Source organism: Triticum aestivum, chromosome 4B (assembly GCF_018294505.1).
Source record: "Triticum aestivum cultivar Chinese Spring chromosome 4B, IWGSC CS RefSeq v2.1, whole genome shotgun sequence".
Classification (NCBI taxonomy): Eukaryota; Viridiplantae; Streptophyta; class Magnoliopsida; order Poales; family Poaceae; genus Triticum; species Triticum aestivum.
In genome coordinates this window covers 195,065,763-195,137,851 of record NC_057804.1, presented here as the reverse complement: position 1 = coordinate 195,137,851, position 72,089 = coordinate 195,065,763, and the positions used below count along the sequence as shown (strand labels likewise).

The 72,089-nt window shown below is 45.7% G+C and overlaps 1 protein-coding gene across 1 annotated transcript; it reads right to left on the bottom strand.

Annotated features, from left to right (window-relative positions):
• Positions 1-56,953: 56,953 nt before the first annotated feature.
• LOC123094720 (probable fucosyltransferase 8) lies at positions 56,954-58,583 on the bottom strand. The gene has a single exon (XM_044516655.1). It carries the CDS (start codon positions 58,568-58,570, stop codon positions 56,954-56,956), a length of 1,617 nt encoding a protein of 538 aa, XP_044372590.1. The 5' UTR covers positions 58,571-58,583.
• Positions 58,584-72,089: the final 13,506 nt, after the last annotated feature.

The window sequence follows — 72,089 nt, the reverse complement described above, 5'->3', positions numbered from 1 at the left end:
CTGCGCACCAGTTCCGATTCCGGTTCTTACACTCGTACCTCTCGTAGCGGCTACGCTTCTTCCACTTCTCAGGCTGTCCAGTTTGCTGCATTCGAGGTACTTGTTGTGCTCCGCTACAACGAGGTCCGGATGCAGAATCACCCAGGTTTCCATTACTACCCTTCTCTTCATGATAATGGTCGTGTCCGTTTCCCTATCATTGATCCGGATTCTGATAGTGTAGCTAGCCACCTTTCTCGCTACATCACAGCTAGCTATCTTCTGATCTACAAGCTGGCTCGTGAGATGAGTCGTGCCTGTACTGCTTTAGCCTCTACTTTAGTCTCTGCTCGCTCAGCCACTACTTCTGCATCTGTGGGATTTATTCCCTGCATTCCTGCCAGTTCTAGATCCCATGTTTCTCCGCTTACTCCCCCAAGTAGCTCAGGCACCGCGACTGCGAGTCCACTTAGTGCTCCTGTCGAGTGGGTTTCACTTCTCGCCACTCCTGCAGCCCCGATGATCCACCCTCCACCTGCCCCAGAGGGAGAGCCCTCGAGGCAGTGTCGTCGTGTCACTTTTAACCCGGAGGTCTCTGTTAACCCCGCCAGTTCTGGATCCGAGTCCGCATCAGGAGAGGACCCCGCAGCGCCAGCCGAGCAGTAGACCTTTCGAGTATTCTCAGTTGTCGGGATGGAGTATGGATGTAGTCGTACGAGTCATGATGTTTCGTTTCATGTATGAGGGTAGTTGGACCTGGCATGTTGTTATCTTTCATGTATGAGTCTATGTATAATTATGTTGGACTTAATTTTATTCACCGTATTTTCTTCGTCTTTTCGGTTTCGCTTGGTTTTTGTTGCTGGCTTCTCCCCAGTTTTTGTTGAATGCTTCTCATCTCGGTTACGCTGACTTGGGAAAAATCATATTAGGATGACGCGGGGAGGCTGCAGTAGCAACGTTCGCGAGGGTTCTCCTGTTCGGCGTTCCGCACGACAGGCAGGACAATCACCCGAGCCATACGTTCCACCACCGCCTCCACAGCCAAATCCACCCTCCACCGAGCAAATTATGCGTATGTTCGAGGAACAACGAAACAATGATCTAATGGAAATATTCAAAATTATTCAAGCAATGGTTGGACAGAATGGAAATCAGCCTGCCTCTCACTCCAAGCTATCTGATTTTCAAAGGACTAAGCCTCCCAGTTTCAGTCAGGCCTTTGGTCCCTTGGATGCAGATGATTGGTTAAGAACTATGGAAAAGAAACTTGAGGTTGCTCGAACTGATGAAGAGGATAAAGTTCCATTTGCAACACATTATCTAGAAGGCGCTGCTGCCATATGGTGGGAAAGTGAGAAAGCCATAGGGACTAAGAATGAAGCAATTACCTGGTCAAGATTCAAGTAGCAATTCCAGAAATATCACATCCCTGCGGGAATTATGAAGACTAAGCAGCGTGAATTTCTCGCGCTCCTCCAAGGAAGTCAGTTAGTGGGAGAATATTTACAAAAATTCAATCACCTATCACGTTACTCTCAATATGACGTGGCCACTGAAGAAAGGAAGATGGACCGATTTCTTGGGGGATTAAACCCGTAACTTCGTTGTGCTCTCAGTGTGTTCGATTTTCCAGATTTCCAAACCCTGGTGAACAAGGCTTTCATTGCTGAAAGGGAACACAAGCTCATGTCAGATAATAAGTCTGCCCATAACGATCACAAACGCAAGTTTGAGCCCAAGAAGGAACTGCAACCGGTGCAGAAGGTTCATACCTGGCAGCCAACTCCAGCGGCGTACCAGCCTAGTTGGCAACAAAATGTTAACAAGACCACCACCCAAGTGAAGAATGACGTGCTCAACCCAGTTATGGAGAATCGTCTGCGCAACAATTCCTGTTAAAGTTGCGGACAAACTGGACATTATGCCAAATAGTGTCCCAAGAACAACCGGACCAATGCTACGTTCAAGCCTCAAATCCATTATTTGGAAGCCGGTCCAAGTCAGCACGACGTCACGGGATACGTTCATCATATTTCAGTCGATGAAGCCCAAGCAAATGCCAAAGTCGTCATTGGTATGTTCCCTGTTAATAACATACCTGCAGTAATTTTATTTGACTCTGGGGCTTCCCACTCTTTTATTTCTCAGAGTTTTGTCTCCCAAAACAAATTTCCTTGTTCACTTTTGGGCAAGAATATGCTGGTACAAACCCTGGGATCTATTATTCAAAGCAATCTTGTCTGCCACAATCTGGAAGTCAGTATGAACGAAATCTGTTTCCCGGCGTCTTTGATACTTATTGAGTCTGATAAATTGGATGTTATCTTGGGTATGAATTGGCTGACTCAGTACCAAGTATGCATAAATTGTGCGACCCGAGAAGTCAACTTGACCGGACAAGATGGACAAGCTACCAAGTTTATTGCTCGTAGAAGCATACCTTCCAAGGAAATGGTTTTTACAACAATAGAAGAAATGGAATTAATTTTGGTGGTCAGTGAGTTTCTTCCCAAAAGAACTGCCAGGCATGCCACCTGACCGAGAGCTTGAGTTTGCAATAGAACTTGTGCCCGCAACCACACCAATACACAAGAAATATTATCGAATGCCGTCATCCAAATTGGTAGAGCTAAAGAAACAGCTCGATGAAATGCTCCAAAAAGGATATATCCGCCCCAGTTCCTCGCCATGGGGCAGCCTTCGTATGTGTGTGGACTACCGACAGTTAAATGATGTCACGATCAAAAACAAATACCCTCTACCTAGAATTGATGATTTGTTTGATCAGCTCAGTGGAGCCAAGGTATTCTCAAAGATTGATTTGCGGACTGGATATTACCAGCTCAAAATTAAAAAGGAGGATATTCCCAAGACCGCGTTCACCACTCGCTACGGTCTTTATGAATATACCGTCATGTCCTTCGGCCTCACCAATGCCCCCGCCTTCTTCATGCACATGATGAACAAAGTATTCATGGATTTCCTTGATAAGTTCGTGGTCGTCTTCATCGATGATATACTTATTTACTCAAGAAGTGAAGAAGAGCATAAAGGACACCTCCGTGCAGTGTTACAACGACTCCGTGAGCACCAGTTGTACGCCAAGTTCAGTAAATGCGAGTTTTGGCTCAAGCAAGTTGGATTCCTCGGGCATGTGCTATCCGCTGAAGGAATAGCCGTGGACCCAAGCAAAGTAAAAGACGTGCTTGACTGGTTGCCACCCGCCACCGTGTCTCAGATCCGGAGTTTTCTTGGACTAGCCGGATACTACCGTCGATTCATTGAAGGGTTCTCCAAGATTGCTAAGCCCATGACGGAGCTGCTTAAAAAGGATAAGAAGTTTGAATGGATGTCAGACTGTGAGAAAAGTTTCACCGAGTTAAAGAAACGCTTAACAACTGCGCCAGTATTAACACTTCCAGATATCTACTGCGGCTTTGATGTATATTGCGATGCTTCCCGGCAAGGACTTGGGTGCGTGCTTATGCAAGATGGCAAGGTAGTAGCTTACGCCTCACGGCAGCTACGACCCCAGGAAGGAAATTACCCCACTCATGATTTGGAATTGGCTGCGGTAGTTCATGCTTTAAAAATTTGGAGACACTACCTCATTGGAAAAAGGTGCCAAATTTTTACCAACCACAAAAGTCTCAAATACATATTTACTCAGCCGGATTTAAATCTCCGTCAGCGAAGATGGCTGGAGTTGGTCAAGGATTATGATCTTGGAATAGATTATCATCCGGGTAAGGCCAACGTGGTTGCCGATGCACTCAGTCGAAAGCCCGTCAGTTTAAACGTCATGTTGGAATCGCTGTCTTCTGAACTTAAAGAAGAAGTTGCTCAGATCAACCTGGTCATAGTTGCGGCTGGTCTTGCCAATATTCTGACGGTTACCCCTACTCTTGAGGAAGAAATCTGCAAGGCCCAGCCAGGCGATGCCGATCTGCAGAAACGCATCAAGTCATCCGATTTCTCGAAGGATCAGTGCGGTACACTCTGATTCAGGGGAAGGATTTGTGTGCCTAATCAAGCTGATCTAAAGCAGAAAATTTTGTCAGAAGCCCACGAATCCTCGTATTCAATCCACCCCGGAGGCACAAAAATGTATGAAGACCTTTGACAAATATTCTGGTGGGATGGAATGAAGAAAGACATTGCTTATTTCGTGGCATGTTGTGACATATGCAACAAAGTTAAGGTGCAATATCAGAAACCAGCCGGACTTCTCCAACCACTGCCTGTGTCACAATGGAAATGGGATGATGTCTGTATGGATTGCATCACAGGATTACCCAGGACCCGAGGAGGCAATAATGCGATCTGGGTCATAGTGGACACATTATCCAAGGTGGCCCACTTCCTCCCAGTCAAAACCTCATACCGAGCAGATGAGCTTGCCCGACTGTATGTATCCAGGATTGTTAGTTTACATGGAGTTCCCTGAACCATCACTACTGACCGAGGTTCACTTTTCACCTCTGCTTTCTGGACCCGTCTCCATCAAGCCCTTGGAACGGAATTAAAATACAACACCTCTTATCATCCTCAGACGGATGGGTAAACGGAAAGAGTAAATCAGATACTCGAAGATATGCTCCGAGCCTGTATTTTAGCCCAAGGACCACAATGGGAAGATTGCTTGCCGTACGCTGAGTTCTCGTATAACAATGGGTTCCAGACCAGTTTAAAGATGTCACCTTATGAAGCTTTGTATCGCCGTAAGTGCTGCACTCCATTAAATTGGTCTCAAACCGGAGATAGCCGTATTTTCGGAACAGATCTCATGCTGGAAGCCGAAAAGCAAGTCAAGGAGATCCGAGACAGATTACAACTGGCCAAATCATGACAGAAAAGTTATTACGATGCAAAGCACCGGCAGATCAGTTTTGAACCCGGAGAACATGTCTACCTTGGAGTCACACCCATGAAGGGAATAAAAAGGTTCCAAACCCGTGGAAAATTGGCACCCAGGTTTATTGGTCCATTTCCCGTCATGACACGAGTAGGTGCTGTGGCATATCAGTTGGAGCTGCCTCCGGAACTGTCAGACGTGCACAACGTGTTCCACGTTTCACAACTGCGATGGTGCATCTCACCACCCGAGAAAAAGACCGATTTGGCAGAGATAGAACTGGCAAAGGACTTGACCTACGAAGAGAGGCCAGTGAAAATTTTGGATCAGATGGAAAGGGTCACTCGCAGTAAGTCACGAAAGTTTTACAAGGTTCAATGGATGCATCATACCGAGTCAGAATCAACCTGGGAATCAGAAGAATTTCTAAGGGCATGTTATCCCGAATGGTTTTCCCAAGCAACCGAATCTCGAGGACAAGATTCGTTCTAAGTGGGGGAAGTTTTTCACAGCCTGGTTTTTGCCCTCTTTTCTTTGCTTGATTTTCAGCTGAGTTGATTTTGGATTTGGAGTTTTGAATCATTCCATTTGGACTTGACCACTTGGGTATCCCTTGACTTTCACCCAAGTGTTCCCTCTCCTCCTCAAATCCATCATTTCACCCCTGGCCAACCCAACAATATTGCTTGGAATATTTTCTTAAATGAAAAATATTCATTTTTGCCTCCAAAACCCTAGCTAAACTCCTTGACCTCCAAAGCAACCCTCATTTCTGTTGCCCCAAAAATCCTGAGAAAAATCCCAAATATTCTTTGGACCCTAGGGCACATTCCTGAGCAAAAATATTTCACCACTCTTTGGAATATTTTGGCTACAGAAAATAAAATCACTTCTGGGCTGAAATGGTAGTTTCTACAGCAACTACCTTTTTACTAGCTCCAATGTAGCTGGTTTTCCCTGAGCTTATTTACCTTAGTAAGAGTCAGTAAAACCCCAAAGCTCAGCCCTTGAATCCCTGTGGTTTGACCACAGTAACTCCCCAAAGTTTATGTCCAGTAACTTAACCTCATCACCATTTTACTTCTACTGCACCTGGAACCAAACCAAGCCATGGTAACACCTCAGTTTACTAAGGACTACACGCCAGACATCCTTGTTAGTGCGTAGGTGGCCTGATGTCATGGTCCATGTGGTGACCGTGTTCGTCTGAGCGTGCTGGCATGCCAAACGCGCGCTCTACGTGTCGCTAGCGCCTCTGTGGAGCGTGTGCTCGCTGCTCGCCCGGCCAGAGCATGTCCCCCTCGCCACCATCCTCATCTCCACCCCCATAACTCCACCCTGCCACTCACCGATGCAGGATCTCGCCGCAGCAAGCACGGGCACGGTTCAGCCAATGGCACAGTGCACGCGCATTGTGTTCGTCTCTTTCCCCCTCGTTCCTGTGCTTGTCCGTGCCCGCGTACAGTTGCTGCGTGACCTCCGTCGCCTTCTCCACCGCCCTCTGGCACCGTTCGTCGTCGGGCGCCGGGGACAGGTGTCCTCCGGCGGATCCCGAGCCCTCCTTGCCGCCCCGCCTATAAAACCCCCCTCCGCAGCCTCCTGGAGTATCGCAACTCACCCCCACTCCCTCCTAGAGCCACTAGAAGCCGCAGCCTGGCCGGGCAGGCCGCGGGCTGCCGTCCCCGAGCCGAGCTCGCCGGCGATCCCCTCTGGATCGTTCCCGCAGCTCCGGCCACCCCCAAGCCAAGGCGACCCCGCCAGGGCCTCCGCCTCTCCTCGTGAAGCCAACGCGCCTAGCTAGAGCCCCTGGAGCCGCCCCAAGCCGCCGTCTTCTTCAACTCCGGAAACCGCCGCCCTCTGTCGCAGCTAGAGAGGACAAATCCGACACCGTCCGGCCACCGTTAGCCACGCTACGGTACAGGCAGGTGTGCAACAGTCTTCTCCATCGATCCCTCGCTCTCGTTTGCCTCCAAGAAGTCTCATCGCCGGCTTGAGCTCCGGTGAATCGCCGTTCCCCTCTGTTTCCCTCTCCCCTCCCTCCGACCTGACTAGCGGGGCCCGCTAGTCAGCCACTCACTACGCACGCGAAGTGGTATGAGTGGTGGCGCCCCGGGAGATTACGCCTTCGACGTCACCCCTCCTCTATTTTTGTTTACAAATTCATTTAAATTCCAGGAGACTTCAAATGGCCATAACTTTTATTCTACAAGTCCAAATGCAGTGATTCTTTTTGCATCGTGTTCTGTGACCAAAAATCTAACAGCGCCCAAAAGATGGGATTTTTCCTTGCTGTCTAGATTTTCTAGCAATTTTTAGAAGGTTTCTCGATATTTTCTTTTTGTGGTTTTGAATATTTTCAGAAGAACCAGCTTGTCTTGAGGATCACCAGGAGCTTTGTGAACCTCATCAGTGCTAAGGCAAGCCATAGTAACATTTTCATGGTGCCACTTCAGTATTTATGATTTTCATACTTGAACTTATGAATATTGATGCATTTAAATTAGTTATATAATAAACATATTCTGTTATATGCTTGTTATGTTAAAATACTTGAACTTCAGAATGTTTGAAGTAAATATTGTTGGCAAGATAAGGAGAACTTAGTTGCAAGTGGTAAATAAATAATATGGTCATAGAGGTTGATGAGTAATTTAAATATTATTTTTGCATGAGGTATAATGATGATAATGCTAGAAATGGTTCTGGTATAAGTAAAGAGAGGTCTTAACCAGAATAGTAGCATGAGTTTATGATGGCTCCGTAGGAGCGTGGTTGGTGCAGTCTTTGCACGGTTATGTGATGCATATGTTAAGTGATGCATAGTATGGCAGTAAGACACCGGTTATTTTCTTTTCACATTAAGTTGAACCTGATTAATAATTCAACTTGAACATGTTGTTGACCGGGTCGTGGTGCCGCTGAAACGAGTCTTTCCCAGTGCAACCACATTTGCCGGTATGGGACGGCCTTAATGCGTTTCATTGTCGTGCCTCTGGTCGGTGCCTCAATTTAGGGAAGGTTATGGGCGTGCTGTACCCTGGCCCGGTAGGCAAGCATAACCTTGTGAGCCCGTTGTTAAGTTAATTTTGGTACCGGATCCCAGAGTGGATCGTGGCCACGACGGTGGTCGAGGTGTCTGGAGGTAGACACGGGGCCACCCAGGACTAGCCCAGTGGGGTCTGAGTCGGAGGGGCCGGGAGAGTGTCATGACAGTGAAATGGTTTCGTCGGAACGCTGTTGGTCCACCCGAATGGGAGTGCGAGGCCATGGGTTCCGTAGTGTGGGTACAGTGTACTAACCTCTGCAGAGTGTTTTTAATCTATCGATAGCCGAGTCCACGGTTACGGACACGCTCGAAAGTAAGGTACACCATGGGTCAACACTTAATAAATATGCACACTAAATTGCACTAAGGATGGCAGTGAGGTCATCGTGTTGAGTTGGACATGAGTTGTCGGGTTGTGATCGCCGTAAGGATCACGGGCCACGAGTTGGTCGGGTTGTGATCGTCGTAAGGATCACGGGCCATCAGATGGTCGGGTTGTGATTGCCGTAAGGATCACGAGTATGTTTTGGTAATATCATGTTTATTTGTCACATCCGGTAAGCAAGTCGGGAGAATGAGCACCTGTTGAGCATAGTCACGGCATGTTGGATATATGGTTGCATTGTTGATTAATTGGATAAATATCATAATATTGTCTGTCATCATGTTTATGCTTATTGTGAGCTTGCAAGTACATTCAATGTACTGACCTGGCGTGTCATGCCAGATTTCAGGAAAGTCCCGTTGGAAAGGAGTGTTGTCCGAGTCTAGACCGTGTCCACGTCGGTGTCCTTGTGCTATGGAGTCCCGCTACGACGTTGTTCTGCTGCCGAGTAGTTGTCATGATCGAGCCCCCCTTTATGTTCACTAAATAATGTACATATTGTTCAGCCGCACCGTGTGTGCCGCTTGGCCTCGCTAACTGTTGTAATATGAACTATGTTCCGCTAGCATGAATAAAGCTGTTGTTTTCTGTACCATGTTGTTGTGTGTTGCCAGAAGACAAGGTCTCTGGGCTGGCAATGCAAGGTAAACCGGTCGCTCTGAGCCGGGGTGCCACAGTTCCTCTATCTGATACAATGGTCCTTGGAACTCCATGCAGACATATGATCCTGGTCATATATATCTTTGCCAACTTAGCACTGGTGTAAGTGGTCTTCACTGAGATGAAATGAGCTACCTTCGTCAACCGATCGACTACAACCCATATTGAGTCATAGCCTGAACGAGTCATGGGCAATCTCGTGATAAAATCCATGCCTAGCTTGTCCCACTTCCATTCGGGTCCTGCTGGCTTCTGATGCTCTGCCTTCACTCTCTGACATACATCACAAACTGCTACATACTCCGCAATATCCTTCTTCATTCCGGTCCACCAGAAACTTCCCTTCAAATCCTGATACATCTTGGTGTTTCCTGGGTGAATCGAATACGGCGAATCATGGGCCTCCTATAGAATCAACTTCCTGATCTCGGGGTCATTAGGCACATATACGCGATCCTCAAACCATAAAGTATCATGCTCATCCTCACGAAATCCATTAGCCTTTCCGTTGCTCATCCTTTCCTTTATCTCGGCAATCTCCTTGTCAGTCTTCTGAGCTTCTCTGATCTTATCCATCAAGGTAGACTGAATTTCCAATGGTGCTACATAACCTCTCGGAACTATTTCCAAACGTAGCTCACGAAGATCCATTGCTAACTCCTTGGGTAATCCTCCGGTCATGAGCATATTAACATAACTCTTGCGGCTCAACGCATCGGCTACTACATTAGCTTTTCCGGGATGATAATGCAAGTTCATATCATAATCCTTAATGAGCTCCAACCATCTCCTTTGCCTGAGATTCAACTCCTTGTGCGTGAAGATATATTTCCAACTCTTGTGATCCGTGTATACCTCACAGTGGTTTCCGATGAGAAAATGTCTCCATGGCTTCAACGCATGCACTACGGCTGCTAACTCCAGATCGTGTGTAGCATAATTTTGCTCATGAGGTTTAACTTGTCTTGAGGCATATGAAACAACTCTTCCCTCCTGCATAAGCACTGCTCCAAGTCCTCGACGAGAAGCATCCCAATACACCTGATAATCCTTGTGTTGATCAGGAAGAATCAACACTGGGGCTATAACCAAACGTTTCATCAACTCCGGAAAACTGGCCTCACATTCCTCAGTCCATTTGAACTTGGTGTCCTTCTTCAACAACTCTGTCATGGGCTTTGCAATCTTGGAGAAATTCGCAATGAACCTCCTATGATATCCTGCGAGTCCAAGAAAACTCCGGATCTCTCCAACTGATGTGGGTGATACCCATTTAGTCACAGAGACAACCTTGGTGGGGTCTACTACTATTCCTTCTCCGGATATAACATGTCCGAGAAATCCAACTTACTTCAACCAAAACTCACATTTTCTGAACTTGGCATATAACTGATGTTCCCTAAGCTTCTCGAGAACCAAATGCAAATGCTCCTTATGCTCCTCTTCATTCTTTGAGTAGACCAATATATCATCAATGAACACTATGACGAACTTATCCAAAAACTACATAAACACCTGTTCATCATGTTCCTGAAATATGCAGGCGCGTTAGTCAGACCAAATGACATAATGGTATACTCATATAGCTTGTACCTTGTGGTAAAAGTTGTCTTAGGTATATCATGCTCTCGAATCTTCAGTTAGTGGTATCCTGATCGCAGATCGATCTTGGAAAATACTTTAGCTCCTTGCAACTAGTCAAAAAAATCATTGATTATCGGTAGTGGGTACTTGTTATTGACCGTCACTTCATTCAACGCACGATAATCAACAACCATCCTCAATGATCCATCCTTCTTCTCCACTAGAAGTACTGGGGATCCCCAAGGTGACGAACTTGGGCGAATATAACCCTTATCCAGTAACTCCTTAATCTGCTTCTTAATTTCCTCCAAATCCTGGGTGGGCATCTGATATGGTCTCTTAGATATTGGCCCGGTGCCTGGCAAAAGTTAAATTAAAAACTCAGTGTCTCTATCTGGTGGCATGCCTGACAACTCCTCTGGAAATACATTAGGGAAATCCTTCACCACTGGTACTTCCTCCTGTACAACTCCTGATAAGAAATTCACTTTGAGTCCTCTTCGGCACATGCCGGGATACATACTTAATCCTTCTTCCTTCTGGGGTGGTAGGCATAATTGACTTACTGCCGCAGTCAATCTTCCCTCCATACTTTGATAACCAATCCATGCCTAATATTACATCCAGTCCTTGCGGTTCCAATATTATTAGGTCTGAGGGGAACACGTAGTTACCAATCCTTAATGGTAACCGATCACACCATAGGATAGCTAGATACTCTGCTCCTGGCGAGGTTACTAACATGGGTGACCTAAGGGCTTGGATTGGCAAGTTATACTTATCCACAAACCCCCTTGATATGTATGAACGCGATGCACTAGTATCAAAAAGAACGATTGCAGTAAATGACTTAACCAAAAACTTACCTATAACTGCATCGGGTTGTGCTCCAACCTCCTCCATGCTAATGTGGTTTACTTGTCCCATGTTGAAAGGGTTGGGCTTCTTCCCAGATCTTCCATTTCCATTTCCATTCTTTGCTTTAGAACACTCTGTGGTGTAATGTCCATTCTTCCCGCACTTGAAACAAGTAATGTGACTTAGGTCCTTCTTGGCGGGCGTTGTTGGGTTGGAATGGTTCTGGACGTTGCTTCCTCCATTCCCATTCCCATTCTTGGGGCCACTATGGTTATGCGAACTTCCTCCATTGGAATTAGGGCCTCCATGGTTATGGTGAATGTGTCCTCCCGAGTTCGGGGTAAAACGAGGTCTCTGCTGAGCTCCTGAATTGTACTTCCCTTGTCCATACTTCCTCTTGCGGCTGTCTATCTCCTGCTGCTTCCCTTCAATCATGAGAGCTCTATCTACCAACTCCTGGTAGTTGTTGAATGTTGCCACCATCAACTGCATGCTCAGCTCATCATTCAGTCCTTCCAAAAACTTCTCCTGCTTAGCAGCATCTGTAGCGACGTCATCCGGGGCAGAACGTGCTAACTTACTAAACTCATCCACATACTGGCCCACTGTGCGTCCTCCTTGGTGCAAGTTGTGAAACTCGTGCTTCTTCATGTTCATAGCTCCCGCTGAAACATGGGCAGTGTGGAAAGCCTGCTGAAACTGATCCCATGTAACAGTGTCAATGGGGTAAGTGGCTGTGAAATTCTCCCACCATGAGGCTGCGGGTCCATCAAGCTGGTGTGCGGAAAAACGCACTCTCTTCGCATCTATGCATCCTGAAGTGGTCAGCTCCCTTCCAATCTTGCGGAGCCAATCATCTGCAACTACCGGCTCGGTGCTACAAGAGAACACCGACGGATTCAGCCTCGGGAAACGGGCTAAGTGATCAACTGGTGGTTGTGGTGGTAGGTTTTTGTTGTTGTTCCCTTGGTTCTAATTCTGGACTAGTAGCTGCATCAAGGTATTCTGCTGCTAGATCAACTGAGTGAGCTCTGGTGCGAAAGCAAATCCATTGTCACATGTCGGAGGCATCTGATGGGTTTAGAAAAGGTGGGAAAACATAATAGAAAAAAGGGTCTAGAGGGAAAACACTACGCATATGCACATGAGACAAACACAATCATATCACTTCAATCAATTCAAACAAGGGCATACAACCGATCTAACTATCGTTACAAGAGTGCTCGGACTATACTATATACATGGGGGAATACTACTACTGATATTGTGGTCGACTAGAAGTTTTTAATCGATGGAAGACTCCATGGTGTCTGCTCTAGCTTCATCAACATAGTCATCATCGCTATCGCCGGGGTCTGAGTCGGTGTCGTCGATGATGATGTAGTCCCCCGAGCGAGTGTCCTTGGAATCATCGTCATCTCCTCCTGGCGCGGGGTCTCCCATGAATACTCCTAGCTTCCTCGTCAGGTCGTCATTCCTCTCCACGAGTATCGTCATTTCCTCCTCATAACTGTCGCGTGTTGACTTGAGTTCCTCCTCTAGCTCCATGATCCTGGTCATTACCTTCTTCAGATCTATCATGCTTGTGCACATCTGGTTCTCCTGGCGACGAATGTGCTGGTTTAACTCCTGGATGAAAGCTGCAATGGACCTGTGCCTCCTGGTGCTGATCATCTCCCATTGCTCATCTCGGCGCCCACATATCTGGTAGATAGTGTCCTTGAGATCCTTGTGGTAAACTTCTGCAATGCGTCCCATAGCGATGTGGGCTGCCATGCTCTTTCCTAGACTCCATGTTGGTGCATCAAAGGAAAACTATATGGGCTCAGTGACTGGCATGAACGTCCTTCCTGGAACTTGAACTCGAATCATCCAACGCTCCTCTTCTAGTAAAGTGGCGATGTAGGTCCTGCTGAAGCTTGGTATTCCAATGTTCAGATACCTAGTAGTTTCCTTCAAGTGTCGTCCAAAAGGAGTGTCTTCATTCGGTTGTGTAAACTTATTCCAGTAGTCCGCCATCCTATAGAGTAGAAATGAGAGAGGAGTCAGAAATGAGTAGAGAGGAGTGACCTATGGTTTATCTTACTGGTCGTTTCCTACAGTCAGGTTGTGCTCTGATACCATCTTGTAGCGACCAGACCTCAAACAGTCTAGTCTCTGTGCATTAGTGTCATCCCTGAATCGGTAATGCTGACACGCATAGTACTTGAGGATTTATAACAGAGTTTCAATCACACACTTATTACATCGAATGTATCAAAAGAGAACTTATTACAATAATATGCCTTAAGGCCATCTAAATAAGATAACAGTGGAAGGCTTGGAACATAAAGTGAGTCCATCAACTCCAACGGCATAGCTGAGTGAAGGACAACGACCTATGGGACCTTACTCATCGTCTGAAAAGTCTGCAACATGATATGTTGCAGCCAGAAATGGGTCAGCACATGGAATAAGCTGGCAATGTAACACATAGAGTAATGAATAGAATAAATGCTATCGCTGCATGCATATATGGCTGACGGAAAGCTCTATGGTTACTATTTTTGCATAAAGCCAATTTTCCCCTACAACAAAGGAATAAATTTTGTTTAACTATCATGGCGGTTGTTAAACATTGAGAAGGTTCCTCCAACTCAATCCCAATTAAGCAACATCAATTAACCCAATCAAATTAATTTAGAGTGACGAGATCAACATGATAATCCAAGAAACAGATTCTCAAGATGTCCATAACCGGGGACATGGCTAACCATGATTAATTTGTACACTCTGCAGAGGTTTGCGCTCTTTTCCCCACAAGACTCGATCTCCTCCGTTGAATTTCTCGCACAACATGATGTCTGAGAAATGGATGACCGAGACACAGTCTTTCAGAAGCATTAACTCTTTACTCTGGGTAGACAGTACCACCTACATCCCCTACATCTGCTAGTCTACCACTGAAAGAGGTCACACAACTTATTCAACTATGCCAGAGCCCATATTGGCTTGTGGCTGCACACGGAAGTTTCTAGCATGAATAATCTTATGATCCCTTTTAGCCTGGGTGGCCAACCGTAGGATAATCACACGGGTACTCCGGGATATCCTGGGACAAAACTGGATTCTCCAGGTGCCCTGACAACCACTGGGTACTCCAGGGCGCCTCAACCAATCCACCTAGATGTGTATTTAAGTAGCCACCTTAAGATAACCATTAAAATTAACAATACTCACATATGTCATGGATACACTCACCCAATCCACGTCTATGAGCATAGCATAGCAATCCTGAGCATAACGCGGAAGTAAATCCCAAAGGTTTGATAATAACAGGGCAATAGGTTCTACCTGATCATCTACTCACCAAACCCACATGTTATTCAGATTCTAACCATGCAATGTTTGAGGGTTGTAACTAATGCATAAAAACTGGGTAATAAAGAGGTATGATCAAAGTGTTACTTGTCTTGCTGATGATCCGCGAAACCTAGAGACTCGTAGTAGCACGCTTCGCACTTTGGGAATTCTATCGCAAACAAACAATAACATACATAAGCACTCAAACTAGAAGCACAGGTAAAACTCAAATAAGAAGATCTAACCAGAAAGTTCAACTGAAGAACTCCGGTTTGCAAAAAGAATCAAATCAAATGGAGCAACGAAACTCAAACTACAAAAGAAACAAGATTCGTTTACTAATCTGGACTAAAGTCAAATTTTATAGTACCAAAATCTTGTTCAAGTTGGTTAAACAGTAAGAGGGCTTCGAGACGAAGATCTAGGCACATGTTTCATCTGATTCGGATAAACGAGCGAAAAGATAAACTAAAACGAAGATCAGGGCAGAAAACACGATCAAAAATAATCGCGGAAAAACCCTGGGAAAATAAAACGAGACGAACAGGCTAACGAACGAACGTGCGCTATCTGAGACTAATTGATGAACAACGTTCGTTAAAATGAACGTACGGACGAACATCTGCTAATTAACTAAACCAGAAAAAACTGAACCGATCTAATTAAAAAAAACTAGATCTAGGGTTTTAAAAAAATGAGCGGTTTTTCAGGAAAAACCGGGACGGCGGCGGCGGCTACCTCGCAGGGTCGGCGGCGCGCGACGGGAAGGCGGCGGCGGATGGCGGAGGCAACGTGGGTCGGCTGCGGTGGCGCGGGTTGGCGGCACGGGGATCGAGGGCGGCAGCTAGGGTTTGGCAGCGGGGCCAGGCTGCGGCTTATAAAGGCCGGTCGGGCAGTGTCCGGGTCGGGCACGACCCGTTTAGGTCGATGCACTTTATGAAATCCTGAAATAAATTTTCACGGTCCTCTAATAATATTGCGGACAAAGTGAACATTTATTTGGGCTACTAATGCACTTTTGAAAAACGCATTTTTTTCTTAATTCAAATAAAATAGCAATAAAACTCCAAATAAAATAAATTTTGTTTTTAATATTTTTCCTCCAATATTTATTTTATTTTGGAGAAGTCATTTTATCCACTCTCTTTTATTTTAACATTTGAAATATTCGGAGAGAAAATAATTAAAACCAAATGATCTTCTTTTCAAAATTTGAGAAAAACTTCAAATATGAAAATAACGAAATCCCCAACTCTCTTTGTGGGTCCTTGAGTTGCTTAGAATTTCTAGGATCAACCAAAAATGCAATAAAATATGATATGCAATGATGACCTGTTTATAACATTCCAAATTGAAAATTTGGGATGTTATAGTATATGAAACAAAGAAATGGTAGTTTGAGTCTGTATTGTGTTAATAAAATACATTTTAGGGTGATCATACGCTCACTAGCTCACCATACAGCTCCGCAATTTTTTGATGACATGATCAATTGACCATTCAAACGGTCCACATTCAGCACCGCATATTACCATAGGGCCCACCCATCAGCGCGTATATGAAGGACAGAAATGGTAATAAATTAGTGGTCGGTGGGATTCGAAGTCGTGAGACCTCTGGTTGGCAGTCGCCGACGGTGGGGGCGAGGTGATTGGGTAGTGGCATGGGGATTGCCGGAGAAAAAGCTCGGCGTGGGGGGGCCTAGATTGATGGCCGGGGCGGCGGCGGACCAGCGGTTGGGAGTGGTTTCGGGGCAGGCGGGGTGGCGTGGCCGCGTGGGCCGGCCGCGGGTGGTGGCGGCCGGCGGTTAGGACGGCGGTGGCTGGCGGCTCAGGGGGTGGAGGTTGAAGAGAAACTACAGGCCCTTGATTTCGTATCCAACGGCTGGAAAATCTACTAACCAGAGATGAAAAAGTCAGTCGACTGACGTGTAGCCTCACCCCGCACGTACACATGCACGCACGCAACACTCACACGAACACACACACGCATGCAGGCATGCAACACTAACACGTACACATAACGAACACACGCACGCATGCAGGCGTGCAACACTGACACGTCCGCATGCACTCACGAACACACGCGCGTACGCACACATGCATGCAACATTGAAACGTGCACATGCACGCATGCAACACTCGCACGCCTGCATGCACACCGGCGACACCGCACACGACGCAAGACACACGCTTCTGTGATAAGCAGAACATTGATGTTTCAGCGGTCTTTATGAATCACAACATATCGATAGGGCTATCAACATATCTATGAAAATTTTAAAATTCACTTGCATTATAAAGTAGGCTTATCTAGATGAAATAGATGACGTCACACTCAATGAACAATCATCGGTTTATGAAATGCCCGCTTCTGACCGCCCTGGCCCACCAAAATTTCCTCTGCCGTGCGCTGCCTGCGTTGGGTCACTGACATGTAGGTCATATACCCAAAGAGACCACATGTCAGTGGAAGAACTGTGTGGTGTCGTACCTTAGAGTCAAGGGTGCCACTTGATGCATGCCCGGCTGAAGACGCCTCCTTTCCGCATTCAAACGCCTCCATGAAACCCGTGTGGAAGCCGAGAAACCCACTCCGGACACACGTCCGTTCATGACCGGGCCGGCATTAAACACAACGCTGGCCGAGCTCATCCCGTCCACCGTCTATTTAATCTCATATTTAAACGAGGCCAAATGCAGGCCAAGAATCGCACCCCTCCGCCGCTCCCCTATCTCCTCCACCATTTTGTCCACTTTTACAATGGCTTACAAAGAGTTGTCATCCAGCATCCAGGCCGGCTGGGTGGCCCGCTGAGCCCGCCGGATACAAGCTATGTAACTCGCTGATCCACCTCCCTCCCCTCGCCCGACGGAGCCAGTTGCCACCTCAAGCCGGCGTGCGGTTCAACAACTCACCGCTCCAGGCTAGCTCGACGAGGAGTGGCACACGGGCGTCGTCGCTACCGTCCACGCCGCCACTCATACCGCGCATCCCGTGTATGCGACCGTGTCTCCTGTTTCTGTGGCCGAGACTCCCATGCCGGCGGCCGCGCCATGCAAGCAGAGACAAAAGCCGGGTGCGCGGAGAGCGACGTGTCGGTGGCCAGCGCCTCCGCGTCCGCCGCCATCAATGAGGAGAAGTAGAACACGGGAGGCCGCCACTGCTTGGGTCCCATGAAAGCCATCATGGAGGCCACGCCGACGTACACAGCAGGTGTCTTGCCAGATCCTTTTGTTGCGAGGACCTTCGTCGACCCTGCATGGGCTCCACGGAAGCGGAGAAGCCCCCTTCCACCATCATCTTGGGCATCAACTAAACATATCAGTTGGGCAGCGGGGAAGCGAGCCGTCCTTCGCGCAGAAGCATATACCTCCGGGGCTCCCGGCAGTCCGGTGATCGTGCTGCCGGACATGAGGAACACAAATGGATCGGTGGGCGACCATTTAGGCCAGGTATTATATACATGTGCTGTCCAGAACTACCATCGCTTAGTTGATTTGAATGTAATGAAATCCGTCATGTTTGTATGAAAATCTAGTATTTTATATGAATTCCGTCATTGTTTACGAGAAATATTACCGTGTTTGCATGAATTTCGGCTGGTTGGTTGAGTTGCTGTCAGAATGTGTGCGGCTATGGTTGGATGGCATAATATGCGGGTCGCCGATCGGTCTGCGGCTGGCTCGGGCGATGTGGTGGGACAAAAAAAGCACAACTCATGCGAGCTCGTCTCCAACGTGCACGCTGCATGATGCATGGGCACCCGAGCCACTCCTCGTTCATTGGTGGCAAAGGTACCGGTGGACAGAAGGCTCGCCAATATTTTGGCTACCCCGGGCAAAATCCAAACAGCCCCTCCCAGCAGATTCAAATCCCTCGTTCGCCGTGAAATTTTGCCATGTGTTGTTTTCATGGACTAGCAAGATGCTCGTGCATTGCAGGGAACATCAAGATGCATTTGTTTACAAAATACCTTTTGTGATTGACCCATGTAGGAGTAATACCATGTGTAAAAACTAATGATATCTTGAGAATTTTATCGGAAAAATGGTATCTCAAGAATTTCATCGAAAAAATGATATCTCTACTCCTATAAAAGACTCGGTTGGTGATGATGGTGTGTCTGCCATCCGTCATTTCTGACCATTAGATCTACATCTAATGGCTGTGAGGTAAGTTGTGGCATTTTTGCAACAATAGCCCACTTCTCTACTCCAATTTGAAGAAAACCCCTTATTATCTTTAAAGCAACCACATCCCTCCCTCACCTCATCAAAACCACCTGAGAAATATATTTTGACTGAAACGTAATATATTTTTAGTGGCATATATGTATATCAAAACAAGAGTGTTTTCTTTCAATTTTGTGAACAAGTACTATTCTACTTTGGATCCATTGCAACGCACGGGCACATTGCTAGTCTCGAGAAAGATGAGAAATAAGGTGAGGAGGAGTGGGGCGTGGTGGTGACTGGTGGTCGGACTGGGCGGAGGCATGGGGATGGACGACGCATTATGTCTAGGTTTGTATCTCTCTCACACACACCCACGTAGGTAGGGGACATGCACAAAGAGAAGATGTGCACACACGACGCACATATTCCCATCTCTTTCCCAACCACACCCACGCGGGTACACGGTGGAGCTCATTTCTGTATGAAAAGGCAGCCCACGTGGTAATTTGATATGTGTACTGGTTGTCCACTTGATGGAGGATCATCTACCATGGGTGAACAAACAAATTGCGACTTCAAGCGTTATGTTAAAAAAGAGGCAAACCATGTGGGGCCTACCTTATAGGCAAGGTTCTATACACTCGAGATGCTCTGTATGTATTACTTTTGATGTACCCCGTCAACTTGCAGAACAAGGAGAAGCTTGCTTACTATGCCGTCTCCCTCGCCCATGGGCGTAGTGGCTCGCAGGACGAGGTGAAACTTGCTTACTACTCATTGTAAATTGGTTTATTGGTCCCCATTGTATATTGTGTCAAATTTTGACTATAGATTGAACTAACAAAACGTTCGCGCATGTTACCAAAAATTATATCATTGAAAACTATGTTGAAATACGAATCCGACGATATAATTTTTGTTGACATGCATTAACATTTCGTTAGCTAAATATTTGGTAAAAAATTGGCACGAACTACAAAGGTGACCTATAAACCAGGATGGAGGTAGTAGTACTACGCCTTACGCCCGCTCCCTCGCCCACGTGCGCGGTGGCTCACAGGACGAGGAGAAAATTTTACTACTCCCTCCGTCTACTCCTCGTCCCTACCTTGGTTAGAGAGATTATCATATTGTTTGGAATATATGTCCTTTAGTAGTACTCCCTCCTTTCCAGTTTATGGCTCAATTTCCTTGGAGTAGTATATAGGAGTAGTACCACTACAGCAATTTCCTTGGAGTCCGTGATGCAGCAAGCTACCCTAGGCTATGTTACTACTCCCTCCTTTCCAGTTTCTGGCTCAATTTAAAAATCTCTCCAACCAAGGTAGACGGTGAGTGGTGGAATTAATTTCGTAGTTTGTGTAGAATTATAGTGAAACTTGTGTATTGATAATAGAGGGGGTACAAGGGATATATAAAGGCAGTCACAAACTGACTTAGCCTGGGTTTCCTAAACCTAGTTGCTTTGATCAACTTGTATTACAAGTCTAACATATAAAATCTAACATCCCCCCGCAGTCTCAACTTGGGGGTCAACAACGTTGAGACTGAAACGAATATCGATAAATGGCACAGTCCCGAGAGTCTTGGTGAAGATATCAGCAAATTGTGATGTTGTGGGAACATGAAGAACACGGACTTGCCCCAAAGCAACTTTTTCTCGAACAAAGTGGATGTCAATTTCAATGTGCTTGGTACGGCGATGTTGCACAGGGTTGCTAGACATGTAGATGGCCGAAACATTATCACAATAGACAATAGTTGCTTGATGAATGGGGTAGTGCAGCTGTGAGAGCAATTGCCGCAGCCAAACCGTTTCAGCAACGGTATGTGCGACCGCCCTATACTCAGCTTCAGCAGACGATCTTGAGATGGTAACATGTTGCTTTGAAGACCAAGAAACCAAGTTGTTACCAAGAAAAACACAGTATCCGAACGTGGATCAACGAGTGTCTGGGCAACCAGCCCAGTCGGCATCGGAGTATGTTGTCAAAGTAGTAGGAGAGGAAGAATTGATGTGAAGACCATGGTCGAGATTACCTTTAAGATAACAAATAATACATTTGATATGATTGTGATGAGGAACACGGGGATCATGCATGTAAAAGCAAGCTTGTTGGACAGCATAGGAAAGTTCCGGACGTGTGAGGGTGACATACTGGAGAGCTCCAGTGAGACTACGATAAAGCGTGGGATCGGAAAATGGTTCACCATTAGAAGAGAGTTTGAAGGTGGTGTCAACGGGTGTGCGAGAAGGTTGGAAATCGTGCATGCCTGCCTTGGAGAGGAGATCAAGAATATACTTACGTTGAGAGAGAAATACCCCTTTAGAATCACTAGTGACAAAGATGACAAGAAAATGATGGAGAAGACCAAGGTCACTCATAGAAAACTCATTGTTAAGAAGAGTAATGATATGATTGAGAAAAGATTCTGAAGAGGCTGTAAGAACAATGTCATCAACATATAAAAGAAAATAGGAAGTGTGAGAATTTTGGTGAAAGACAAAAAGAGAGTTATCGGAGAGAGAGGGAACAAGACCGAGGGTTCGAAAAAAACTTGAGAATCGTTGAAACCATGCTCGAGGGGCTTGTTTAAGACCATATAGGGATTTTTGAAGGAGACAGACATGATTGGGAAGACTAGGATCCTCAAAGCCAAGAGGTTGCTGACAGTAAACGGTTTCATTGAGACTACCATGAAGAAGGCATTTTTTGACATCAAGTTGATGAATGGGCCAAGATGAAGAAACATCAATGCTAAGAACAGTGTGAATAGTGATAGGTTTGACAACAGGAGAAAAAGTTTCATCATAGTCTATGCCATGTTGCTGAGAAAAGCCACGACAGACCCACCTTGCTTTGTAACGAGCTAGGGAGCCGTCGGAGTGAAATTTTTGGCGAAAAACCCATTCACCAGAAACTACGTTTGCACCATGGGGACAAGGAACAAGTTGCCATGTGTTATTTTGAAGCAAAGCTGTATGTTCATCTTTCATGGCAGCAGCCCATTGAGGATCAAGTAGGGCGGCTTCGTATGATTTGGGAATAGTAGAGATAGGAGATGTAGCAAGAAGACTAAGACGAGCTTTGGGTTGAAGACGAAAACCGGACTTAGTGCGAGTACACATGACATGCTCGTTTGTGGGAGGGGGAATAAGAACAACACGTGGGGGTAAGCGAGGTGTAGATGTGCCCGGCGCAGCGGAAGGATCGGACACGGGGGAGTTGGCTGCCGTGGCAGCGTTTTCAGGAAAGGCTGTCGTGGAAGGGTTTTCAGAAAAGTCTGTTGTGGCAGCGTTTTCAGAAAGGTCTGCCGTGGCAGCATTTTCAGAAAGGGCTGTGTGGCAGTGTTTTCCGGTATTTCATGTGCCGCGGCAGGAGATGGGTTGTGTGGTGGCGCAACAGTGGCATAGTTAGGGGTGGCGACAATGGGGTTGTAGAGGAGGGGATTTAGCATGCGAGAGGGAAAAGGAGGAGTGGCTGGTGGTGCAGTATGGGTAGATGATTGAGAAGAGAAGGGAAACATGGTTTTGTCGAAAGTGACATGATGTGAGATGTGGACATGACCAGTAATGAGATCAAGACAACGATATCCTTTGTGTTCATTGCAGTATCCGAGAAAAACACAGGGAAGAGATCGGGGGGGCAATTTGTTGGGAGAGGTGGCATAGATGTTTGGAAAACAAAGACAGACAAACACACGGAGCTCGGTGTAGTTTGGATGACTGAGAAAAAGAGAGCAAAAAGGATTTGTTTTTGGATTGACAGAAGAGGGTCGGATGTTAAGAAGATAGGTAGCTATGCGGAGGGCCTTGGCCCAAAACTTGGGTGGCATCGACGAGTGTATAAGGAGAGTACGAATAATATCATTGAGTGTGCGGAGAGAGCGCTCGGCCTTGCCATTTTGAGGAGATGTGTAGGGACAGGAGAAACAAAGAAGAATGCCATGTTGAAGAAAGAAGTCTCTATTTTTAAAATTGTCAAATTCGCGGCCATTATCACGTTGGAGAAACCGAATTGGTAGAAGAAAGTGAGTAGAAACATATTGTTTAAATTTAACAAAAATAGTATGAATGTCAGATTTGTTGCGTAGAGGGAAAGTCCAAACAAAATGAGAAAAATCATCTAATATAACAAGATAGTATTGAAAACCCGAAATACTAGTATGAGGAGACGTCCATATATCACAATGCAATAGCTCGAAAGGAAAAATACTAGAAGAACTAGAGGAACTAAAGGGAAGGCTCACATGTTTGCCTTGCTGACACGACTAACACATCGAAGGATCATGATGATCTTTAATACATGGAAGAGCAAATTCACTAAGTAGAGATGATGTGGTGGATGCACTGGGGTGGCCGAGTCGCTGGTGCTAAAGGTGGACGGTGGCCATCATGGATGAAGGTGGACTTGCGACAGGGGCTCCATTGATAGAGTAGCGGTCTCCGGAACTATTGAAGCGAGCGATCTCCTCCTTGGTTTGAAGATCCTTCACAGATAAACCAAAGGGATCAAATTCTACCAAGACAAGATTATCATAAGTAAAATTTTGCACAGAGATTAAGTTTTTGATAAGAGCAGGAACAACAAGGACATCTCGAAGTAAAAGAGGTTTTAGAGTGGAGGGTAACTCGGTGTGACCGGTGCTATAGATGGGGATGGTGGAGCCATTGCCGAGAGTGATAGAAGAAAAAGGAGAGGAGGTGCAATTTGACAGCATAGTACTCGAATTAGACATGTGGCTAGAGGCTCCATAGTCAAAGATCTAGTCCATACCTAAGGTTCCTTGAGCATAAAAGTGGTTCATGGCTTGCAAAAAGGCAGCTTGGTCCCAATGAGGACTCGGTGAAGCCAGTAGGGGTGGTGCAGTCGATGGCGGTGGCAGTCCATGCAGCTGTTGCAGCGTGATTGAGGACGACTGCAGCAGGGGTGGCGGCTGGTAGAGGCCACTGTTGTCAATGAATACAGCTCCGGGGCGCTGTAGTAGGGCGTTGGAGAAGCGTGGCACGCCTGCGCCGGAGGACGGGATCCCAGTAGGCCAGGAGATCCCGTGTGTGGGCGCATGCCTGGCATCCAGGAGCCGGTGTACGCAGGAGGGGCGCCGATTGGAGAGGGGCCAGTCTAGGGCATCGGCCAGGCCTGGACGAGTCCTATCCAAGGATCATGTGGTGGACGCCATGCTGGAGGCGCTGGTGGCGGTGCGGCATTGGGAGGAGGCGCTGGTGCAGTCGGGGGTCGCGATGGCGATGGCGACGGTGATGGCGGCCTGTAGATTGGATTTTTTCCTCTGTAGTTCGGACTTGGGCGCCAGCCGAGAAGCGGCTGGATCGGGGTCGGCGGCGGCACGGCAGGTGCAGGAGACGGGGGCCATGGAGTGGCGATGAAGAGTTGAGGATGCGACTCCTTGTTGGTGATGGCGCGATCGGCCCATTGAAGCATGGAGCACACCTGGCGAAGGAGGGGGCCGTCCACATCATGGGGATAAATGACGCGTGTTTTTAAAAGCGTTCGCCGAGGCCGACGAGGAGAACGTTGATGAGGTGCTAATCATCGATGGGGTCCCCAAGGTCGCGGAGTTTGTCCACAATGGACTTCAGACGTTGAAAGTAGACGCCGACCTGAGAATCGCCTTGGACGGTGTTGCGGAGCTTGGTGTGGAGGGTGTTGACGCGGGCGTCGACGTTGTTCTGGAAGAGTTGATGGGGAGCCGTCCAAAGGGCGGCGCCGTTGGTGGCGTCGCAGAAGACGAGGTTGAAGATCTCCGTGGAGACGTGCTGATAAATCCACTGGATGATGGCAAGGTCGTCCTTGACCCATCGAGGATCGAAGGGCCGGGCAACGGAGCATGTGGCGACGTGATCTAGGAGGTTGTGGTGGTTGAGGTGAACTTCAAAGAGATTACGCCAATGATAATAGTTGTGCTTTGGAAGATCCAAAGTAATGGGCACGAATGGGCTGACATCTAAGATGGTGTCAGCATAGTTGATGGTGGTGGGTAGGGTTGAAGCTAGGGCGAGGGTGGAGGGAGAAGAGGCATCGGTCGCGGCGGAGGCGGCCTTTGATTTGGCGGCAACGAGGGCAGCCTGGCGTTCGAAGAAGCCGGGCGGTGGCGGCGGCGTGGGAGGCGCAACCATGCCCTAGGAATGACTAATCTGATACCATGTAGAATTATAATGAAACTTGTGTATTGATAATAGAGGGGTTACAAGGGATATATAAATGCCTAAGTCACAAACCGACTTAGCCTGGGTTTCCTAAATCTAGTTGCTTTGATCAACTTGTATTACAAGTCTAACATATAATCTAATAGTTTGCACAAGTAATGTACGCTCGTTTTTCTCAAGAAGTTATGTTTACCGAGGCATTAACTAGAACAAATGCATGCATGACCACTAAATTTCCATGAACTTCTACATGAATTGGTGAGTTTTCTCTTGACAATGCTTGCATCGGGTGATTTAACGCACCTCAAAATCCAACATGTGATGGTACTACTACTACTAGTAGAATTGTGACTTATAAAACGGAAAAACGAATTTTTTTAGATGAGCCCTATAAACCGGAAAGGATGGAGTAGTAAGTAGTATACTACCTCCATAGTGGGTACGTACTCCATAAAATCAGATTTCCCCAAAACTAAGTCGCTCAACCTTTATTTGCTTGTTTCCCTTCCTGCCTCGTTGCCTCGAATAGACTATGCCAAACTACCCTGCCTGCCACGCGGGAAAAGACCCGCCCTCGCCTTTTTTTAGTCCGGGTTTGTATCGATGGATCGCGCGAAGCAGCAAAGACCAAGTCGTGTCTTGTACTCCTCCGTCGATGCTCGCTTTCATGAATTTTGTACTTCCTCTCTCCGACATGTGGGACATATAGCAACCGGGTCGACGTGTCATGCACCAACTAACAGTGCAGAACAGTAGGGGGACGAACCCCAGTCGTATCGCCTGAGTAGTAGTAATGAACAATGAGACGTCAAATCACAATGCCGCACCTTCCCAGACGGACAAAGCAACCATTATTTCACACTTCGCTCCTCCATCATCTCCTTCAAGAAAACCACGTAGTATTGCTTCTGCCATTGTTCTGCCTCAAGAGGGACACACGCATCACCTTGGTACATCATGACATGTGGGACCGAATGACAGGCCATGCTCCCCCGCCCATCGCTCGGTAAAATCACCTCATTTTTACTACTTCCTCCGTATCGGTTTACAGGGCATGCACGTCATTCTAGGTTGAGAATTTAACTAGCTATATATATGTGATGAACAGTATGTGTTTAGAAACTACATCCGCTTAAGAGTCGAATGATATACTTTTTATGACATAGTAACTCATATTTAGTTAGTCAAATGGATGACCGAGAACTACGTGCGCGCCCTATAAACTGAGACGGAGAGGGTAGTACAGTACGTATCTTTTTAGATCAATATAGTCGGGATTCACCGAGGAGCAAAACCAAGTGGTAGGCTGCTCATGTCGTGTTGGTGTAGCAACTCAAGCAGGGTCAGTCCGCACACGAAATGGTGACACACTTAACAGGACCCCTTTAGCCAACATGTGGCTCATCCATCGTCTTGTTCCACATGCAATGCACCAAATTACAGTTCGGAGCAGCGGTTGGACTTGGAGGCACCCCGGTCGTAGCGCCATAGTATTAGTAAATGAGCGATGAGGGGTCAAATCACAAAGCCCCACCTTTCCCGCATTAAGCTGGACGGACAAAGCAACCATCATTTCACTCTAGGGCGCGAGAGCATAAAGAAAAGAGAAAACAAATTATGCGTGCAGCGGCTACCTAGGGCACCCTAGGGTAGGGGCCTCCACTACAAATCCTTTTTTTAAAAGTGCCTCCACTACAAATCCGCTTCTCCCTCGTCCTCTTGAAGAAAACTGATGATGTGTGCGGTGGTAGGGTTTGTAGGAGTACTACAACATGCGGGGCCCCGTCGTAGTAAATGGGAGAGAGATTGAGTTCGAGTCGACGCCTTAATATGTGTGGGACGCTTGGTTTTACGGGAACGAGGAAGCATTTTGGGTTCGGGGACCAGTGGAGATATACGTACAAAAAATTGTGGATGTAGGTTCGACCGAAAGGCAATGATGCATGGGCCCTGCATTTTGATATACTCGTGGCCGCATGAAATTTGCTACTCTACTCAAAACTAGTAAGGTACATGCATTGAACGCATGAGATTTGGAAACCAAATTATGAATAAATACACACTATAGCATGTGAAGCTTTGAGTCATATATGCATGATGTAGATGTTCGTTTAGTTCTTATAGTTAATCTCATTCAGAATCAATTAGTTTTATAAAAAAGGTTAAGATTCATGGGATTGTGCATTGTAAAGCATAAAGTAAAAAACAAATAATGGCAATTCATTTAGAAAAAATGTTTGGGCAATTATGATATGGAAGATTCTAGAACAAAGGAGAAGTGCTTGTGTTTTGGGAAAGCATGCACGGCCCACATCTCTTATTGGTTGATATGTCATGAAACAAGAAACAAGGAGGGAGTTAATGTACCGTGCCAAAGTGTTTTGGGATGATTTGGTTTTCGGAAGATGACTTACACACCTAGGCGGAGGGAGTACAAAGAGAAAAATGAATTGCAGTTAAAAGAATGGCATTTCTAACAAAAATGTGAATGTGAACTACATATGTGTGCACGTGACCAGCACATCCATTGTCAATGCAAAATTTAATGCAGGAAATAACTTATGAGTAACATGCACGAATTGATGATGTGGTGCTTGCATGCATAGAGTAGAAAAAACAATGTGATTTATGACTTGCATGCATGACGTGTTCTTGTGCCATAGTTGCATGTCTAGGAAAAAAGCTACTAGTGGGTTGTACTAGCTATTTAGGAATAGAAGATGTATACATGGAAGTTGTAGGGAAAGAGATGACATGTATCTCAATTCCCATGAGTAGGGATTGGAAAAGAGATGTCATTTGGTTCACATCATAGGAACTTCTCTATTGAATCTAGAGATGACATGTATCTCAATTCCTATGATGAGGGATTAGAAAAGAGATGTCATTTGGTTCACATCATAGGAACTTTTCTATTGAATATACGCTAATGTTTATTTTCCTTTGAAATTATGGGAGTATAGGAATCCATTCATATGAACCAAGTGGCACTAAAGCTATAAAAATGATATCATGTTTATTTCCTTTGAAATGTGGAGTATATGAATCTATTCCTATGAACCAATTGGCTCTAAAGGAAAAAGTCCTATAAAAATCATATCATATAGAGGTCCTATGAGATTCCTCCACACCAAAGGATGGTTGAAATTGCTGCAGGTGATACGGCGGTCTTTCTTTGTAGACTCCTCCTCCATCTTTATAGTTACCTCTCGAAGACGAATGAAATGATATATACTGGGTATTCTATATGTGCATTTTGGTACACGAAAACTCGGTAAAAGTTTGCGAGGATCGAATTTTCAATAAAGCTATATGGACTGCATTTTGGAACGGAGGGAGGAGCATACAGCACTTGCTAACACTCACGTGGAAGATTTGTGTGTAGGAGGAGTGGCTACTCTGTTAAATGACATGGCAAAACTGACACTATCGGATGCCGATCTAACGGTTCTTACGGCGTTCGTCAGGAAACGGCTTGTGGCGAACGTTTGTTGGATAATGATTTATGGACACATGCATTGCATTGATATGTGCCCCCTCTCTCTCATGCACACACGCACCCTCACGAGTCACGACTCTCCCGAGTCCTCTCACACCCACCGTCTATCTGCAGGTAGACGTCACACACATATGTGCTCTTCACACCCTACCCTCAGAACTTCTAAACAACAAAAGACGTCACGCACCTTTTATTTTAGCTCACACATCACACACTTATACTATTACTCTTGTGGCGAACATTCTTTGGGCATAGTATATTGTACTCTCACAAAAAGAAGCGGTGCACGCACCCACTAGTTCTCTCACACCCACTCACGAATACACGTAGGAGCGCATTTTTTGAAGCTAGTACAACAAAATCACTCCACTATATATATAAGCAGGAGCCTTAGCGCTTGCTTTACCAGGGTTCCTCTAATTCACTCTCTCATGCTCTCCAGATGTAAGCAAGACATAGGTGGCCTCTCTCTCTCTCTCTGTCTCTCTCTCTCTCTCTCTGCTCACGGCTGGTCACAAATCCGCCCGGACCACCTCGACCGGGGCAGGGGTGTAGGTGCATTGTTCACGCTGTCGTCGGCGGCGAGGGAGGAGACCAACGGCTTCCCGCGCACCCCGATCGGCGGCCGCGCCGGCTCGGGAGGGCCTCCGACCCCATCTTCCTCCCTGCGGTATTGTGGCCAGGATGCAGCCTCCCGACGCCGTTTTGCCACATGCCGACGACCCTCAGGTATATATTCCTTCGAAACCTACCTTGCTCTACTGCCCCAGCTCCCCACGTGGCTGCGTGTGGATCTTTTTCTACTTTCGTCGTTGTTCCAAAGCCACCTAGACTTTTACTATTATTAGAGGTAAAGCTAGTTCATACAGTCGAATCAAAGAGTTGGTTCAAACAGGGAAGAAACTGGGAAAGCTGTAGCATGAATCTAGGACTTGGTTCTAAGAGGAAACGGGGGAAAGTAGTAGACTGGCTACCCAACCGGTCTATTGGTTGAAATGGCAAAGAAAGCATGGTGGATGGCGAAGGGTGGGGGGAAGTGGCCCTGTCACTTGGTTGAAAAGGGAAAGTAAGTGAGGGGTGTTGGGGGACAACACAAATGAGAATGAGCAGGTCTAGATTTCCTGTGCTCACATAGGAAAATGTCGCCGAGGAGATAAAAAATGGGACAAATGCAGACATGCTGCCTGAGTGTTTGCCACTCTCGGCAACCACATCTGCCTCACCACTTTATGCCCCTGTTGTCCCTACGCCCATATTGCTACTGTTAATGTAAAATCACATGAAGCACTAAGCAATGCCACCTAATGTCACTATAAGTAATGGTCTAGTGCCGTCGATAAATTGAATACCACCACCATTTTATGAAGTGCTTCCGTCTTGCTTTATTTCCCTTGAATTGTGTTTTTGCAGTTACACTTAAATCTCACACCGCTAACAGTGCTTCATCCCAGTGGAACTACACAAATTTGATTGCACATTTACTGACCATGTGCTACTCTCGTGATAGTAATACTAATGCTATTGTTATGCATGTTAATCTAGTGGCAGTATTGATGTGATGTGATGCTACTTACTTAAGGCACTTTCATATTGTGAATCTAGTGCCAATTATAACACAATAGATGCTGCTATTAATAATACGCCACTGCAAATATCGGTCACTGTTTAAATAACCGTATTTCATATTAGCGCAAACAGGGATGTCTGTCTCCATATTGTTTCTATCTGCGCAATCAAAAGTACACACCTCAGTTTTAGTACAACTGCACAAAATGCGATGGCTATTCCTACTGCCGTCCTCTAACCACCAGTCTTCCAGGTATTACTACATTGGTAGTAACTAGGTAGAATGACCAACGTAATCAAAAAGAAGTTGATTCATATGTTTTACTTCCTGATTGCAGTGTAGGGATGAGCGAAAACAACTGCATCCTAGTCCGGAATGCACTTTCTACGAGGTGATCCATGGACCGAGTACTAGCTGGCATGGCTGCACGGAGGTTTTTGGGACAGGTGCGCCGACAAGAAGCATTGTGATCTGCTTATTTCTACAAATAGCAGTGCTTAAATTTAGTGGAATGCACAAGAATTTCAGCTGGTCAGTACACTACATGGTTCAGTTCAGCATTCCAGCTGAGAACACAATTATAATTGGTTATTCTGAAATGAGAGACCTAACCCTGGATGGTGGCAACAAACAAAAACCAGAGTGAACTCCAGGAAATGTAAGCCTACCGGGAGGCCCTTTGCTCAGAGAAGCCTTGCTTGTTCTCTCCTGATTTGTAAACCTTCTCACAACCTTGTCTTTTGCTATGAACTAGTATATGTTTGTTTTGTTCTATGAATCATTGAGATGTATAAAATTGCTTAACTTATGCTTTTCAAGTTTTTTATGAAGCCGAGTTTAATGTGAGTGTTCCACATGAACGCTGGGGTGTGTGAACGTTTGGAATTTACATTGTGGCCTCAGTTAACTGCATGAACCACTGTAAAAAAGATACGTACTTGCTTATATGTTAGACAACAGATTATTGATTATTAGCTGGTCGATAGCCTAGTGTTGAAGCAAGCTGAGCCAATCTGTCGTGTTTTGCACAACTGTTTACAAGTGAGGTAGCACCAACAGTGTTGACAAGTACTTATGTATACGTCGGCGCACATTTCTCGAACAAGTACTCTATTTCATCAAACACACACTGCTCGTATGATAAACCGTGACAAATTATGTCTTACCATGCCATATTCATGAAAAAACTAGTGATGACGCATCTGTTTCGGCAACAATTACGATGGTTCTCACATGATTCACGGGCACACAAAAGTAGCAGCAGTTCCCATAGACGGATTCAAACAGAGTACTAGCCCCGGAGGGCTTGATAATAGGCAAGGTTCGGATAAGTAGACACAATCCAAACTAGTATTAAACACTAGCTGGGGCAACTATTTCATGCCTCGATCTAATTTGGGTTGTACATAAGATGGACCTTGCCATGAACATCATCGAGGACGTCCGGCAGCAGCTCAATCCTGTGAACCTTCATGAAGATAACCTTGTGGCCTTCCACTCATAAACTTTTTTGTGGAGGCATGGCACGTCATCTTCCTGCGCAAGCTTGACAAGAACAGTATGCCTCACAAACAAAGGAGTAGCTTTGAACTTCTTGTGCTTTAGTACACCCTGGACAACACGCCTGACAATAGTGAGGCTAGAATACAACTCGACATCGGTATAAGTGCAAATGACTTCCATGATCCAACAGCTTAAGAACTATGTTTTCCCAGTGCATATATTCAGGTCATCTGCCTCATAGTGAGTGAAATGTACAACCACACAATCCTTGTCTGCATCAAGGCTCCAATTGAAACAGAAACAAATTCTGAATTACTTTCCAGTATAAGAAGCACAAGTTATTTAAACCACTATGTATAGCATGGCATCAAAGGTAATAAATTTTTGCATTATTCATCACCACATACTTAGAAGAAAACCCACAATCGAGATCGGCAAAGAAGAAAATCACCTTGGGCAGCTCAGCATGGGGGGGGGACATCCTCGAAGAGGGAAAACTGCTCCTGCAGTGCCAAGGGGGCTGTAACCTCATACGGGGTGTTTACCATCTCAGTAGTGCCCATGAGCATATCTGGGGTCGGCTCGGTGGCTGCCTCCATCTTCTTGGAGCTCTCTATCTCATGGGGATTAGCCTCCCGCGTCTGCTCCAATATCGGCAGATCTTTGCCTGGTTCTCCTTGGTCCATCATGAAACTGATGAATACTAGGAGATCACTAAAAGGAAAACACAATCGCAATGACAATGAAACAAAAAAGAGAGTGAGGATCGGTTACTGCTTTACAAAAAAATCTCTGAACGAAAATATACCAATATCATGGATCCGGTTACCTTCCCTTCGTTGGGAGAGAAGAACAGTGGCAGATGCGAGTGTTGGCTATCTTGAAGATGATGAGGGAGAAGGGGATTCAGCAAAGAGTGAAATGATGGTTGCTTCGTCCGTCAAACTTAGACTGTGGGGATGTGGGGTTTTGTGATACGATAGCTTGTTACTGCCGCGCTACAACGGGGGTGATTCTCCGCCTTCATACTGCCTTCTAATTCAATGGATGGCATTTGGGCCCGCGCTTGACATGGCCCGCTTGTTGGTGAACAAAAGTAAAACGGCATTCAGTAGAGGGAGATGTTTCAATGACCTGTGAGGAGCCAGAAGCGGTAGTGTATCCACTATACTCGTAGTAATTGTTTTTCTGGTAATTGTAGAGTCTCTCCACTGTACTAGTAGTAATTGTTTCTCTGGGCCCAAGAAAAAACAGCCCATCCACCCTAGTAACTAATAAAATCAATTCAAAAGCCCATATATTTACTTAATGAGAGGAGCTACTCACACCCAGCACACTGCCCCCCCAAAAAAACTGGGTACTCTTCTTCCTCCTCACTCCCACCCACCTCACGCTAGCTCGCTCCAATTGTACCCCCAAATTCCTCACCTCACTCATATAGAAAACCCCAGCTCCCCTTCTTCCTCACTACTATAGAAAACCTCAGATCCCCTTCTTCACTCGCACTACAACTAGGCTCGTCATTCGTTACTCTGCTCAAATCCGTGAGCGTGATGCGACACCCTTGAGGAAACTGGAGTCGGCTGACCCCAGCGCCAAGAAGATGAGACTCCCGCCAGTGGCGACGCCTATTGTAGATTGATGTCTACTACACAACCTTCTTCTTGTAGACGTTGTTGGGCCTGCAAGTGCACAGGTTTGTAGGACAGTAGCAAATTTCCCTCAAGTGGATGACCTAAGGTTTATCAATCTGTGGGAGGCGTAGGATGAAGATGGTCTCTCTCAAAAAACCCTGCAACCAAATAACAAAGAGTATCTTGTGTCCCCAAGACACCCAATACAATGGTAAATTGTATAGGTGCACTAGTTCGGCGAAGATATGGTGATACAAGTGCAATATGGATAGTAGATATAGGTTTTTGTAATATGAAAATATAAAAACAGCAAGGTAACTAATGATAAAAGTGAGCGTAAACGGTATTGCAATGGTAGGAAACAAGGCCTAGGGTTCATAGTTTCACTAGTGCAAGTTCTCTCAACAATAAAAACATAGGTAGATCATATAACAATCCCTCAACATGCAACAAGAGTCACTCCAAAGCCACTAATAGCATAGAATAAACATAGAGATTATGGTAGGGTACGAAACCGCCTCAAAGTTATTCTTTCGGATCGATCTATTCAAGAGTTCGTACTAGAATAACACCTTAAGACACAAATCAACCAAAACCCTAATGTCACCTAGATACTCCATTGTCACCTCAAGTATCTGTGGGCATGATTATACGATATGCATCACACAATCTCAGATTCATCCAACCAACACAAAGTACTTCAAAGAGTGCCCCAAAGTTTCTACCGGAGAGTCAAGAAAACGTGTGCCAACCCATATGCATAGGTTCATGGGCGGAACCCGCAAGTTGGTCACCAAAACATACATCAAGTGGCACGTGATATCCCATTGTCACCACAGATAAACACGGCAAGACATACATCAAGTGTTCTCAAATCCTTAAAGACTCAATCCGATAAGATAACTTCAAAGGGAAAACTCAATCCATTACGAGAGAGTAGAGGGGGAGAAACATCATAAGATCCAACTATAATAGCAAAGCTCGCGATACATCAAGATCGTGCCATAGAGAGAACATGAGAGAGAGAGAGAGATCAAACACATAGCTACTGGTACATACCCTCAGCCCCGAGGGTGAACTACTCCCTCCTCGTCATGGAGAGTGCCGAGATGATGAAGATGGCCACCGGTGATGGGTTCCCCCTCCGGCAGGGTGCCGGAACGGGCTCCCAAGAGATTTTTGGTGGCTACAGAGGCTTGCGGCGGCGGAATTCCCGATCTATCTTGATATTCAATGTTTTTAGGGTACATAGGCTTATATAGGCGAAAGAAGTCGGTCGGGAGGTGCTCGAGGGGCCCACGAGACAGGGGGCGCGCCCTATAGGGGGAGGGCGCCCTCCTATCTCATGGACTCCTCGAGGATCTTCTGACGTGGACTCCAAGTCTCCAGGATCATATTCTTCCAAAAAATCACGATGTCGAAGATTTCATTCCGTTTGGACTCCGTTTGATATTCCTTTTCTTCAAAATACTGAAATAGGCAATAAAACAGCAATATGAGTTGGGCCTCCGGTTAATAGGTTAGTCCCAAAAGTAATATAAAAGTGTATAATAAAGCCCGTAATCATGCAAAACAGATAGGATAATAGCATGAATGCTTCATAAATTATTGATACATTGGAGACGTATCAGCATCCCCAAGCTTAATTCCTACTCGTCCTCGAGTAGGTAAATGATAATGAAAGAATTTATGAAGTGTGAATGCTAGAAGGTGCACAAGTTTGATCAATGATAATTTCAATCACCTTTTCTAGCATGATAATATGTCATAACAGTAGTTCATCTCATACAACTTCTCATGATAAAGTAACAAGCAATTCACATGTTAAAGCATAGACCATAAACTTTCTTGAAAACTAGCAAACTTCATTCTGTGTCATCAAAAAATTGCAATTCATCTTATTTTCAGGAATAGCAAACTCCACATACTCAACTATCATATAGTCTTCTACAATTGCTAACACTCACGCAATACTAATGGTTATGGAGTTTCAATCGGACACTAAGAAAGATAGGGGCTTATAGTGTTTCCTCCCAATGTATTCACCTTTGGGTGATGTCAACAATAATAGTTCATGCTAACTTACATCCAATTCGATATATATATCAGGATCACCCCAACACAAAGTGCTTGCCAAAGGATAAAATGAAAAAGGGAAAGGTGAAGATCACCTTGACTCTTGCATAAAGTAAAAGAAATAAAGTAAAAGATAGGCCCTTTGCAGAGGGAAGCAGAGGTTGTCATGCGCTTTTAGGGTTGGATGCACAAAATCTTAATGCAAATGAACGTCACTTTATATTGCACTTGTATATGGACCTTTATTATGCAGTCCGTCGCTTTTATTACTTCCATAACAAGATAGTATAAAGCTATTTTATTCACACCAAAAGATTATACATACTTAGAGAGCAATTTTTATTGCTTGCACCGATGACAATTTACTTGAAGGATCTTACTCAATCCATAGGTAGGTATGGTGGAATCTCATGGCAAAACTGGGTTTAAGGATATTTGGAAGCACAAGTAGTATCTCTACTTGGTGCAAGGAATTTTGGCTAGCATGAGGGGGAAAGGCAAGCTCAACATGTTTGAATGATCCATGACAATATACTTTAACTGAGATGTTGGAAAACATAAACCATTATGTTGTCTTCCTTGTCCAACATCAACTCTTTAGCATGTCATACTTAATGAGTGCTCCCAATTATAAAATATGTCTAGGATAGTATATTTATATGTGAAATCTCTCTTCCTTCAATATTCTTTCATGAATTGTTCAAATGACCAATGCAATGCTTGCTAACCTTCAATAAATTTATAACCTCTACTTCTTAGATGTGAAGTCACTACTCCCCATGGGATAAGCAAATGAGGCATATATAATTTCAGATTTATGACAATCAACTCATTCAACAATTTACTCATAGGATATAAGTGAAGCACACGAGTAAATGACAAACTATTCCAAAAAGATATAAGTGAAGATCAATGAGTAGCTAAATAATTATGTAACTATGTGAAGACTCTCTATCATTAAAGAATTCAGATCTTGGTATTGTATTCAAACAGCAAGCAAAACAAAATAAAATGACATTGCAAGGATAGCACAACTCACGTGAAGAAGCAAAAACTTAGGATCAACCGATACTAACCGATAGTTGTTCAAGAAGAAAGGTGGGATGCCTACCGGGGCATCCCCAAACTTAGATGCTTGAGACTTCTTGAAATATTATCTTTGGATGCCTTGGGCATCCCCAAGCTTGAACTTTTGTGTCTCCTTAATTCATCCCATATCATGGTTTCTCTTTTTATCAAAAGCTTCATCCACAACAAACTCAACAAGAACTCATGAGATAGGTTAGTATAAACCAATGCAAAACCTTATCATTTTCTACTGTAACAAATCACTAAAATTATTATTCAACATTGCATACTAAATGCCTCTGCATATTTAATACTCCTATCCTCAAATAGAATCATTAAACAAGCAAACATATGCAAACAATGCAAACATAACAGCAATCTGTCAAAACAGTACAGTCTGTAAAGAATGCAAGAGTATCAATACTTCCCTAACTCCAAAAATTATTAAATAAAACTCCCACTATATTAAATTTATCAGAACTCATTATGCAAAATGTTTCATCATTATACCATTCTCTGAATTTTCTAGGGAATTTTTGCAACAGCGGTAAACTTTCTGTTTTCAAACAGCAACATGTATACTAGCAAAATAAGCATGGCAAAGGCTATCCTTGACATTTTTATTGAAAATAAAGATGCAAAACATTATTCTAAATAACATCAAGCAAATACTAACAAGAGAAAATTATGCTCCAAGCAAAACACATATCATGTGGTGAATAAAAATTTAGCTCCAAGTAAAGTTACCGATGAACGAAGACGAAAGAGGGGATGCCATCCGGGGCATCCCCAAGCTTAGGCTCTTGGTTGTCCTTGAATATTACCTTGGGGTGCCTTGGTCATCTCCAAGCTTAGGCTCTTGCCACTCCTTATTCCATAGTCCATCGAATCTTTACCCAAAACTTGAAAACTCCACAACACAAAACTCAACAAAAAACTCGTAAGAAAATAAAACCACCACTTAGGTACTGTAATGAACTCATTATAAATTCATATTGGTGTGATATATACTGTACTCCGACTTATCTATGGTCCATACCCTCGGATACTACTCATAGATTCATCAAAATAAGCAAACAACACATAGAAAACAGAATCTGTCAAAAACAAAACAGTCTGTAGTAATTTGTATCAAACATATACTTCTGGAACTCCAAAATTCTTACCAAATTACTAAGTCCTAAGAAATTTGTGTACAAATCCATAGCAAAAAGAATCATATCATAAGCATGTTTCTGTGAATTAACAAACTAATTTACTGGGTGTAAAAGTTTCTGATTCTCAGCAGGATCAACACAACTATCACCGTAAGCTATCCTAAAGGTCTTACTTGGCACTTTATTGAAACAAAAGCTATAAAACATAATTACAACAGTAGCATAATCATGTTAACACACAAAAACAGTAAGGGTAAATATTGGGTTGTCTCCCAACAAGCGCTTTTCTTTAATGCCTTTCTAGCTAGGCATGATGATGACAATGATGCTCACATAAAAGATAAGAATTGAAACACAATGGGAGCATCATGAAGCATATGACTAGCATATTTAAGCCTAACCCTCTTCCTATGCATAAGGATTTTGTGATCAAACAACTTATGGGAACAATAATCAACTAGCATAGAAAAGTAAAACAAGCATAGCTTCAAGATTTTCAACACAGAGAGGAAACTTGACATTATTGCAATTCCTACAAGCATTTATTCCTCCCTCATAATAATTTTCAGTAGCATCATGAATGAATTCAAAAATATAACCAGCACCTAAAGCATTATTTTCATGATCTACAACCATAGAAAATTTACTACTCTCCACATAAGCAAAATTCTTCTCATTCGGAATAGTGAGAGTATCATAAGAGACTTGAACACTAAAAATTGTTTCCACATTAAAAGAGTAATGTTCGGAAAAGGATAATCATAATCACGACAAGATTTGTAAATATAATCATCACTACTTTTTATAGCATAAGTTTCATCACAATAATCATCATAAGTAGCAACTTCGTTCTCATCATAATCGATTGAAACCTCTCCCAAGATAGTGGAATCACTAAATAAAGTTGACACTCTTCCAAATCCACTTTTGTATTCATCAAAATAAAATTCAACATCCTCCAAAATACTGGAATCACTACTTCCTAAAGTTGACACTCTTCCAAACCCACTTTCATCAATATAATCATCATAGGTAGGAGGCATGCTATCATCATAACAACTTTGCATATCAAAACTTGGGATGCTAAAAGTATCATCTTCATTAAAAGTAGCATCCCTAAGCTTGGGACAAACATTAATTTCAGCAAATATATTTTCAAATATGTCATTCTCATCAAACATAGCTTCCCCAAGCTTGGGCCTTTTCATATCATAAGCATAATCACTCTCATCATTAATAGTATGGATAGTACCAATAGTATAGCAATTATCATCATCACAAGTAGTAGGAGCAACATCATTTGGAACGAATACCTTTTTACCTTTGTTGCCCCTTCTTTTCCTTTTCTTTTTCACACTATGTGTGGGTTCAACCTTCCTCTTTGAGCTCCTTATTGACGAGATTGGTTGAATAGAAAGCTCCTCCTAGTTACCTGATTCATCATAAGAAATAATAGGAGGAGAATGGGAAGTCTCTTCACTTTCATTAGTATTCTCATCGTCTTCTTTTTTCTTTCTTTTCTTTAGGTAGTTGTAAATATAAGGATTTTCAATGCAATTCTCCGCACAAAACATATAAATCTTTTCTAGATCAATATCAAGGAAATGCTCAAGATTAAATTCTGGAATAGGCTTAGTTAAAAGTTTCAACTCTTCATAACCCAAAACCAAACTAAGTTCATTATAATGTGCAAGGGAAATCAAATCATCACAATTTTTGGACACGATTCGGTCATGAAACAATTTGCATTAGAGATGTAAATGACCACGTTCGTTGCAAAGTTCACAAGTATGGCAAAGGAATTTTAAATTTTCAGCACTCACATCTAGCCTTTCTTGCAAACCTTTAGTTTTTAAATACTTATACTTCTTGCAATATCTATTTTCTCTATTTGGTGTGTCCATGCAAATCCAATCTACTCAACAAAAATCAACATGCTTATAAGAGACATTTTCATCATAACTAGTGCAATCATCATTAGTACCATGGATATTCAAAGAGTTTATACTAACAACATTGCAATCATGCTCATCATTCAAATATTCAGTACCAAGCATTTTAATGCACTCCTCTTCTAGCACTTGAGCACAATTTTCCTTTCCATCAAACTCATGAAAGATATTAAAAAGATGAAGCATATGAGACAAGCTTAACTCCATTTTTTTGTAGTTTTCTTTTATAAACTTAACTAGTGATAAAACAGGAAACAAAAAGATTTGACTGCAAGATCTAAAGATATACCTTCAAGCACTCACCTCCCCGGCAACGGCGCCAGAAAAGAGCTTGATGTCTACTACACAACTTTCTTCTTGTAGACGTTGTTGGGCCTGCAAGTGCACAGGTTTGTAGGACAGTAGCAAATTTCCCTCAAGTGGATGACCTAAGGTTTATCAATCTGTGGGAGGCGTAGGATGAAGATGGTCTCTCTCAAACAACCCTGCAACCAAATAACAAAGAGTATCTTGTGTCCCCAAGACACCCAATACAATGGTAAATTGTATAGGTGCACTAGTTCGGCGAAGATATGGTGATACAAGTGCAATATGGATAGTAGATATAGGTTTTTGTAATATGAAAATATAAAAACAGCAAGGTAACTAATGATAAAAGTGAGCGTAAACGGTATTGCAATGGTAGGAAACAAGGCCTAGGGTTCATACTTTCACTAGTGCAAGTTCTCTCAACAATAATAACATAGGTAGATCATATAACAATCCCTCAACATGCAACAAGAGTCACTCCAAAGCCACTAATAGCGTAGAACAAACATAGAGATTATGGTAGGGTACGAAACCGCCTCAAAGTTATTCTTTCGGATCGATCTATTCAAGAGTTCGTACTAGAATAACACCTTAAGACACAAATCAACCAAAACCCTAATGTCACCTAGATACTCCATTGTCACCTCAAGTATCCGTGGGCATGATTATATGATATGCATCACACAATCTCAGATTCATCCAACCAACACAAAGTACTTCAAAGAGTGCCCCAAAGTTTCTACCGGAGAGTCAAGAAAACGTGTACCAACCCATATGCATAGGTTCATGGGCGGAACCCGCAAGTTGGTCACCAAAACATACATCAAGTGGCACGTGATATCCCATTGTCACCACAGATAAACACGGCAAGACATACATCAAGTGTTCTCAAATCCTTAAAGACTCAATCCGATAAGATAACTTCAAAGGGAAAACTCAATCCATTACGAGAGAGTAGAGGGGGAGAAACATCATAAGATCCAACTATAATAGCAAAGCTCGCGATACATCAAGATCGTGCCATAGAGAGAACACGAGAGAGAGAGATCAAACACATAGCTACTGGTACATACCCTCAGCCCCGAGGGTGAACTACTCCCTCCTCGTCATGGAGAGTGCCGGGATGATGAAGATGGCCACCGGTGATGGGTTCCCCCTCCGGCAGGGTGCCGGAATGGGCTCCTGAGAGGTTTTTGGTGGCTACAGAGGCTTGTGGCGGCGGAACACCCGATTTATCTTCATATTCGATGTTTTTAGGGTATGTAGGCTTATATAGGCAAAAGAAGTCGGTCGGGAGGTGCTCGAGGGTCCCACGAGACAGGGGGCGCGCCCTATGGGGGGGGCATGCCCTCCTATCTTGTGGCCTCCTCGAGGATCTTCTGACGTGGACTCCAAGTCTCCAGGATCATATTCTTCCAAAAAATCACGCTGCCGAAGGTTTCATTCCGTTTGGACTCCGTTTGATATTCCTTTTCTTCGAAATACTGAAACAGGCAATAAAACAACAATATGGGCTGGGCCTCCGGTTAATAGGTTAGTCCCAAAAGTAATATAAAAGTGTATAATAAAGCTCGTAATCATGCAAAACAGATAGGATAATAGCATGAATGCTTCATAAATTATTGATACGTTGGAGACGTATCATAGATCCCGCACCCGGCAGCGCGGGGAGAAGCGGTGACCTCACCCCCACCGGATCTCAGGAACCCGTAGAATCTCGGGTGGACCGCATCAGCAATCTCCCAGACGCCATCCTTGTGGAGATCATCTCGCTTCTCCCCACCAAGGATTGCTGCCGCACCTAGGTCCTCTCAATTCAGTGGCGCCCTCTATGGCACGCCGTGCCCCTTAATCTCGACTGTCGTCAGCTATCTCTCTTCAATGATTTTGAAATCCCCAGAGCCATCATCTCCTCCCACCAGGGCTCCGTTCAAAGCCTCTGCATCTTGTCATGCTACCTGAGCAAGCATACCATGCCCTGCATGGTGGATGCCTGGCTGAAATCCCCTGAATTCACAGAACTACAACTGCTTGAGTTCTACTATTCCCCTGGAAATCACCTACCAGATATTGAACGCCATCTACCCGTGCCCTCAGCACCGATGTCCATCTCGTGGTTTTCCTCCTCTGTCCACACCGCCACCTTTGTGCTGTTCTACCTACCAGACAATCTGGTACTAAACCTTCAACTCCCATTTCTCAAGAAACTTTCACTTGTGCGGGTTCATATATCGGAGGCCTCATTGCACAACATCATCCACTCCAGTTGCCCTGCCCTGGAGTGCTTGGTGCTTGTTTTCACAGTTAGAATCGGTTGTCTCCAAATAAAGTCGCCTAACCTTGTAAGAATTGGAATTTCTTTTGACGGAAGGCAGCTCATCATCCAAGATGCCCCTTCACTTCAAAGGTTGATCCTTGATTCTAGTTATTCACTATCACAAATAACCGTCCTCTCAGCACCTAAACTGGAGACCTTGGGTGTAATACATGATCTTTGTTCTCATTTCAAGATGGTGTTTGGCTCCATAGTTCTTAAGGTACTTTATATTATCATCTACACTTGTAACCATAAGCTGCATTTTAAATTTTTGTGCATAAGTTATACTCCCTCCATTTACTTATACAAGGCCACTATGGAATATACATTTTGCATCTATACAAGGCCACCAACAGTAATCAAGGAAAAATTAATGATGTTTTCTCGTAATAGCAACTTGTAATGCTTGCATGCATGCTGTCATAATGTCACTTATCTACTTCCTCCACTCAGTTTTCTTGCATGCATGCGATGTATTAATGATCCCAGTAAACGAAAAGAAAAGTTAGGTTGCAAAACATGTATTAAATTTTACCTTGGTACATGTAATTTGAGTTTGTGGCCTTGTATACAAAAATGGAGGGAGTATATCATCTCGGAGTACACATTTTGTACTAATATTATGTTCTGTGCTCAATGAAGAGTTTCTCCATGGATAGCCTATCAATGGTGCTGGATTCTGTCAAGATCTTATATATCCAAATGAATAGTTTTGATCTGAACAAGATTATTGGCTTGCTGCAATGCTTTCCATGTCTCGAGAAGTTGTATATAATGGTGATAATTTCACGCACATTGGAAGCCCGCATATAGTGTACTAGAATTAACCGTTCAACTGTTGCTCTTTCCACACTCTTTTTTTAGACCTTAACTATTCTCAATCTTCATGTCTATTTAGGCACCAGGACGGGGTAAGAAAGTTATAACCAATCGGTGGATTCATAAGCACCGGGATTTTCTCACTTCTCATGACATTCGATTGAAGATAATAACGCTAGAATGATATGTAGCCAACCATACAAACACTAGATTTCTCACATTCTTCCTGTTGAATGTGAGGTTACTATTGTCCATCAGGCTTAAGTTTATCAGCAGCATGGTTTTGACGGATGGGTATGTCGAAGAGCAAAAAAAGGAGTGTCGGGTGGGCAAAAGAGCATCTGAACATGTCGGGCTTCTATTTACAACATATTGTGGTCATAATCCAGTAAATTTTACGACCCAGGATGTTCATTCTATGGACCTGACCGATCCATTTAACTGTCACTGCCGAAAACAGTGTTGGAGTTAGATGGTGTTGCCCTTTTCAACCTGGGTTCTGTCTAAACCTAGTGAACAATTAACCCTCATGCTTTTGTACAGTTTGTCAGCTGGAGTTAGATGTTCTTGCCCTTTTCAACTCGGCTGTGACTGTCATATTTTCTTTGAAACAAGGCAAATGGCTTGCCATTCGTTTAATTTAGAGTGAAATATTGTGACAAATCCCAACCAAGGGAAATAACATCACTCTCGCCGGCTGCTTGAGCTCACTGTGCATTACAGAAGCCAAGTGATTAGCCCCCACCAGCACCCACAAACTTATTTCGAACTAGCACACCAAATGGGTTGTAAATTTTCATAGGAAAGGTTGCATGACCGTGACAGATGTGGATTCTGACATTTTGGACCCATGAGGAAATAGCCTCTCCAAGGTGGTGTCGACTTACTAGCTAGTCAACAAACATTTCTGCCTACCAGCCGTTGGATTGACAACCAACATCTATCATGTATCTTCTATCTCTGGTCTTCTTCCTCCAGCCGCTCAAACCAAACCACCCCGTCAGCTCCGCCTGCTCCCGCCTCCCTTGGCTGGCTCCTCCTTCGCCGCCCTACTGTACCCTCCAACGTTGGCTAGTCCCTCCGTCTATTCCCCCACACATCCTATTATTCTCCGGCGATGTCAGCCCCGACACGCACCCACACTCGAACCAGTCAACCCTCGTACTCCCCTCCGCCTGTGACTGGACCGGCGCATCTTCCACGGCTCCTGTTCGTTCCGTGCAAGGCCTCGCCGTCGTCCTTGGCCTTGGTTCGCTCGTCGTGCGCGGTGTGCCGCCCTCTTGCGTTGTTAACACCATCAACCACCGAGAGGAACAAGGATATGACTGTACATGGAGAGGATGATAGTAGGGATCCACCAGCGTCATGGCAGTACACAAGCAAGTTCTTCGTTATTACAAGTCCCCCAAAAATGGTTCCTCCTAATGGTTGGACATCTGGGGCTCACGCCATTGTCGACGTAGTCAATAAACGAGAGAATTACACAACGAGCGGCTGACACTAGGGACCCAACAGGTCGCGTGGTTGTTATTTACTTTTTTGAGGAACAAGTAGTTGTTATTTATACTAGTTTTAGTGACGGATCAGGGTCACAATGGAGCTATGCAGGGGCTGTGGCCCATCTAGCCAGAGTTTTATTTATGTTTACCACATCATGAGCATAGTTGTGTTTTTTTTTCTTGCTGAAAATGCCTAGCCCAGTTCTACTTTTTGAAAAGAAATACCCAAACGAGGCCTACTTGCTTTATCAGCCCTGCTAGGCTGCAAATCTTTCAAGACGAGGAGAGGGTTTCATTCAGTTTGCCCAGAAATGGGTTGTACATTTTTGAAACACATCAAACCGGGGAATTGGTTTAATTTTTTTAATTACAAGATTTTAAATTCCATTAATTTTTATGCCTGGACAATCATTTGGATTTTATATTTATATAAATTATTTTTCAAAATAGTTTCAATGTGACTCGACATTTCGGGATTAAAAACAGTTGACCGCACCAAAATATGCAAAATTTCGTATAATTTTTAACCGTGGCCACAATATGGGGTGTAATGCTAACAAAAAGAAGATGGGCTCCAAAAAATTCTTAAGAATTGGCAAATGGGCTGTAAATTATTAGAAATAATGGCAGATGGGTTGTATGCTATTTTCCACAGATTTGAGGCTGACTTGTGCGCCTAATACAGGTTGACGCGTATGCTTTCCTAAAAATAAGGTTGACGCACACGCAACGCCGTGACAACTTAGTCAACACACGAGAGCAGTGACTGTTGGATGTCCATCCAACGGCCGTCGTGCTTCTTCAATCTCTGCTCTTCCTGCTCCAGCTGCTCAAACAAGCGCCGGCGGGACTGCCTGCTCCCTCCTCCCACGGCCGGCTATGCTGCCGCGCAGGCCTCACCTCCCCATCGTTCTCCCATCGCGGGACTAGCCATCCCTCTACTCACTCACACCTGTTGTTATTCTCCGGCGATGGCAGACGAACCAGTAAACCCACGCACTCCCTTGCGCGTGGGAAACAACTGTCAAGTTTTCCCTGGATCCATGCCGTTCCCTTCCTAGGCCTCGTTGTCATCCATTGCCCTGGTGCTCTCGGCACGGCGTGGTCAACATGGTCAACGAACGACTTGCATCGGAAGTGGACTGTACGTGGAGAGGCTGACAGCTGGGTCCACGGTCGCACCCAAGGAAATGGCTCCTTATTACGCGCAAAATAATGATTCCTCCACCTGATAGTTGGGACCCACCGGAAGGGCCTCTGTATTTGGTGAAAAAAATGTTCCCGCGCTGACAGATCGGATCCATCAGCTATATCCTCGCACGCAAGGAAGTGCCTCGTTATTACGCACAAAAAATGGATACCCCTGCTAGCTGGGACCCATCATAGTGGGAGGCTAACTTGTGGGCCTACTAAGATGACGGGGATGGAGGGCTTTGTCAACTTAGTCAATATGAATGATTCTAGCTCATGTGACCGTATGATGTCCATCCAACGGCCGTAGTGCTTCTTCAACCTCTGGTCTTCTTGCTCCAGCCGCCCAAACAATCGTCGGTCGTGCCTCCTGCTCCTGCCTCCCGTGTCCGGATGTGCTGCCACCACTGGCCATGCCATCCCTCTATACTCACCCACACCTCCTATTATTCTCCGGAGACAACAGCCTCACACCGCAGCCGAAGCAGTCAACCCGCATACTCCCCTCTGCGTTGGCATCCACTGCCGCGTTTTCCCCGGCTCTGCGTCGTCCCCTTCCTAGGCCTCGCCGTTGCCCATCGCCCTGGTGCTCTTGGCGCGGCATGGTCAATGTGGTCGACGAACGACTTCCGTCGGAAGAGTACCGTATGTGGAGAGGCTGACAGCTAGGTCCATGGCCGCATCAAAGAAGTGCCTCCTTATTACGCGCAAAATAATTATTCCTCCACCTGACAGCAGGTACCCACCAGACGGGCCACCGTATTTCGCAAAAAAGACGTTTCCCCCTAACTATTGGGACCCACCAGCTACATCTTCGCACGCAAGCAAGTGCATCCATATTACTGGAAAAAAATGATTTGCCCCCCTGACTGCTGGGACCCACCAGCTACATCTTCGCATGCAAGGAAGTGCCTGACAGTCGGGACCCACCTGGTCGAAGCATACGTAGCTTTGTCATTCTGGTCGTGAACGTATACGTACATACTGGTCGATCGGTCTGTCTGCAGGCTGCAGCGATGAACCGTGGCCGTGCAAGGAAGGGCACATGTCGTATTAGAGGCGCGCACGTGTCATAGTAGAGGCGCGCACATAGCATGTACACGTACGTACAGCGGCCATGGTGCAAGAAATAAAATACGGTCGCGTACGTACATACAGGCGGGGTCTCGAACGCCTAGTCGCACATACGTACGACCAGGGCTCGTATACATGGCTGGGTCGAAACGGAGAAACTACGTCGTCGTCGTGTTCATGGGGAGCCAACCAGCTGGGTCGGAATGGAATGCGTTGTCGTGTTCATCGGGAGCCAACCGGCTTGGACGGAATAGCCGATGCAAACGAGGCCTGGTGTACCGCAGAACGGAGGAAACGGCCTTGTGTTCGACCGGGCACGGTCGAAATGGGATCCTATTCATCGAGAGGGGTCTGGCATACCGCAAAATGGAGGAAACAAGCCTCCTACGGTCAAAACAGGGTCCTGTTGACCGGGAGGGGTGTGGCGTACCGCAAAACGAGGAAACAGACTTGTGTTGGAGTGCTACGGTCGAAACGGGAGTCTTGTTCATCGGGAGGGGTGTGGCGTCAGCAAAACGGGACTCCACGGGATACTGTTCATCTCCACCGTCGACCTCCTCCAGCCTCCACGTGGTACTATTCATCCACTGTCGACCTCCTCCAGCCTCCACCTACGACTATTCATCTGCGGGCTCCTGTTCATCCAGCCTCCACCACGCGCTCCTCCACCGGCTACTGTTCAACCAACCCTCTCCATGGGGTCCTGTTCAACCACCCCTCCACGGGCTACTGTTCATCCAACCCTCCACCGGCTACTGTTCAACCAGCCCACCACTGACTACTGTTCAACCTTCCCTCCACGAGATCCTATTCATCCAGCCCTCCACGGGGTCCTCTTCATCCACACCCAACCGGCTCGATCGATCAGAGTCCTGTTCATCCAGCGGCAACACGGGGTCCTATTCATCCAACCCCCCCCCCCACCAGAAACTGTTCATCCACCCCCCCCCCCCCAACAACGCTCACTGTTCATCAAGGGAAGGAGGCAGCAGGTTCGATCGGCTTCAGTTAGCAGGAGTATCGAACGAAGGAATCGCTCGATCTGGTTTAGTTAACAGCCATCGATCGATCGCTCGGGTTCAATAACACGTAGCCTGTAGTGCAATCACTTAGGTTCAGTAGGCGAACGCCTCGCTCGGGTTTAGTTAGAGCCCAATGCCTCGCACCCATGCACGTACATGTATGAGAGAAACGCGCATCGCTCGGCCCCCGACAACCCACCGTACCGGGAACTCCCTGATATTTTCCGTGCCCTCGCTTCTACCATGGTTTTTTCTGTCATGGATGACCCAAAGAATGTCATGCAGCTGCGTCTCCGGCCCGCCTAGGACGTAAAGCCCATTTTCTGTCATGATTTTTTTTCATAGAAGTAGGAGCCCACCACATCTATGATGATGCCGGGTTTTGTCACAATTATCTTCATAGAAGTGTCATAAGTATGACAGAAAAAAATTCATTCGGCCCAAAATGTCACGGATGTGTCTTTTTTTTGTAGTGTCATTTACTGAACAGATGAGAATACCAGGTAGAGGCTTAGACTCGCCACAAGTCTACATCAATATAGTTCAGTCATTCATACATCATCCAAAAGAAGATAGGGTCTGACTACGGACGAAAACAAACGATAAAATGACATAACCAACCCTGCTATAGATCCCGAGATTTAGTCGACTACGAGCGACTACTGATCGTCCGGAAACGAGACGTAGAAACGCCGATGATCCTCGTCAAACTCCCACTCGAGCTCGGTGGCATCACCTGTGTCTGTCGTAGTGGTACCTGCAATTGTGTTTGTAGTAATCCGTGAGCCACAGGGACTCAACAATCTTATTACCCACGGTGTCAAAACTAACAAAGTTTAAGGTGGGTATGGCATGGTTAAGTGGTGAGGTTGCGGTAAACACTAAGCATTTGTATGGTGGCTAACTTACGAGTACAAGAATAAGATAAGAGACTACGCATAACGGTCGCAAACTAGTAATGATCAAGAAGTGATACTGAACTTCTTATGTTGCAATCATAACCCCACCATGTTCTCTTCCCGAACTTCATCGAAAAGAGACAATCATGGTTACACACGCGGTTGGTGTATTTTAAATGAGTTTGGTGTCAAGTTCACTACAACCGGATATTATAAATTTCCAATCTACCACATAATCGCGGGCACGGCTCTCAAAAATATTAAACCCTACAGGGGCATCCCAACTTAGTCCATTATAAACTCTCATGATCAACGAAGGAAAATCTCCATCTCGGGACAACCCGATCAAACTCGGAATCCCGGTGCACAAGACATTTTGACAATGGTAAAACAAAACCAGCAAGACCTCTTGACGTGCCGACACCCCGATAGGAGCAGCGTGTATCTCCTCTCAGGCCACGATCAGATGAAAAATCCTAGGAGTGAAACCAAACCTTGAGTTGCCCCATGGTGGCCCTACAATCTGCCCGTTTTGGACCAACACTCATGAGGAGCACTGGCCCCGGTTGTTGATTAGGATCCTCGGGTTAATTACTCCCTATGCAAATTTTAGTTGTTATTAGGCAAATAGTAAAACCAAAGTTGGGCCTTGCTGGAAGAGTTCTATTCAAAGCAAACTATCAAGGGGGGCCCATAAACCCCGACCGTGTTAGGAACACAAATTCAAGGAACATAACACAAGTATGACGGAAACTATGGCGGCAAGAGTGGAACAAAACACCAAGAAAAAGGCCAAGCCTTCCACCCTTTACCGAGTATATAGATGCATTAATTAAATAAGAGATATCGTGATATCCCATAATATCCATGTCCCAACATGGAACAACCTGCACTACACCTGCAACTAGCAACGCTATAAGAGGGGCTGAGCAAGCGGTAACATAGCCAAACAACGGTTTGCTAGGAAGGTAGGGTTAGAGGCTGATCATGGCAATTTGGGAGGCTGGCAGACAAGTGGTAGGTAGCTCGACATAGGAATAGCAATGAAACAACTAGCAAGCTAAGATAGTAGTGATATCGGGGGTAATGATCATCTTGCCTGAAATGTCCTCAGTGGTATCGAAACCTTGCTCCTCGTGAACGTACTCAACAGGGTCATTGCACTCAGACTCGTCTCCCGGTACTACCCAACAAATAAAAATCATCCAAGTAAACAACCATGGCATGGCAATGAACATGTTCTACATACATTTCTATCATGAATGCATATGAAGAAGGTTATGAACGGGGCTACGGTTCTACCGGAATGAAGGTTACGATGTCGGAAAGGAAACAATGAAGACAAGATGGATATGGGCAAATTCTTGGCAATCTAAGTATGCCACTAGATAGAATGTAAGATTTTGATTGAAATGGATATCAAGATCATCGAAAACGGATGCGCGGAGCTCAAACTGTGAGCAAAACAATATGCAATGCAAATCTGTGCATAACATCAACATGACCTATTGCAAGCAAGATTTAATTATGCTATAGGAATCCAAGGTGCTCAAAAAGGAAATGCAGCTACAATATTCATGGAATATTAGAAGTTGTACATTGGTGCAAAACATACGATGCATGTATTAATTACAAATGAACTCACAAGTTGCAAATTACTATTAACAGCAAACTGTTATCATCTTTAGAGCAAGTTTAGGTCATGCTACATTAGCTTTACAAGGCAACAAAAGGCATTGCACGAATTTACTGGTAATGCATAACAAAACATGTTTAAAATAGTTATATATTAGTGGGAACCAACAAGACAATATGGCAAGTTTTATTACTGGCAGTTTCAGACTGGAGATTTCAACAAGTATGAAAACAACAACATTATATAAGCTACTTTGCATGCTTGTGCTAGTCACCACAGAGCATGTCATGGAATATGGATTAAACTAGAAGATAGATGGCATGTTAATGCTCCTTAAACATGTTGACAAGGTGCTCATATAAAAATCACACAAGATCATACAAAAATGACAAAATGGCATATGCTGTAAAAATGACATGTTTGCAAACTTGCTCAAATGATGAATCTAATGCCAGAGATGGACTAGTTGAAATTTTATACCCCAAATTCATATATTACATGCCCATTTTTGCATATGGAAAAGGCTAAAAATGCACAAATATGCATAAAACAGAAAATAAAATTGATTTATATGCCTAATTTGACATATGTCAAAAAGGCAGGGCTGGACACGGAAACTTGCCAAAAATGGAAGGTGCCGGATCTAGAATAAAGCAAATCGGCGGCAACACTATGCATACCCAGTGGGCACCCAGCCCCAGTGGATGACAGGTGGGACCCAGGGAGCCACGTGTCAGGTTCATATGTGTACGTGTGTGTGTGCGACTGGCAGACGAGACCCGCAGGTCAGGCGGCGGCGCAGAACACAGGACGGTGCCATTAACGAATGGAGCACGGCGGAGGGTGGTATCGGCATGCAGGAGCAACCCGCACACACGCATGGCACGCATGCCACCAAACATCGATGGAGGTGACGCAGCTGACGAGCTACCGAAGGCAGCGGTGGTGGCGAGCTCGGGCTACTCGCTGCGGTGGACAGCAGGCGCTACTGAGTGGCTAGGCGGGCTCTACACACTACGGTGAACATGATGGGCCGAAGCGGCAAAGCAAAAAGGGTCGGGGTCCTCGCAGGAGACGAGGCTCGACGGCGGCGAGCTTCGGCTCACTTGGCAACATCGACTAGAGGACACGCAAGAGAGGGGAAAAAGAGACGGGGAGACATGGAAGCATACCACGAACACGCTCACGTGATCGGGGCGGCGGAAGGAGGACGGAGTCGCCGGAACTTGGTCGGAGACGATCGGTGACTGAAGCGGAAGAGGACGAAAGGGACGGCGGCTTGGAGGGGCTTTTGGCTGCTCTTAGTCGACGTCATGGACGGAGTCGACGACGAGGAAGCAGACGAACACGAAGGAGAGGACTGGCGTCATCGGAGAGCACGCCGGCAATGCAAACAAATTCTCTCACGCGCTCGGGACTGTGCTGTTGCGGTGGATCTGGTGGCTCTCTCACATGGCGGCGGCGGTGATAGGGAAGAGGGAAACCCTAGCGAACTAAATGGACACGAAGGGAGGATTTAAGGAGGGCCAGGGTGACGAGCTGGAGCGACAATGCTCTTGAACACGCGGTCCCCATGGCGATGGCGGGAGGTGGAAGAAAAGGTGGGTGGCGGGTTGGCTATAGCCCAAGGCTGACAGGCGGGCCCGACCATGCCACGCATCTAGGGGCTAGCGGGGGTGTGTGTGGGAGCGGGTGAGAAAGATAAGGAGGGCGCAGGCGATGCTGGGCTGCGGGAGCGCGCTGGGCTGCACTATTGCAAGTGGGCTGCGCCACTGGGTTGCTGCTGTCTCTCTCCCTCTGACTATTTTTCTTGTTTTCTTAATCAATTTCTTCAGACAGAAATGTAAGAAAAAGCCCAGAGAGTTTGGCAAAGAATTAGGACGAGATAAGGATATATCTGATATCCTGGTTTTATGAAGTATTTGAATAAACTGCTTTGGGCATTTTTAGAGAAAGAACATTATCACAAGTTTGAATTAAATTCAAACTTGAGGCAATTTTGATCCAAACCAAAACAACTCCAAAAAGGATGGAACTTGACAGAAAGGTATAAGGCATGGTGCAAGATTTATAGGAAAATCTTGCACATCTATTGAAGGGGGGAAATACATCTTGCAAAAAGAAAAGAGGAAGGAGGAAGGAAGAGGTGATGATGCAAGATTCATACATAGAGCAAACAACAACATAATGTACGGGCAATGCACATGATGGGCCTGATGAAATGCAAAATGACAAGAGGCACAAATGCAATATGACAATGATGAGGACGACAATGCAATAAGTAAACCAACAAAGCAACACAAGATGAAGCCAACAACGATGGAACCCACATGGAGTTAGATCAAGATCAAGTTTGGATATGTTACAAAATGGGACCCATCACACTTGGGATGTTACAATTGGCCCAAGCGGCCATTGCTAAGGCCAAGGAAGCCGCTGCGGTGAATCTAGTCGCCGCAGAGCCGGCTGTGGAGGAGGGGGGAGACATTGGTGGTGGCCATGTTCGACCCCCTTCATCCAAAAGGGCTCCTTCTAAGCACTCTAAATCCCGCGTAGCCTTGTGCAGGTCCAGCCTTCGCATCAAAAACCTCTCTTTTAAAAGAAAGCGTTATTTTTTAATATAAGGGGTTTCGGTGCTGAGGGGGCGTCAAGATTAGATTAGGTATGTGGTTAGAGGTGAGAATATCGACATTATAGGGCTGGTTGAAACGTTCAAGGAGTCCTTTTCTCCCAATGAACTCTCTGCCATTGCGGGGATGGATAGATTTGATTGGAATTGTCTTCCTGCATTGGGCCATTCGTCTGGGATTTTAATTCGCACCATATGGGATCTTTTTGATTTTGTTACCTTTGACCATGGCATTTTTTGGGCTAGCACAATCTTTCATCATCGGCGGCTCAATACTCTTTGGGAAATAATGGTGGTGTACGGCCCTGCTGACCATTCCTTGTCCCTGCTCTTCCTTGACGAGATCTCCACTAAAATCGATGCTTGTACTCTGCCTATTTTGGTGGGAGGGGACTTTAATCTTCTTCGTCCTCCCTTGTACAAGAATAGCCGCAACTTCTCTTGGCCTCTTGCTGATGCTTTTAACGGTTTCATTCGTGATTCCTCCCTACGTGAACTCCCTCGGGTGGGAGCCCGTTTTACTTGGACGAACCATCAGACCAACCTGGTTCGATTGGTGTTGGATCGTGTCTTCATCTATTTGAACTGAGATTCCTTATTCCCCCGCGCTTCCATGCAAGCTAGACCGATAGTGGGCTCTGACCATGCTCCTCTAATTTTAGATGCGGGCTTGGATAACACTAGTGTTTCCTCTCAGTTCCAATTTGATGCTTCGTGGCTATTAGTTGATGGGTTTATAGATATGCTTGCTAACAAAATCTCTGGGCTGCTCTCCTCTTATCATCGATCGTTTGGCACCATGGACGACTGGCACAAATGTTTCTATGCGATGCGCAAGTTCCCGCGGGGCTGGTCTAGTAATAGATCAGTGGAGGCCCGTCGAGAGAAAGGTTCCCCGGAAGCCTAGATTGCTGGTCTGGATAACGTGGCCGACCGGCCCGGCCTCTCAGAGGGGGAGTGGTCGGCTCGGTATGCCCTAGAGGACGCGCTAATGCAGTTGCACCAGCAGGTTGAGATATATTGGCGCATAAGGGGCACTTTGAATTGGACGCTTAAGGGCGACTCCCCCACGGCATATTTTTTTTGCCATTGCCAATGGTTGAAGGATAAGATGCTCCATCGATAATCTTCTTATAATGGAGTTAGAACTTCGAACCAGTCTCAAATCTTGTCGCATGTGGTTGATTTCTTCTCCTCCCTTCTCTCTGCCAAGCCGGATTTTGGCCTCTCTATCTCTCTATCCCTATGGGATACCCCTTCTAGGATCTCAAGGGCTGACAATGATGCCTTACTGCTGCCTCTTTTTGAGGAGGAAATCTGGGAGGTCATTAATTCTGCTAATCCTAATGCAGCTTCAGGCCCAGATGGCTTCTCCATCCCTTTTTTTAAGAAATTCTGACCTCAGCTTCAACCTCTGGTGTGTAAGATTATACAAGGCTTCTGCCTTGGGACGATGGAAATCTTGTGCCTTAACTATGTTGTCATTATTATAATTCCTAAGGTTAAAGGGGTTGAGTTGATTTCTTAGTTTAGGCCGATAGCCCTCATTAACAACTTTGCGAAATTTCCGGCTAAGGGCTTTGCTACTCGCCTATCTCCTGTAGCCCACAGAGCTCTCAACCCTTTCCAATCTGTGTTTGTCAAAGGGAGATTCATTTTAGACGGGATCCTTTGTTTGCACGAGATTGTTCATGACCTCAACTCGTAAATCTAAGGCGGTGATACTAAAACTGGACTTTGAAAAGCGTATGATTCGGTCAGTTGGCCGTTTCTTAGGCAGGTCCTTCTTGCCAAAGGCTTTGATGGACCCTATGTGCACATGATTATGCAGCTGGTCTCTGGGGGCCACACTACGATCTCAATTAATGGCCAGGTGAGTAATTTCTTCGTCAATGGCAGGGGCCTACGGCAAGGTGATCCAGCTTCTCCTCTATTATTTAACTTTGTGGCGGACGCTCTCTCTCGCATCCTTTCGAGGGCCGCCTCATGCAGACACATCTCTTCGGTCATTTCCCACCTCATTCCTGAAGGAGTCATGCATCTCTAGTATGCAGATGACACCATCATTATGGTGAAACTTAATGATTCTTGCATTGCCCACCTTAAGTTCATTTTGCTATGTTTTGAGGCCTTATCGGGCCTTAAGATCAGTTTCTCCAAAAGTGCGGTTATTGTCATTGGTTTTGATGATACAGAGGCTTTACTGGTGGCCCACCATCTTAATTACAACCTGGGATCCTTTCCCTTCAAGTACTTGGGCCTCCTGATCTCCCTGGACAATTTATGTGCCAAGGAGTTTGCTCCTGCCATTACTAAGGTGGGGAACAGGGTGCTCCCGTGGCAGGGCAGATATAATACGAATGCTGGGAAGGTTGCTTTAATTAATTCTTGCCTCTCCTCCCTACCGATGTTTATCATGGGCTTTTATCTCCTGTCTGCTGGTACTCATGCCGGATTTGATAAGCATAGGAGTGCTTTCTCTAGAACTCTGCGGACAATAGACGCAAATACAGACTAGTTAAGTGGAAAATTATCTGTAGACCCAAAAACCTTGGGGGTTGGGGATCATTAGCACTGTTATTATGAACATATACCTCATGATCAAATGGTGGTGGAAAATCATGACCATGGGAGCTGACACCTTGTAGTTTTCTATTCTCAAAGCTAAGTATTTCCCAACTTCATACCCTATGTTCGCCTCCTCTCAGGGAGGGTCTCAGTTTTGGAAAGACCTTGTCAAGTTTCGACCTTTGTTTAAGGACCACGTCAAGTTTGTGGTTGGTAATGGAGCTTCCATTCGCTTTTGGCTCGACTGGTGGTGTGGAGAGTCACCCCTCTCGGTGGTCTTCCCCACATTGTTTTCTTACTGCCCGAACCCAGCATCTCCATCGCAAAACTTTCGGCTAATAATTGGGACCTTGCCTTCCGGCGCTCAATGTCCCCTGTAGAGTTGGAGGAATGGCGGCAGCTTGCTGCCCTCTTCCCCGTGCTCTTGGAGACTGCCGACTCGGTGGTCTGGCCCCACACGTCTTCTGGTTGCTTTACTGTTAAGTCTCTTTATACTAAGCTCATTGGTGGCTCCCACACTAACAAATTTAGTCCAATTTGGCATGCTCGTATCCCTCCTAAAGTGAAGATTTTCCTCTGGCAAGCCTTCAAGGGACGTCTCCCTGCGGCTGACCAAATTTGTAAACGTAATGGCCCGGGCTCGGATCGTTATGCACTGTGCGATGCCTTGGAGGACACAAACCACATTTTCTTCCGGTGTGCGCTGGCTAAACTGGATTGGAGTTGTTTTAAGTCATGGCTTCAGGTGTCTTGGGCTCCTTCCTCCTTCTCTAAGCTTCGGGTCCTCGCCAATGGCCTAGTTGGGGTTACTAAGCGGCTATTTTGGGTTGGTCTGGGGGCGATCTGTTGGGCCTTGTGGAATACCAGAAACAAGTTTACCATTGAGCATGTTTTTCCTGCTAAACCTGCTGACTGCTTATTTAAATCTTGCATATTCCTGCAATAGTGGGGATCATTGACTAAGACGGGAGACCGGGACGCTTTTGATCTTCTATTCTCTAAAATTCAGGCTTCGGCGTCTTCCTTATCACGGCTAGAGCCAGCTGAATAGTTGTCTTGGCATCATTTTGAGTTAGTTGGTGGCTTCGTGTATTCTTCGGTGTTAGCTCTTATCTTATTTTCGGCCTGCATGCCGTGATGGTGGCATGTGTGCCCTGTACCCTGTACTCCAGTACTTTCGTTATGCTCTTGGACATGGCCATTGCTGTGTGGTTTGTCTGAAACGCTGTCTGATGGCTTTATTTATAAAGTCGGGCTCATGTCTCTTGTCTACAAAAAAGTAACGACGATGCGTTTGGTGGAAGAGTGGTGAAATGATTTCCGGCTGCGAAATTATATATCTATAATTCCAGGGATACAACAACCTGGAGTAAGTTTTTAGCTCAACCGAAGAGCTTGAGACCAAGAGGCACGTCTTCGCAGTGGCGCAGGAACGGCACACGCTTCACGGGGTCGTCCATATGCCGTAGCCCGGCCCCCTACTGGCACGTGAGCAATAACGGTTGCGGATGCGTGCAGGGCTCCACAGACGGCGGCCTCACGCACGCCACGTCGGCCCTCATCTTGCTCCGGTTCACCGGCAACAGCATCCACGGCCGAATCCCAGCCAGCGCCTGCGCGACGTACCCGAACGTGGACCACCCCGTCGTCACCATCCTGTCGCAGAAGCTCAGCAGGTAGATCTCCGCCAGGGCACGCTCGTTGTGTGCCCGCGCGTCCGACTGCTGCTCCCCGTCGTGGCTCGGCTGGTGCACCGACACCACCACGTCGCCGGCCACCGTGGCGTTGGTGTAGTACATGGCATGCAGCTTGTCATGGTACTCAGGCTTCAGGGAAAGCATCAGGACTGCGACGGCCTTGTTCTTCTTCTTCTTCTTCGCCTCCGCCGTCGGTGGTTCGCTGGTGGCTAGTACCTGCGGCAAAAGATGATGCTCCCGCGCGCACCGGAGGATCTGTTCAAACATGATCTCGGGCGGCACCGGGAAGATCTGCTTGTTACGCACATGCATGCCGAGACGCTCGTCGGCACCGGCGAGGTACCCCTCAAAGAACCTGTCCACCATCCCCCACACCCGGTTCCCCGGGCGGAGGAGGTACCTGCCAAGATGGTGGAACACCGCCCCTTTCGCTCGGAACATCCGGTCAAGCTCGCGGCGGTACATGGGCATCATGAACAGTGCCACCGCAAAGTAGTTGTCGGACTTGACCACCATCCAGTCGAACTTGTTGATCAAATGGTGGTCCTCGTCGCAGAACGTGTGGTTCTGGAGCCGGAGCTTGACGCTCGCGGTGAGAAGAAACACGGTCTCCAGGTGGAGGTAGACGTAAGCCGGCAACACCTGCGCGCGAGCGTCGTCGCCGTAGCCGTAGCGGATGATGTTGTTATGGAGCATGTTGATGTAGCTCTCCTTGGAGCGGGAGGAGAAGGTGGCGGCGTCGAGCTTGTGGGGGAAATCGGCCGGCGGGAGCAGCCACGTGGTCCCGGGGAAGGGCTCACAGAAGAGGCCCTCCATCTCCGGGGGCTCATGGACGAGTAGGATGCGGTCGGTGAGGAGCGCGTATAGGAAGGTGGAGACGAGGCTGAGCATCCGGTTGCCGAGGCCCTCGGTTGGGATCCAGACCACGTACTTGCATGTATGATGATGATCGCCGGCGGCGGCGTGGTCTGCGTTGCGGGCGGCAGACCGGAGCCTCGAAACGGCGTCGCGGTAGAGCGCCGTGCGCGGGCCGCACCGACGGTGGTTGGCCTCGTACCACCTTAGCCTCTCCACCAGGTAGGGGGGCATAGGGAATCGCGTGGGCTTCCAGCGCCTGGAGGCCTCGTGCCGGCTGAGGCACGCTGCCGGATTGTTGTCTTCCAAGTCCGGGGAGAGGAGCCGGTCGGGCGCCACCGCGTTGCCGCCAGGCCCGCCATCTGCTGCGTACGCCCTTTGCTGCCACCAGATCAGAGGGTCGGTGGCGCCGAAGTGGGAGGAGAGCACGAGCAGGTGCGTCAACGCGACCAACAAGAAGATGATGATGATGGCGGCCGAACTGGCTGCATCCCGACGTTTCTCTCTCGCCTCCGCCGATCGACCACGCAGATCTCCTTCCATTATCACATCTATATAAATCTAGTTGATTTGCTGCCGAATGGAGGCAAGAGACATCATCCTTTTTGCATACATATAGGGCAAAATTACTTGTCCGATAGGATTCGAAAGGGGGAAGTAATTATTTGCTCCCTATTCTGTCTAGGAACATTACTGCTTTCCTCTCTTTTCTACCTTTGGATTTGGAATAGTCTGACCCTCCGAGTTATTACGTAAGATCCAGCTAATTACTACTCCAGCAATATACCCACCCTGTGCGAAAGCTGGAGCATTGACCGGGAGCACGCGGGTCCAGGTGCACGCGAATCATGTGCTGCCGATTTACACCAAGATTCATGAAATGGGTTATGTGTACATAACGTATGTTTGGTTGCCCACATGCAGTCCAAGCACCCCCGTACGGGATGTGTGTGGCCTGTTTGGTTGGCTGGGCTGCATGCGATTCATGGCCCGCACGAAACTTAAAGCAGGCCTAAGCCTGGCCCGGCGGAAACTGCCGAATCGGCAGTTTCTCGCGAGCCTGGCTCGGGGCAGCCACGCGTGCGAGGAGGTTGCACACCTCGGACAGCGCGGGAGACGGAGGGGACGTGTCATAACTCCCCTCCCACTCTCCTATCACCGCTCCGCACTGTTCCCACCGCTAGCACGCCTCACCGCCCCTCTCTCTCCTCTCCTCCGATGGATCCGCCTTGCCCACCGCCGCGCCGTCCTCTGACCCCTGTCGAAGCGCATCGTCAGCACTACAAAAAAATACACTTCTGTGATGATACATGTTTGTCACAGTAGGTCGCGTTTTTTGTCATGCATGTACATCCATGACGATTTTATGACAGAATCAAGATAGTCATACATGTGCTGTCGTAGAAGTGTTCCATGACATTACCAAAATTATCATCACGGAAGTGTCCACTTCCATGACGATAAATCGCGCGTCACAGAAGTGCTTTCGTCAAGGGTGACCGACACGTGGCATCCACCGTAACGGAACGCCATTAAGCTATCGAGTTGGGTTTTGGACCCGATAACCCGTTAACAGCCCCGACCAATGGGGATTTTCCACGTGTAAAATCATCATTGGCTGGAGGAAACACGTGTCGGCTCATTGTTGGGATAGATGTTATCCACTCATTGGACAGAAGGCGCCTATGATACATCAACACGTGGCACGGCCCAACAGAGGCCCGTTTGACTTGGTCAAAAGGTGGCGGGCCGGCCCATAGAAAGCCTGTTAACGGCATGTTCGCATATAGCCCATTTACAGCCCGCTAACCCAAGGCCCGTTACGCCCTATCCGAATTAGGCCCAGTAGCGTCATCTGGGCCATCCAATATGATTCCAGCCCGTTTTCACTTCTGTCCCATGTATGGCACATGACGTCTTTCGGCCCATATGAGGCCCTATGTAACTCTTGGTCTATTAACACCCCGTGGTGAAACTGGCCCGCAATGAACAGTGTATCACTTTACACCCATTAACGGCCCGTGGTGAAACTGGCCCGTAATGAATAGTGTATCACTTTATACCCATTAACGGCCCGTTATTCCGTTGGGCCGTTTCCAGCCCATGTTATCTTTCGGCCTTCTCAGAGCCCATTTATTCTTGGGCTCATTTACAGCATTCGTTTACTTACGGCCCGTTACTGTCATTTTCTGCTTGTGGGCCAAATTCAGCCTGTGGTTACAGTCGGCCCGTTTGTGGTCCGTTAATACGTTGGGTCGTTTTCATAGCGTCATCAAATACGGCCTATTAACGATGGCCCATTATGGTCGGCCCATGAACGGACGATTCCAACTCTAGCCCGTTTACGGCCATAATGCGGCCTGTTATTGGCCCATGTTTGGCCAATCGATCATACGGCCCGTATAAGGCCCATTGATGATACGACCCGTAGAAGGCCCATTGTTTCTATGGCCCATAGAAGGCCCAATGTTTCTACGGCCCGTAGAAGGCCTAATGTTTCTACGGCCCGTAGAAGGCCCACTGTTTCTACGGCCCGTAGAAGGCCCACTGTTTCTACGACCCGTAGGAGGCCCAGTGTCACTACAGTAAATATTAGCCCATGGTTATTGTGGCCTAGTTTTAAAAAATAGGTTATTGCAGCCACTAGCAAACCGCAGAAAAAGAACTGCACTGACTACAAGCAAACAAATAAACAAGACAACAAGGAAATAAATAAGCAAGCAACTTACACTAGGATATCACGGCTATTACACATATTACATCCACTGGGCATCAAAGTTCGCCACCAGTGCAAATATAGGGAAAACAGCAGCATATAAACGCCGCAGCAAAACAAGTCCAGAACTAAAACCACTTCAGAAGAGCTCAAGAAACAATATCCTGGGTACCCATAATGCTGGCAAGATGCTTAGCAAGCTTATTAACTTTCTCTTGTTTGGCGCTTAAGTCCTCCAGCACTTGCTGTTGCACCAGAAAGTATGCATCTGAATTCTGCAGGGACTTCCTCAGTTCTTCGGCTTCCTGTCGCATAACATCTGATCGATGTCTTTCAACTTGAATTTGAGACTCAAGAAGCCGAACTTATTCAGGCAACGAGTTCGAAGAGCTGGTGCCAGAAGTGGTAGCCAGTAACTCGAACACTACATCAAGACAGGACTTTGGGGTTGTCTTAGTGTCCTTAAAGGTGTTTTTATCAGCTTTCTTGAAGACCAACAGGGATGTCTCACTATCTTGAACCTTATCTGCATTACTTCCTTTACCATTGCATAACAGGGTACTCTTCTCTAATATTTTATCCGCGTTCTAAAAGAGAAACAAACAAACACATCTCAGGTTTACAATGTAGTATATGAAACTCATTTTGGTAAACCAGTTCAGTAGTAAGGTGGACAGGATAACAGCATGAAACAAACATATATCTATGTAGTATGGTCACTGTATGGTCTATATCATTCTAGTTTATGTTGCCAAATCAAGATAGATACAGTTCGAATCATATCTATTTAAGACAAAGTAGCATAGACAGAATATAAGTGTGGGAAACTACACAGCAATAACAACACTTGTAATGTGCATGGCATGAGAACATAACTGTTTATCCAATTGAAACTAAAATCAACATAGAGCAAATTACAACAGCAAACAGCCAAACACGTTGAAGAAACAGGTTTAAAACATACATGTTGCGCCATTGGAGTTTCAATTGCATCCTTCAAATTTGAAATTGGTTGGTACCAGTAAATACAGTGATGCAAGAGCAAAGTAGTATGAACCATAGCTACGGAACCTGACCTGAGAACAATTCTTCTTCTGCTTTAAGCGTTGACTTCGGGTTCGGAGTGGTGGTCCTCGTGATTTGGGCACTGCAGTTGCCTTACTAACTGCTCGTGTTTGGGTGCTTTGTGGTGGAGACGGTGTTGTGTCAACGGGAACTGGGTGTCTATCTGCTGGGGTTGGGGTTAGAAGGGGTGTAGCTGGTTCTCTGTCCAACTGGGTAGGGGTACAATCTGCATGAGTGTGGGTTATGTGTGGTGGGGCTGATTCTTGGGCAAGAACAACCGTGGTTCTATCTGCATCGACAGGTAGCACGATCTTTTCTGAAGACCATGTTTTTACTCCCATAGATATTGCCATCACTCCCTCCAATTGAAATGGCTGATAAACAAGAAAAGTAATTGAATGTACAGACATTGTAAGATAGACAGGTGCAATGGATAGTAGGGAAGAAAACAGGGCATGAAATAATTCACATTTATGTTGTCTAAGCAAACAGAATAGCAGGACATAATTTCACATATATGATGGCTAATTAAACAGGATAGCATGACACAATTTCACATGTATGATGGCTAACTAAACAGGATAGAATGGCATACTTCAAAATATGATGACTATGTAAACATGATGACATGATATAACTATATGATGTGTCTATTGAAGTGGTTGGCATGCCATAAATCACAAACATGCCGTCGATGGAAACATGATGGCATGATATAATTCACGGATAGAATGACATAATTTAAAATATGATGACTATGTAAACAGGATGAGATGATATAACCATATTATGTCTTTAGAAAATGGGTTGGCATGCCATAATTCAGATACATGTTGTCTATGTAAACATCATGGCATGACATAATTCAAATATATGATTTATATACTAAGGAAGTGAGCAGAGGGCAATCGCATATATGATGTGTCAACTAAGGAGATGGCATTCAATATTGTGTATATGATGTAAAAACAAAGCATTTCAATACAACATATGCATTATATGAGTAATATAACCCTGCCAAGTTTGAGCATACACCTCAGGGGGTAATAGGATTGGTCATCTGCCTTTGAATCCTCCTCTGAAGAGCTATCTGTAACCAGCAAGATATCTGCTTCAGCAGGTAGCATTGTCTGCTCTGAAGACCTTGTTTTCACTCCAGATTTCTCCATCACCAATTCAAATGGCTGATGCACAGGAAGAGCAGTTGAATATACAAACATTGTCAACAAAAGCAATGAGAAATACAAAAAAGGACGGCATGATATAATTCACATATATGACGCTTGCCTAAACAGCATGGCATTGCATAATTCACATACATAATGCCTTGCAACAAGATAACATTGCATAATTCTCATATATAATGTCTTGCAACAAGATGGCATTGCATAATTCACATATATGGTAATTAGACACTAAACAGGTGGCATTCACACAAAGCATGTCTAAACTAAGCAAATGACATAGCAATGCAAGATACCATACGCACAATATGAGTAACATAATCCTGCCAAGTTAGGGCATGCACCTCGGGGGGGAAATATGACTGGTCATCTGTCTCTGAATCCTCCTCTGAGGAGCTATCGGTAACCAGCAAGACATGCGCTTCGTCAGATAGCATTGTCTGCTCTGAAGACCTTGTTTCCACTCCAGATTTTTCCATGACTGTGTCGAATGGCTGATGCACAGGAAGAGTAATTGAATGTACTAAAATTGTTGACAAATTTAACACATAATAAAAAATGATGGCATGATATAATTCACATATAAGATGACTGGCAAACCAGGGTGGCATTGCAAAATTCACATATATGATGCCTGGCTAGACAAGATGGCATTGCATGATTCACATATACGATCAAGAAACTAAACAGATGGCATTGCCACAAAGCATGTCTAAACTAAGCAGATGACATCTTTAATGTATACAGTAAGCAATGCAAGGCACCATATGCATGATATTACCAACATCAGCATGCTAAGTTAGAGCGAAGACCTCATGGGGTAAATAGGAGTGGTCTTCTCCTTCTGAATCCCCCTCAGAACAGTTATCTTCCTCTTGATTACGATCCGAAATGGGTGGAGGGGGGCTGCCTTTGCGCCCACCATGGAACGACGTCTGCATGAAATTTTATTGCCACACAAGGCTCGTCTCTTTTGCTCTACATGATTAGTTCCATTGTGTACAATAACTGGCATGCATAGGAATAAAACATAGTGAGATTATGTAAGGAGTGCATGCACAAATCCAGAGTGATGGTAGCAAACTGTGGATAGACCCAAAACCAATGATAGCAGGCAGATAATAGCTTTATTTAAAAAATACAGATAATGGCTCCTTTAATGTTTGTTTGCACCCAACATGAAACTCATAGTAGACACCGGAGATTACCCAGATAGTAGAAAGATAGTACTGATTGCTACCCCAATATGTACCCCACAACCATTTAAGACTCAAGTTTCAGCATTAGTTTGGACCTGACTTGGAGTCTAATAGGTGAACACGATGATAATGTAGCATGTCATAATATTAAGCGACGCATAACGTAAGCAGACACGGAAGAGTGCGACCTCTCTTGCAGACCCGTGTAGTCCTCAAGGTCATCTGCTCAGTTGATGATCGTAATGCAGTTGTCGTGGCTGCCGGCGGCGGGGAAGAAGATCTGAGGCGGCGAAAGACAGTCTGGAGAGTGAATCCCTGCTGTGGTGAACCCTTCCGTTGTTGGAGCAGCTGAGCTGGGGTGGAACACAGTGCCGCATGAGCAGGACAAACCACACAAGGTTTTATTTGACACATATCTGTAACAGAAGTAATTGTGTAAGGGCTTGTTTGAATTTGAGGATTCTAACAATGCAGGGATAGGAAATAGACAGGAATAGGATAGGAATGCACGTGCAAAACAGAGAATTTAAAAACACAGGATTTCTGCCAATCTGGGTGTTTGATTCACAACAATTGGAAGATCATAGGATGCAAAAAAGCATGGTGAGATTAAGTCAAACCACAAGAAAATGTATGGTTATAATGCTATTTTGCTACTGTCTCTTAGTCTTGTGCTTGATGAATAGAAATATGAAAAGGAGGATAAGTGGAAATTAGAATTCCTACGGTTTTTCTTTCAAGGAGACACTAAAGGAACAAATCCTACAGTTTTCCTTTGCTCCATTCCTTTGCACCAAATTCATGAAAAGTAGTACCATAGGAAACTTTCCAATTCCTAAGTTTTTCATTCACTTTTCCTTTCAAGCACTGGCGATTCTAGTAGGCAGGCTTGAGCAAGGAAAATCCTACACTAAAAAAAATTTGTGCTACTTCCATTACTTTGGACCCAGGCCACTACCATACTAGCTCAACTCCCAGGCACATCGACAAATGCACGGCTCAAACGCGCAAAGATAAATAATGATGGCATTCAAGAGAGTCCATCACGGATAGCTAAGTTGCCTGGTACCTCACTGCTTGTCATATAGTAGGATAAAATAATCGTATTTCCCGTTACTACGAGTGCTCAGTGGATAATATATATAACATGTAGAGTAAAAAAAAGATGCAACAAGTGTACAACCTCTTTGGCGAAGCCATGTCGATCTTAGCGTGATTGGGTTGGCCGGTGAGGATGCTCCGGCTGACTTTGCTGTCGGAGGAGGGGAAGAAGATCTTAGGCGTCTGGAGATGGAGCCCGAGGTACTGCTCCGCTGTGATGGAGGGTTCCGTCGTTGGAGCAGCTCCGGTGAGTTGTACGATGTCGAGGCTGAAGCAGGACAAGAGAGACAACAAACAACGTTAACCTGAGTGGAATTCTAATAGCATCTCCAATACATGACGTAAAATACATAACCACAAAGTGCTAGATGTAAAATACATCAGCCGCTCATCTCCGAACTTAACAGTCGAAATTGAACTTAACTGTCGAAACTGAACTTAACTGTCAAAACTGAACCTAACTGTCGAAACTGAATTTTGCTGTCGAAACTGAATTTTGCTGTCGAAACTGAACGCACTAGCAAGGTGAGGCTACACGTCGGTCGACTGACTTTTTCATCTCTGGTCAGTCAATTTTGTAGCCGTTGGATACGAAATCAAGGGCATGCGGTTCATCTTCAACCTCCACCCCCCTGAGCCGCCAGCCAGCACCGGCCAAATAGTAGCCCCCCGCCGCCCGCGACCGGAGGTGCGCCGCCCCGCCCACCCCGAAAACACTCCCCACCACCGGTCCGCCGCCGCCCCGGCCATCCCTCTAGGCCCCCCTTGCCAAGCTTTTTCTCCAGCGATCCCCACGCCACCACCCCGCCAACGCCAACGACCACCGCCCCCATCCTGAACCCTAAGATAGATAGTGGGGTACCTCTCCGGCGAGCCCCCCTCCATGCTGCAGCTGGTTCTTCGTTCACCCTGGCGAGCCCACCCCTTGAAAATCGACTGACCCAAAAGTCGATTCAGTCGACTGAAGTGTAGCCAAATCGGAGCAACATCGCAAGCAAGAGCAAGAGCGAGAGCAGCAGCGCGAGCAAGAGCAATAGCAAGAGCAGACCAGGCAGGGGACCGAGAGCAAGAGCAGAGCAGCAGCGCGAGCGAGAGCTAAAGAAGCAGCAGCTCCTACTAATGTGGACGTCGCCGCCGAGGGAGCGACGCCGTGGAGGAAGTGGCCGGGGACGCCGCCGTGGATGGAGCCGCGCTGTGTCGGCTCGGGACCGAGCGTCGGCAGCACCATGAGATCGAATCAAGAAGAAAATGTGGCGATTAGTGTACAACCTCTTTGGTGGCGCCGATTAGGCCGCAACTTCATCCGAGGAAACGGTGATGATTATGCTCTTCCGGTGGTGCAGGTGAAGATGGCGGTGTGGGAATGGAGGTGGCGCGAAAGACGAGGGGAACGTCGGGGCAGCTCCTTGGAGGTGGACGACGGGGTGGCTGAACCGGCGGGACGATGAGATTGACGACGGATCCTCATCCGGTATGGTGGATGAGGGACATCGAGGTGTTGCTATGGACGATGTCGTCGGGGAAGAGGCTCCGGCTGGGTGGCGGACGGAGCAGGGTGTGGGGTTTCGTCGCGGGTTTTCGCGGCCTCGGTGTACGAATGGGTGGGTGGATGGGATGGCAGTGGGGAACCATGGCTTAGAGACGCACTTGTTCGAAATGTGGGGTAAGTTACGAAAGTAGCCCCCACCGATTTGAGGCGGTTCTTTCGGTTCAGGGGTACCACAAGCATTTTGCGTGTCGGGATTTCATAGGAGGTGGGAGTTTTCGCGCGCGTTGTAATTTTGGAATAGCAAGGCGCGGGTTGAGATGGAGGGAGTTGTCGGAGCACAACGAGACAAAGATATATCTTAAATATTTCAGTCTAACAAGGCGCAGATTGAAGAGGCGGGAGTTTCGCAACACGATAGAAAGAGATGCTAGCTTCAATTTTCGGCATAACAAGGCACGGCTTGAATTTCGGAAGAACAAGCTTAACGTGTACCAAAAAAGACAATTTGCACCTCAACACGCACAACACACACACACAAACACCATTTAGACTAGAGTAAGGTACACGTACATTGCACGCATGAGATTTGGCAACCAAATTATGAATAAATACCACACTATAGCATGCAAGCTTTGAGTCATATATGCATGATGTAGATGTTCGTTTAATTCTTATAGTTCATTTCATTCAAAATCATCTAGTTTTTATAAGAAAGCTAATCTATTTTAAGATTCATGGAATTGTGCATTATAAGACATAAAGTAAAAACAAATACTGGCAAATCATGTAGAAAAATATTTGGACAATTCTGATATGGAAGATTCTAGAACAAATAAGAAGTGCTTGTGATTTGATGTCTGTGCATTATGCTTAAGTTCAACCACGGAGTCTTCTAGATTATACATGTGGCGAAATCTGGTGGAATCTAGATGATATCCAACGGCCAATAGTGCTCAAATTTGCCATCTTTGGACCATCGGATTCACCTCATCCAACGACCATCTTTCAAAGTTAAAGTTACCCGCACACAATATAAAAATATATATAATAATATATATATATAGCGGTATATATATAGATATGTGATGCGAAAGCCGCCCATCATCTCCAATTAGAATAGTGTGTCCATGCACGGATGCGACGTGGCCAAATGATGTCTGCCATCGGTATCTCAAATTCAAATCAGTCTGACCTTGTTCAATGTGTATACATTACAACATGCTCGTTTCCAAACCACACCGCGCAGATCTCCGTTATATTCATGCATGCATGGGTTTCAAACATCAGGATCTCTTATTCAAATATTTGAATTCAACTTTACATTGATTATGACCTCACCTATTCTTTTACACCCACACAGTAGTCTTCTCTTTATAATTGTACCACTAACTTTCTCTCGTGCATGCATGCACACACACTACCAGTCGGCATTATCCATCGCACGCATGCAATCTTTTTTTTCAGGTCGGTCTCCCATGAAGGCACACACCCACACACATCCCCCTCTCCATCATATCGGGCATTCTTTACTCTCACGCGTGCATGCGCAATGATCGATGTTCCTCTATGTATGTGTGTATATAGCTAGGTCTTTCATAGTTTTCCACACAAACCAGTGAGGTCTCACCCTCTTTTCCACATCCACATCGATCAATCTATACCTCTCTATATAGGATTAACATATATAGCTAATACACCCACATTAATTATATATCCAATGTCCCCCTCTCATCATCCATGCCTTCCTCTTCATCTCTCAGACGCGTGCACAATGGCGAAGACAGGGGGCAGTAAGGGCCCCCCATAACATCACTATATATTGAGGCTAATATGAATGTGATCATTAGATAATTACTGCTAAAAAAGGTTTAATTTCATGAATTGACCCTCCTCGTAAAGGATTAGCAATGCTTGGCCCCCTAGCTCATTTATTTTTCATGGCTCCGCCACTGCATGCAACAGCGCACGTGTTCGCCCCCTCTCTCTAAATATCGATCTCGCACTTGTGCATTCCTTCATAGTCTCCCTGCACTCGGCCCCTCGCACCATCTTCTAGCCCCCCACCGGATTTTGCCACTTGTACAATCTAGCAGACTCCATGGTTGAACTGAAGCATAATGCACAAACGTCAAAACAACAGTGGTTCTCTTTTGTTCTAGAATCTTCCGTATCATAACTGCCCAAACTTTTTTTCTAGTTGAATTGCCATTATTTGTTTTTACTTTATGCTTTACAACACACAATTCCATGAATCATAAAATAGATTAAGGGCTTATTTGATTCAAAGGATTCTCAAAGGAATTTTGGAGGATTCTAATCATTAGGAATTTTTTCTATCTTGGTTGTTTGATTCGTAGGATTGTAAACCATAGGAATTTTTCCACATGATTCATTTGCACTAGATTTCATAGGAAACATCCCATCCACTCAAACCTCTTTGAAAGAATTCTGCGTTTTTTCTATGCACAATCAAACACTCGTACAATCCTGTAGGATTCAAGATGACATTCCACTATAATCCCATGTTTTTCCTATTCACGCGTTCTTAGCTTTTTATAAAAACTAATTGATTTTTAATGAGATGAACTATAAGAATTAAACGAAGGGCTACATCACGCATATATGACTCAGAGCTTACATGCTATAGTGTGGTATTTATTCATAATTTGGATGCAAAATCTGATGCGTGCAATGCACGTGTACCTTACTAGTACTTCGAGTATGTGCAAAACACGTAAAATAGAATACCAATGGCACGCTACACAGTGTCTCTCTTACAGTTCATGAAGCCACGTGGCACATGTGGAGGCGTTGTTGCGACCTCCTTACATGGATTGATCACAGTGACGTGCTGCTGGTTCCAGAAGAATGTACTCGTCCTCCCTGAGCCATACTGGCGGTACATGCACGAAGCAAAGATGTGCACGCATGCCATGCACGCACTCATTCCCTCGCACGCAGACGCAGGTACACGGGCAGACACAATTTTGTACCAAGATCCACCCCATGCGATAATTTGACGTGTGTAAAGTCGTTCACTTCATTGATGGTCAATTAATACAGCGCATGCAAATTGAGTGGACGTGAGGGCGGAAGAAAGGCATTATTACTCAACTGCGCGCATGCGAGTAGTTAAATTGTGGGTTGCTAGTAGTACTTCCATTGGTCTCCTTCGTATTTTGTGCCAATTTTTGTCAGTAACATCATATTTACGCATTGAGCAGTGTAGTACTTGAAATTTATGTTCCGCTAAACTCATCAGGAGCTGTTTCGGACCTCGAAACCAAAACCATCAATTAATCTTTACCTTGTTCCCATCACATTCGAAAGCCTGCTCACACCTACTAGTACGTACCAAACCTGAACATGTTCCCACTATGCAGGTATTAGTACTAGTGCTAGTACTTAGGTTATTAAAAGGGGAACTACCTAACCAAAAATTACTCTACCTTTCCTCCTCATAAGTGCTAATTCTTCGTCCATTGTTGCCATGGCCGGTGAGCAGAGCTCTAGGTCGAGAACTACTCATAACAAGAGAGCGGCAACCAAGGCTGCAGAAAAAAAAAGAGGGCTCGCCGCCATGCAGAGACCTCGAAAGATCTCTCACGGGCAGGCGATGGCTCCCAGGAGCGCCTTAGCCGCAGAGGCGAACATGCCGAGCCGGCGGAGCTGGAGTCGTTATCCCTCGACGGCATGCCCGATCAGCTCAATAAGCACCTCAATAAGCAGAAGGAGTTCATCCGAGGCTTGATGGAGTTGCTGAAGGAGAGCCTCGACGACATGCCTGCTGAGCTCAATCAGCAGGGGGAGTTGACCGCCAGCTTGGTGATGCTGCTGAAGAAGAGCATTGCCTCGGAGAAGAAGGCGACCGGTGAAATCCTGCGACTTCAGGAGGACAAGGCGAAGCTCTGCCACGAGATCGACCTATTGAAGGAGAAGAACACCGGCTGGAAGAAGCTGCATGAGAATAGTAGTTCCTCGATGAAGATGTTGCAGGCCCTCGTCATGGAAAATAAGGAGGAGTTGGCGAAGCTCCGCATCGAGCACCCGGCTGCTGTCAAGGTACGTGATGTGGCCATGGAACAGATGATGAAGGCTCACGTCGAGAAATCTCGCGTCATGGACAGAATGAAGAAGATGGCGGAGGAGACGCGCAAGGAGATGGAGGTCGTGGAGGCGATGAAGAAGCAGTTACAACTCCGCGGCGAATTAGATCATTTGGGGTGATAATCTTCCTTCTTCTTTTGCTGTTGTGTTTCATCTTTTGCTTCGGGTGTTTCGCCGCACGTGTCACATTCTCTGTGAGGCATGAATAGAACAATGGTTTTTGTTTTTTAAGGGAATGAATAGAACAATGCTAACAATGAGATGACTAGCAAATTAGATCATTTTTATCGCCATATGGCACTGGGATGCCGTGTTTCGTGCTCCTCCGTCACGGTACTACTCTAGTGGAAAACTTGAGTATACCGCACGGTTCTTTGCTCCTCCTCGATCAGGTCGTCGGCGCACTTATACGAGCAGTCAAATCACAAGGCCCCTCCTTCCAGCAGTAATGAGACGTCAAATCACAAAGGTCCTCGCCTCTCGTGAAACCGACCAAGCTAGACTGCCCCGCCCTCTAGCCTTTTATTTGTACAGCAGTAGTATCGATGGATTGCGCCATGGAGCAAAACTTGAAATTAAAAAAAGGTGGTACATATAGAGAGCGCTCGTCGCCAAATTATGCATATAGTACTTTTAAAAAGGCTAGTCACAATAATGGTGTCCAGCACAACCCACCCCTCAAATAAAACTAAGTACCCTTGAATTCTTTGACAAAACTAAGCACCCTGAAATTCTTTGACAACTAAACTGCTGGCTATATGATGTTGGCCATATATATTGTACGTATATAATGTGAAGAAACGAGTGGTAGTACTATACCAACTAAAAGATGAACTATAAGAAATACTAGTATGTATGTACTGAAGAGTTAAAGTAACAAGAAGAAACATAACATAGTTCTGCTGGGGGCTCAACACAACACACCCCTCAAATTAAATTAAGCACACCTGAAATTAAACTTTGCAACTATTCCGGTAGACACTGCATTAGAACCACCATGATCAATGACACTTCCACCTTACTCGGAGTCCTCATCCACGTCCTCGACTTCGTCCTTATCCCTCTTCCTCTTGGCTGATACTTCTTTGCTTGAACCGCCAACTTGGCTGTTGCTCTTCATCCAACCCTTGTAGATATTGAAACAAAGGTAGCCATCCATTGCAGCGTAGTGTATGTGGTATATATCTAGTACATTTCGCTG

Bases quoted from the DNA above. Each gene is read 5' to 3' on its own strand.
- LOC123094720 (XM_044516655.1), bottom strand. From the start codon at position 58,570: ATGGAAGGAGATCTGCGTGGTCGATCGGCGGAGGCGAGAGAGAAACGT.